General features: G+C 36.7%; 5 protein-coding genes across 7 annotated transcripts in view; 4 read left to right on the top strand and 1 right to left on the bottom strand.

The window, feature by feature from the left end:
* The first annotated feature begins 12,200 nt into the window (after positions 1-12,200).
* LOC140760569 (homeobox protein knotted-1-like 3) lies at positions 12,201-15,566 on the top strand. 2 transcript variants are annotated; one of them, XM_073097576.1, is made up of 6 exons: positions 12,201-12,698; positions 13,569-13,689; positions 14,405-14,598; positions 14,666-14,797; positions 14,924-15,060; positions 15,149-15,566. In XM_073097576.1, the coding sequence occupies exons 1-6, from the start codon at positions 12,384-12,386 to the stop codon at positions 15,150-15,152; spliced, it is 903 nt and encodes a 300-aa protein (XP_072953677.1). In that variant the 5' UTR covers positions 12,201-12,383; the 3' UTR covers positions 15,153-15,566. The 2 variants fall into 2 exon arrangements, with proteins under 2 accessions (XP_072953677.1, XP_072953676.1); XM_073097575.1 differs by having other exon boundaries at positions 15,141-15,566.
* A 3,460-nt stretch (positions 15,567-19,026) lies between these two features.
* LOC140760089 (uncharacterized) lies at positions 19,027-25,226 on the bottom strand. Of its 2 annotated transcripts, none has more exons than XM_073096896.1 (10): positions 22,466-25,226; positions 22,115-22,305; positions 21,966-22,037; positions 21,718-21,870; positions 21,477-21,640; positions 21,250-21,397; positions 20,025-20,147; positions 19,862-19,949; positions 19,551-19,771; positions 19,027-19,424 (listed from the first exon to the last, which is right to left on the bottom strand). In XM_073096896.1, exons 1-9 carry the CDS (start codon positions 25,053-25,055, stop codon positions 19,584-19,586), a joined length of 3,717 nt encoding a protein of 1,238 aa, XP_072952997.1. In that variant the 5' UTR covers positions 25,056-25,226; the 3' UTR covers positions 19,027-19,424; positions 19,551-19,583. The 2 variants fall into 2 exon arrangements, with proteins under 2 accessions (XP_072952997.1, XP_072952996.1); XM_073096895.1 differs by having other exon boundaries at positions 19,608-19,771.
* Positions 25,227-40,901: 15,675 nt separating this feature from the next.
* Positions 40,902-42,048, top strand: LOC140760246 (uncharacterized). Its single transcript, XM_073097119.1, has 3 exons — positions 40,902-41,188; positions 41,283-41,374; positions 41,484-42,048. Exons 1-3 carry the CDS (start codon positions 41,084-41,086, stop codon positions 41,809-41,811), a joined length of 525 nt encoding a protein of 174 aa, XP_072953220.1. The 5' UTR covers positions 40,902-41,083; the 3' UTR covers positions 41,812-42,048.
* A 5,721-nt stretch (positions 42,049-47,769) lies between these two features.
* On the top strand, positions 47,770-55,232 carry LOC140759931 (spliceosome-associated protein 130 A). The gene is made up of 3 exons (XM_073096642.1): positions 47,770-50,831; positions 53,809-54,300; positions 54,818-55,232. The coding sequence occupies exons 1-3, from the start codon at positions 47,802-47,804 to the stop codon at positions 54,953-54,955; spliced, it is 3,660 nt and encodes a 1,219-aa protein (XP_072952743.1). The 5' UTR covers positions 47,770-47,801; the 3' UTR covers positions 54,956-55,232.
* A 5,161-nt stretch (positions 55,233-60,393) lies between these two features.
* Positions 60,394-71,893, top strand: part of LOC140760571 (uncharacterized) — an 18,638-nt gene continuing 7,138 nt past the window's right edge. Inside the window, exons 1-11 of the mRNA XM_073097580.1 lie at positions 60,394-60,492; positions 60,572-60,749; positions 60,834-60,999; positions 61,214-61,350; positions 64,975-65,078; positions 65,188-65,283; positions 69,616-69,706; positions 70,134-70,245; positions 70,334-70,530; positions 71,308-71,399; positions 71,503-71,558. Of these exons, the coding sequence (XP_072953681.1) occupies positions 60,490-60,492; positions 60,572-60,749; positions 60,834-60,999; positions 61,214-61,350; positions 64,975-65,078; positions 65,188-65,283; positions 69,616-69,706; positions 70,134-70,245; positions 70,334-70,530; positions 71,308-71,399; positions 71,503-71,558 (1,232 nt within the window). The 5' untranslated portion in view covers positions 60,394-60,489. The remainder of the gene's footprint in view (positions 60,493-60,571; positions 60,750-60,833; positions 61,000-61,213; positions 61,351-64,974; positions 65,079-65,187; positions 65,284-69,615; positions 69,707-70,133; positions 70,246-70,333; positions 70,531-71,307; positions 71,400-71,502; positions 71,559-71,893) is intronic.

The raw sequence follows: 71,893 nt of genomic DNA, 5'->3' as shown, positions 1-71,893 counted from the left end.
ATTGCTTCGAATCAAACATTGCTGAGACATACTCCAAGCCGTTGCGTTGACAAGCTGTTCTTTCAAGCTAACCGCACTGTCGAGTCATCAACCGAATCGAGCCAAGCTACCAAACTACCAATCACCAAATAATTTCTTCACAATATTATTTGGAGTTAGAGTTGAACTCATGATCACCTTGGTCATGATGTACGTACCAATTTATTAGAGTTAGTTGGTAGTTTCGCCACTAATTTGAATCCTAGTACTTTAGACACCTAACAAAGTTCTAATTCAACTGAAATGTTATAAAGTTATTATTATTATTATTAATCTCCTCTATCTCTCTCTCTCTCTCTCTCTCTCTCTCTCTCTCTCTCTCTCTCTCTCTCTCTCTCTCTCTCTCTCTCTCTCTCTCTCTCTTTTGTACCTGCCAACTTGGAATCTGAAACATAAACGTGAAGAAATCTTTTCATTTTTCTCGTTTTTTCCATGATTAGATAAGAAGGAATAATAAATTATTAAGCTTATCCCAATAACATATTCTTTGGATTATTAATCTCACGTTCCAATTTTGACTCACTATTTGGTTTATTATGACTATGAATGTGGCAACTAAAATAAAATTACATTATTATCATCTTTAAAGAAAGCCATAAATATTAATTATTATTTAAACCATTGTTGATTATCTCGAATTAATTGCATCATTAAGATAGATTTTTTTTGTATTTTAATTATCAGAACTAAAACCAAAAGTATTAGAAATAATAGAATAAAGTTAATATAAAATTGCATCATAATAATAATAAACCAATCTTTTAATATATAATTACTTTACATAAACTTCAAATAATATTTAGTTAATTAAGATTGCTAATTTATTATTTAACAATCTTAATTACCCTAGTGATTTTAATCTATAGAGGGAAAAACTGTAATTTCTGCTATAATATTAGCTTAGGTGGTAAAAAGAAAAATGGATTTTGCCGGATTCTAGTCGGGCCGAACCAACCCGATCCGAACATGCCAATTGGATCAGGCCCAGCCCAAAGACCTTGCCGTCGAGCGTCGAAACATGGGCCGATTAAATTTGAGAGAAGTAATAGAGGTGTGACTTGGTGGTATCAATGTGGCCTCTCACTTTCCAATACTATTATAGATAATATATTCTTTTTCTTAAGTAGAGTTTTTAACCCTTGAGACAATGATACTTTTGAAAGAGTTCAATAATTCTCATCAACATGCACCCCTAATATATTCCACCCATGCTGAGAAAGACACAACAAGCACAATGAGAGAGAGAAAGAGAGATGTACATCAAGCCAAAATTATGCCCATGGCCTCTATTTCATGGGCCCTTGTCCCAGATCTGGGTCACCTTGACATAGACTTGAGAGCCTTAGCTCTTAGCTCAAGAAAGGAGAGGAGAGGGGGGGGACCCAATTGGGTCGCCCAGAGTACCAAACAGTGAACCCAGTTTCAGTATGAAACCAAGGGAACTTTGCAAAAAAGCAATATGAACAGCGAAGTATTCCCTCCTCTTTGAGACACAGTTAGGTTATGCACTATTTGTCCTTTATTGTTGAGAGTGAGTGAGAGAGTGAGAGAGAGAGAGAGAGAGAGAGAGAGCTTTTAAGGCGTGGATCCAAAGGTAAGGTACTAAGGGAGGGGATAAAAGCTTCCCATCAACTAACGAAACCATCAAATCTTTATCATTGCAAATGCTATTCCTTTTGAGAGGAGGGTATGTTAATTCACTGCAGCACCAGCTGCAGGAATTTTACTGCAGTTTGGGTACTTGCAAAGCCATGATTCACTGTCAAGCCAGTTATAGTATTCTGTTTCCTTTTTCTTTTCTCTTTCTCTCTCTCTCTCTTTTGTTTTAATTGAAGCAGGGCTTCAGAGCAATGTAGAATTGCAAACAAAAAATACTCAGACAGATAGATAGGTGAGTTGCTGAGTTTTTCTTTTATCATTTCTGATTTATCGCTGAAACTTATTATCAATGTGAGCTGAAACTGCTGAACTATTCAAATTGAAGATAAAAGTGCCAATCAAAATATTTAACTCTTAAGTAACTAAAATAGAGATGTAAGATACTTTTCGTCTATCCTTATGTTATGTGAGACAAAAAATGAACACAATTCAATAGTTTCACTATTCATAAAAATGCTAAACTGTCAGCCGGTTATTTTATCTTTTATATAAATCACTAAAATGATTAGTTTAGCTGACCTGGCCAAAACAAATCCCTTTTAATATAAAAAATTTTGGTTGGTAGACCAAATTGGTAAGGAAAGTTCTTTTTTTAAAGAAAGTCCATAGACTGATCATATTATTTATTTCAAACAACCAATCAAAATTTAATACAGAAGATGAAAGGGGAAAAGATAAGAGCCCTAAGAACAATCCCCACACATGGATGAAAGGGGAATAGGCAAGAGCCCTAAGAACAATCTTCACACATGGCTACAACACAGAATGAACAATAATTAATGCAAGTATCAAAATAAGTACTCAAGCACAATAAAAATAGATGAGATAGAGCAACACTCTAGAAGCAAGCCTCTCACTTGGCCAACTAGCAGCTTTATAGATTAGAACAACATGAGTCTTGAATAGCTAAGCACCCAACCAAGGAGCAAGCTTAGACACGATACAAGCATGTCAGGCTAGTAAATTTAACATAACACCTGAATACCCAATTTGAGTAGACTTGTCAATCCAAGAACAAAAAAAAAAAAAAAAAAAAAACTAAAGAAAGACAACCAGGGAAGGGGAGAGAGGAAAGATCTACCTATTACATCCACATAGATATATAATTCTCAAAAAAAGATAGCCCAAGATAGCCGGGGCATGGCTAATCCTAGTAACAAATGGAGTTGGAATCTAGGCGAGTCGAGATGAGGCACAACGAAGGAGGTAGCAAGGTGCAAGCCGATTGAGATTGGGATTGACGACTGGTGTGAACCGGTAGATTACGAAACTAGTGAGATCCACATCCCTTGGTTCAGACCGTAGTGACCTAGAGGCCGAGGAGGGGATTGTGTGAGTACCACGACACTCGGCCTACGTAGCAACAATGGACGATGACAACGTGGATAAGAGAAAAGATGTGAGATGGGTGGTAACATAGGAGAAAGATGGACTAAAAAGAGAAAGAAAGAGAGAGAGGGAGAGAGAAAGGGAGGAGAGAAGCATCACCCACTAGGAGGAGAAAAACCCCTCTCTCCTCCACAAGCCACTAAAGGCGGCGGGGAAAACCCTCTTGGTGAGGGGAAAAAGGCCAAAACTTAGCAGAGTGCTCTGCTAGGGTCGGCAGACACTCATTATCTCAAAGATAAGGTGGCTACTAAGAAAAGTTTATAAGGACTACTGGTTTGGTCAAAATCTCTATGAGTTGCAAACTTAGTCACTTCTGTTAAGAAAATTTATCATTTGAGTTAGCAGCTTTATTTAATATCGTTATTTCTGCAAGTTACTCATAAATAAGACAACATTACCAAGGCTAAATTGCTCAACCATTAAAATTGCATATCCAAATACACTTCATAAAGTTAGAAATATTTTATTAGACAAAATCTCTATCATGCAAAGAGATTATCTTTGGTATGTATTTGTGGCATCCATATAAACTAGAAGTTTGTAATTCATATAGTTGGATATATTATTTAGTGTACAAATGTATAACAATCAAATAGATTACCACTATCAATATCAAGATATAATATGATATATATTGTTACTTTATTATTTGACACTAAAGTTTTCTGTTTTTTGTTATTCATGACCCTAAAGACTAGATATGAGTTGGACAAAATGATAACTCTCTCTAGATACAAGTGCATTTAAGTCCCACTAAGATTTAGCTAATATAATAGGCTGCCTAGTCTAAGTTTCAAGTTATGAGCAATATCGAGCTGCTCTTCCAAGCCAACCGCACTGCTGGACTATCAACCGAGTCGAGCCGTTAAGTTAAGTCAACAAACCACTAAATAATTTCTCCACAATATTATTTGAAATTAGAGTTAAACTCATGGTCTTCTTAGTTATGAAAAAGATATCTATCAATTCTACTAGAATTGGTTGAGTTGCGTAGAGCCACTTTTGCAATGCACAGGAGCTGTGCGTCCTTATTATTATTTCTCCATAATTGCACGTGAGAGATGTGTTAAAATATAATATACATTATTAGTTTGATACCTAATCATTGTGGCATAAGAGTCGAAACACATTCATTGTCAAATTTAATTAATTAGTTATTTTTATTTTTATTTTTATTTTTTAACAAGATGCATGATTTGTAGAAGAGGACCACAGGTTGCAAGAAATTCCTGCAGCTACTGCTGCAGGATCTGCTGCCGACTCGTCTGCAGGACCACCATCATTCCTCCTCCCTGTCTCTTTCTCTCTCACATCTTGGTTACTCCACCGCCAGTAGAATATGGTAATACTCCTGGTGGACACGTGGTCCACTGACAGAGGTTGAGGAGGAATCTTGGTGCTTCTATTGTTATTTTGCATCTCATGTCAGAGAGACATGGAATTGTCCTTTTCATCTAAAGCTAAATACAGGGACTGTTCATCACACAGGTACATATTTACTGGCTACCAGTAGTTGCCACTAAAAGTACTTCAAATTAATTTCTTTTTTAAAATTTAAAAATAATTATTTAAATTCCTACTTTTAGTTGGGTCTTATTTTCATTTTGACCCCTTCATTTATTAAATTTCACCGCCCCCCCTCCCAGCATCCCAGTAGAACATGATAAGGATGATATTTAAAATATATATATATATTATATTATTTTTTTTAACATTTGATTTCTGAAATAGTACTAAATGCAGGTCATAATATTAAGGGGTTTAATATGTCATTTAAGATTGAAAAAAATATATATAAGAGATGCTAAATAAAATATATTTTATATTTGCTTGGATATCTTTCAGATTATTTTTTCTAATTAGAAATTAAAATCTCAATACTTTTTTAACTTTAAAGATATTTCATCCCTCAATTTTTTTTTAATCTTTTATATCAAATTTTAACATGTGAATAATAGATTTTAGTAGGGTATAAATGCAAAATTCCTCCGAATAATGAAGAGATGGAGAGAGGAAAAGATAAAAGGGAGAAATTCTTAGTGCCTCAAATTAAAATAAATAAATAAATAATATTATCAGATCTTCTCTCAGATTGGCAATGCTTCAAGGGGACAAGTTGCTATTAAAATAGGGAATTTATTTATTTTTTAAATCTTTTGGGCACGTTTTGAATCCCCAAAGGAGGGCTTCACATATCTAAGTATATTAATATAAGCCCAATTTAATCCAAAATAAATTTAAGCTTCTAGATTAGGAATCCATTTCACACGAATCTCTTAATCTTGGTGACTAAATAAAATTATGTATCAATTAGTGCGGCCTGTTAACTTCAAACCAATATATTTATAAATTAAAATAGCTAAAAATGAGGTCTTAGTATAATTATCTTATTTTAAAATTATTATTTTATATTTTTTGGATTGAGAAAAAGGAAATTTATATATAACACTCCGTCTTTTAATAAAATTATAGTTTACACCCTATATTTTTACTATTTATAAATCTAGCTCTATGATTAAGGGAATATATATAGAAAATAATGTGTCGTTAGATCAGTTAGTTAAACTTAATCAAATATCTGAGTTAAATAACTATACTAAAAAAATTACGAAAATACTATCAAGCAAGTCATATTAAAGGCATTTTAATTATTTTAAAAATAAAATATCTTGATTTAATAGAATATTCTTATAATATTAATTCAAATCTAACTCGAAGTATTTTCTACGTATATTCGTTAAATCACATGTCTCGATTTATAAATAATAAAAATATAAGATATAAATAATAATACATTATAAAACAGGATGTTATATACAAATTTACTACCTACCTACATAGAGAAATATTTTGTTACTTATAAAAATAAATTATAATATGGCTAAAAATATCCTTCATGTGATTTAAAAATCTAATTTTCAATTCATATTTACCTTAATATTTTTTTAAAAAAATTATTATTCAAGGGTATTATGGTCATTTTAGAGTGTAATGTTGTATTGATGTAGGGGCCCTGTACGGTAGGTGTGAAACGATAATAAAAGTAAAAGGTAGGGTGTTATTGGATAGATTTCTTTTCCAACGGTATTTTGGTAAGGCATCAGAGGTACTCTTCACAAGAATTACCTGAAGACAAGGTCACCTTTCATCGACGTGGCAGGTACGAGTTGTTTGATTAGGGTACTGTTTCGGGTACTCCCCCTCTTTGCCGGTTGCAGTGGTCGTCCTTTTGGAGTATCTTTTGATGGACCTCTTGGCAGAGGTGGAATAATTGGCGTGGGCCCCTCGCCTGCTGCGTAGTAGCCGGAGAGGGTGAGGGACCACCGCCCTACTTATTTATTTATTTTATTATTTTCTCTTTTTTATCACTGTCCCTCCGCCCTCGTCTAGTGCTCGCTCTCTGTCTGTCTGTCACTCTCTCTCTGGTCCCCCCCTCCGCCAACCCCACACAGACACCCACCCATGGCGTAACGCCACGTCACCCTATGGTGTCGTACCAGTGGTGGACCCCGCCTTGCCCTGACACCGCTCGTCCTCGTGACCCTTCCGGAATGGACCACGCTGCTCGCTTTGTATTCCTTTTCCCGTTTCTCTCTCCTTCTTTTTGTCTATCCATTGCTTTCTGGTCCCTACTTTTTTTATTATTATGCGCGGGGACATCCTTTTGAATCACTCTATTCTCTCTTATTTGTTTCAGAACATAAAAATAATTTAGTTTTTGAATATGAATACTATTTATTAAAATTATATCTTATATCATACACTAACTTAATTATTAGTTTACTCTTAATATCTGTCTCATCAATCTATTTTATATCAAATCAAAGAATATTTATAATAATTGCATAAAAAATAATATACATGTTTTATATTTTTTTACTTTATATCACATCAAAGATAATTATTATATCCTTATTTCATAATACAAGTGAACGCAGGAATAATCATTCTAGAATAAAGACCTCATTTTAGGTTTAACAGTAAACATTCGAATAGTAATTACACACTTTTTTTTGCCTTTTACTTTATATCAAATCAGAGTATTTATGGTAATTTTATAAAAATTATTATATTTTTTTTATCCTTTTCTTTTACTTTATATCACATCAAAAATAATTACTATATTCTTATTTTAAAATACAAGCAAATACACGAATAATTATTCTCAGAATAAAGATGATGAATACTTTTTGTAGATTTTTGTCAAAAAAGGAATGTTTATCGCAGAATTGACCTTATTCCTAAAATAAACGAGGTCTTAGGTTCGCCTACTTTGGCTAGGTTTCGTTCACATATTGGACAGGGTTGAAATAAGAATAAGAATTTTTATTTATACAATCAAAATAAAAAATCTATTCTGAAAATAACTATTTTTAGAATAAGAGTGTAATACTTATATTTGATGTAATATAAAGTGATGAGGAAGATGAAAAAATATTTTAATTTTTTTATAAATTATGAGAAATATATTTTTTAAATTAATAGAAAGTATATTGATGAGATATATATCAAGAGTAAATTCATAATTAGGTTAGTATGCGATATAAAATATAATTTTGATAAAAAGTATTTGTATTTCAGAATAGGGATATTACGATGTTCTGATGTTTAGCTGTTATTCTAGAATAATACGTTGCATTCTAAAATAAGAAACACGTGAATAGCGACTTACAGAATAAAAAAAATATTGGAATTAGAATTAGAAGAGTCATCCACCTAGAGTACTCTTGGATAATAGACCATCCAAGGAGTAGAGTTACTAAGACTGTTTAATAGTTTAACAAGAGTGAGTAGTTCACTTAATAACCAAGATTATGTATTAATTATTTTAACCAACCAATTGAATCACTTTACCTCTTAGAACCAATTTGGTTACAAAATTAAAAAAAAAATACAATTGGAATTGGGACAAAATGAGGACTTATTTTGAAATAAATTTTTTTTTTAAATTTCAATTCTAATTTTGTGTTGGGTTATGAAAGGGTGGATAAGTGCAGAATAAAAATATGAGGTAAGATAGTGTTTGATTCTGATAGTTGGAATAAGAGATAAATTAATTAAATTAACATTATTGCCCTTTTCCTAGATATTGTAAATGGATATTTGTTATTATTTTATAATTCTTTGCCAAGGAATAATTTGATTAATTCCTCATAATTTACACAATATAAATACCATTACAAATGGACAACCCATATTAGTCTTTTTTTTATACTATAAATATATTTTAATTATACTACCAAGTATATTATAGTCCTGTTACATTATTCAATCTGAATCTAAACTATAGATTGGAGAAATGAGTCAATTGGGTATTAGAATAAATTAATTAGTTGTTCAAAAAATTTTATTCCAACCAAAATATAAAATAGAGAGATTCCAAAACATGAGGTTTAGTTCATTATACTTATTTCAAAACTATATTCCATGTATGGTGCATACTTATTCCAGAATAAAACAAGTTTATTCTAGATAAAAGGGACTTATTCCACTCAACCAAACATGTAATTAAGAAAAAAAAGTAAGATAGATACACTCTTAAACTATTTAAATATATCACTGAGTCCCCCTTTGTCAATATGCCTTAGAGATTCCCATAGAAATGGTCTTAAAACTTTTACTAACTTAATAGATGGACATAAAATGCACTCATCTTTCTTCCATATTCTTCTATCTTTTTTTTCCTTAGTCCACTAAGTTAATAATGGATTCTATGTCAACTTTTCTAATTATTTAGCTCTACATTGTTTTTCAAAATCCAATTCTAATAGGAAGGGGGAAAAGAAAGTAAGAGTATTTCTATCCATCAAATTAGTTAGTCAATTTTTTTAAATATTTTTTGTTATACAAGAGGAGGTCAAAAATATAATTAATTATTTTTTATATGTTGCCACCTATATTTTAAGACTTTTTATAAAATACACTTTAATATTTTTTTTTGATAAGAAAAGTTACATACTCTCAGAATTACTAGCTATTTATTAATTTATATTTATCCGATCCCGATCGCAGTTCAGATCTCTCCCTCTCATTTATCCAATTGCAGCATAACTTGATTATAATAGATATATCTTTAGGTTTATTTGATTGTAATAAATTAAGTACTAATTCATTCAATACTTTTTGTTTCTTTTGATACAACGTCTAGAGAAATATATATTTATTACTGTATATATTTTTCTTCGACCCCTAAAAATATAAATAACAACTTCTCAAAAGCTAGGCATAAATAAATCTCTTAATTTTTCTAGTTTTTGCCCCCAAGCAACATCAATTTAGATCTCTTTTGAGCCACCACACAAGTTGTCATTATCCAGTATAGAAACATAGAATTAATTCAATGTATAAGCTCCTCATACTCCTCCTTTGATTTGTAGAATTAAAAATTCTAATGTTTCTGTCATGCAAGATAGATACATTAGGTATAGGGAGCCCTCCACATCTTCCACCCTTGTTTTTTTCTTCATAGCCATTCTTCTATATTAATCAATAGCTTAAATGTCACTAAAAGCCTTTGGGATAGCAAAATTTCCCCAAATAACTTTTAGCCTCCTTGATATCCTTTTAACATTAGCATATCTCAAGAACATATGAGACATATTTTCATTATTCACACAGTAGCAGCACTTCAGATTGCCACCCCAGTTTCTCTTCACAAGATTGTCTTTTATCAAAAATCTTATTATTACAAACAAGGCTTTCACTTTCAAAGGGCCGGATTGACAACTTCAATAAATTATGATTTCTCCATTGCTTAGACAACTTTACAGGGATTTAACAATCTTGGGCTTCTATGATAATCTTGGGCATTTTTTTGACGAAAGTTTGTAAATAGATGTTTTATTAAGCTCAAAGAAGCAGTTGCAGTTTGATACACAAATGAAAAGGGGTGGTATGATAAAATCCTAAAACAAGGCTCACTCTTAGCTGAAAGACAGATTGATCAACATAAAGACTCAAAGTAATAGCTTGTAACAATTTTAGTACTTATGCAAATAAAGTTTTCGGAGGGGACATCGACTCTAAAACAAGCCTCTTTCTTGGTTTTGAGATGCCGCCTTGCAAATAAGAACAATTGGAAAAGACTTGCATAGAAAACGCTTCTCATCAAAGGGTCGGCATCCTATGGCTCATCTCGTCCAAAATAGACCCAACATGCATAGAAATAGACAACTCGACAACACCGGCCAAACAACTCACCAAATCATGCTCGAACAATTAGCTGAGAAACCCAAGTCAGCATCTATACAACAACTAGCTATGTGACTGGTGGACCACTACCAGGCGGAAGGGCAACCAACCTTTGATAGCCATGGTAGCTTCCTTACCAGGTATTAGCCGCAACATTGGAGACCTGGCAAAAGGGTGGGCGGTTAAGGAAGATAGCAATGGCAGAAGGAGGCAAACAATGGTTGCTGCAAGGATTTCTAAGGTACCGGAGAGGCCAACGGTCACCACGGCACAGGGGGTCGGAGGCAGTAGTGGAGAGTGAGGTTAAAGGAAGTAGAACTGGAATGAGTGAACATAGGCTCAACCATTGCTAGAGATGATGAATAGAGAGGGGTGGTCGAGTTATAGGCTATGCCACTGAGAGGAAGGAGAAGGATTCCGAGGGAGAAGAAGGCAAAGAAGAGGCGGAGGAAGGTGCCATTGAAGACTAAGGCGATGGAGGGACCAAATGACGTTCTGATAGAGTTGGAGGCAAAAAAGGGCTGGAGTCATAGGAGAAAGCGATGATAAGGCTTGGCCTAAGCAGCTTGTCTCCACTACTCATGCACTGGCTGCACAAGGGCTGGCAAACCTCGAGATCGGTGAGGTAAGGAAGAAGAGAAGGAAAAAAAAACTCTATGGGGAGAAGAAGAAGAAGAAGAAGCCCCTCCCCTCCCCTAGCATCCAGCTAGAGAGAGGTGAAGGCTGATCGAAAAACCCCTCCGTCGAGGGTAAGAAGGCGGCGACCGAACCCTAGCAGAGAGCCAAGGCTGGCGTCGACACCTATCTGAACTTGATAATTAGATAATCATAAAAATAAAAATTGCTCCAATTAAGGTTCTACGATAGGAAAGATGTCAAGTTGCTCCCAATACATGCATCATCAATTCGAATATCATCATCTCATACCACATCAAATAAATTACGAAATCTAGTTGCCAAAGAACAATCCCCGCTCAGATGTCAGTCCAAAACTTGAATTTTCTACCATCGATAAAACTCTCCTCTAAGAAAAGCGAGACTCTATTTTAAGACTTGAGCCAAAAATATTTCTTCTTAATCCTCTTATAATATCTGCTGTAAATAATCTATTTTAAAAACAATGCCGGTATGAAAACCTGAAGACTTGGTGTATTAGTTTTAAATGAGAATAAAATATTTATGCAAATTTTAGTATATCACACCCTCTTCACCTGAGATAAATATAACTTAAAATTATACTTATTGATCATACTTATGCAAATTGTGTTTACAAATATACCCTCTTAAATTCTTTTTTTTTTTATTATGGATACCCTACTGATAAAATTTGAACTATTTAGGTGAACATATCCTTATTCTAATTTTTATAATTTTTCTTAGTTAAGGGTATATTTTTGTTATTAAATTATTGTGACTTAATTTGAAAATTAACTTTAGAAGGACATATAAATAAATACGAAAACTTTTAAGAATATATGTGCAAAAAAAAAATATTATATTTATCGACAAAATTTAATTATTATTTTATTATTAAAAAAATATAACTTCAATCAAATATCATTCCAAACTCCAACTAACCACCTAAGTTATTTCTTAGATAAATTATAAATAATAAGGTTTTCTATTTTGGGGTAGGAGATCATAAATAGAATTATTTATTACTGTAATTTTCGTCACGTCTTGTAGAAACTTGGAGTTGTTTGTAATATCTTCAAAATAGAGGGAGTTAGATATAACTTTCGATTTAGAGCGTATTTTATATTTATAGCTTATTAAAAATATAATAGCTGTAATATCCTAAAGAAGAGGGTGTAAACTGTAAACAATAAATATTTTTAAGAATAATTAGATAGATATTTAGAAGGCTATACATAAAAAAGAAAGAAGAAGATTTTATATATATAGAGACTCCTCTCCTCTCTTTCGACTTTGTGACTTCTATTCTTATACTATTACGACGCTGTTCGTGCTATCGAACTTTTAAAGCTCTCTCTCTCTCTCTCTTCTTCTTCTTCTTCTTCTTCTTCTTCTACTTCTTCTTCTTCCCTCACAACACCCAATCCGACCTCGGAGTCGGGAAAACCGGTGGCGGTAAACTGACCGCGATGTCCTTCCACAACCACCCTCACCACTACGCGGACCAGCAACAAGTGTCGGACGATGACCCGGCGGTGCTCGGAACAGGCTCCGCCGGTGCAGCGTGGCGCCCCGGGGAGGCTGCGCGGGAGAAGGCGGCGGTGCTGCGTCACCCGCTGTACGAGCAGCTGCTGTCGGCGCACGTGGCGTGCCTCCGCATCGCCACGCCGGTGGACCAGCTCCCGAGGATCGACGCGCAGCTGGCGCAGTCGCACCACGTCGTCGCTAAGTACGCGGCCCTCGCGGCGGGGGCTGCCGGCGACGAGGAGCTCGACCAATTCATGGTTAGATCCCAACCTCGCTGTCTCTATGCTCGTAATTAAACACGATTTAGTTAGAGATTGAGGTCGATTCGTTGTCATTTTGCCAAGCAAAAGGGTTAATTTGGGAATTGGGTGAGGGTTTTGGTTCTAGATCTGCTAAATAACGGTAATGTGAAGAAACTATACAAAGTAGAGCAAGAAATGAGCTACTCTTGAGGAGATCGTCAAATTCTTTTCCTAATTATGTAATTATTGAAGGGCTAAGCTGCTATTTATCATGCACATAGTTTGAGATTTTGCCTTATTTTATTGTATACAAGTAAACAGATCTATTTGAGGTCTGGAGAAGAATGTTGAATTGATAACGAAGACTAGTGTGTAAGATCTCATGGCATGGTAGGAATTTGTTAATTATAAGAAACAGCCAAGTTGCTTACACTAAAACCTACTCTGTTTACAACTGGTAAACTATAAGAACCTGATTTAAATGAATAACTAGCGACAAGTCAAATTTTTTTTTTTTTTTTTGGTGCTCCACTTTATGCAACATGGTGATTGACTACATTTCTTATGGAATGGGTCGCATTTAGTCTTGTTATAGCTCTTGCCATCTTATATAGCTGAATGGAAGATATTTTGTAGGAACTTTACTATGATTGAGCATATACTCAAGTTATATGCGACAACTCTAAGTGACTTCCAAGTATAATAAAGTTGCTTGGCTTTCTTGTATTTCATACCATATAGGTTATTCCTTTCTCTTCCCGTTGCGTCATAGATAATGTTGTTGTTATTTCATTTATGCTGTCATTATAGAAAGTAGAGACTCTTGATATTTGCTGCAGTCCATTTGGATAATGTAGTCACTGAAGTCTGTTTCCTTGTTTATAGACACATTATGTCTTGCTCCTTTGTTCCTTTAAAGAGCAATTACAGCAGCATGTTCGTATTCATGCAATGGAAGCTGTGATGGCTTGTTGGGAAATTGAGCAATCCCTGCAGAGCCTGACAGGTGAGTTTTGTCTCTCTATTATTGGGACTTCGATTTTGACTGTTCACATATTGGTCTATATTTCTAACAAATTTTCTATTGGTTTATGGCTTTATGCATTTTAATGCCACTCTAATATCTATTTACTGTCAATAGTCAATACTACCAGTGCTTTTCTGGTTGTACTAATATGCTGGTAGCGTCCTACCGAGGAAATGGAATCCGATCTCAGTAAAAGAAGTCTTGATTCATTTATTAACTTAAAAGCTTAAGCAATTAGTTGCGATGATCTTCTGTTTCTCCATGTAGCAATTTTGGTTTAGTTATTACATCATTGCAATGATTTCTTTTTTTTTTTTCTGGAATCATCTATCCTTTTCTTACCTAGACAACTCAGGATTGTACTTTGTGAACCCTGTACAGACTTAGTTTTGGCATCAAAACACTACATAATTTACATGGCTTATAGTGCTCCTGGCTCTTGATATATGACTTACAGACATAAGTACTTCAGAATTTTCTGCCTTCAAATCTTAAGCCTTCTCTATTTTATGGTATTTTGAGTAGCTTAATAAGGATTTAGTTTATGCTCTAGGCAGACTAATGAGGAGTAACTGCTTCATTGACAGATTTGAACTGTTAACAACTTAACATACAATTGTGCACTCTTCATAGTCAGATATTGTGATTCGAATGGGGGATTAATAAGTCGTCATTCTTGAACATGAATGCTTAGGTGTCTCTCCTGGTGAAGGCACAGGTGCTACAATGTCTGATGATGAGGATGAACAGGCAGATAGTGATACCAACTTTTCTGATCAAGGTTTTGATGGATCTGACAGCATGGGATATGGTCCTCTTATTCCCACTGAAACTGAGCGTTCCTTGATAGAGCGCGTCAGACAAGAGCTGAAGCATGAGCTGAAGCAGGTTTGGAAGAAATATGTTATAGCTCTTTATCCATGTAGAATTTACCAATTATGTTTTCAATATGTAGGGTTACAAAGAAAAGATTGTGGACATTAGAGAAGAGATCTTACGGAAAAGAAGGGCAGGAAAACTCCCTGGTGACACAGCATCTCTACTGAAAGCTTGGTGGCAATCTCACTCTAAATGGCCTTATCCAACAGTAAGCATTTGCCTTCTAATAGTCAATTTGTCTTTATATTTTCTTTCCTGGATTTTAGGGCTGATGTCTTTTTCCCTTTTATTTATTATCATTCTTGTGTTGTGCCATTCTTTTTGGTTTAATCAGGAAGATGACAAAGCGAGATTAGTGCAAGAAACCGGATTGCAGCTGAAGCAGATAAACAATTGGTTCATTAATCAAAGGAAGAGGAACTGGAACAGCAACCCATCATCCTCCGTTGCATTAAAAAGTAAAAGAAAAGGGTAAACCAAAACACATATGTGTTTCCAGAAAAATTTGCATAGTAAAAGAGCTTCATTCATATATAAATCTGAACGAGAAGTAATGCAGGTGATATCAACAGTGAATGCGCTATGTAGATGATGACTTGTGGTTTAAAGCACTCAACATTGAAAGCTTTATTGCTGTGCACTTGATAGTTCAGTAAAGATTGCCGCAGATCTGGAGAAACTATAATGTATAAGTTTCTGATCCATATAAGTTTGCAGCATAGCTGTAGAGTTGTTTCTAGTCTTGTAGCAGTCTTACAGGTATGTAAGCATCCAATTGTAAGAAGCCTCAGTGTTAAAGTGAAAGTGAAAACATCAAAGTTGTATGACTACAGTAACATATTATTGCATAGAAAAGGTGGATGCGTATGTTGCAACATAGCTATTTACTACTTGCTGCTTACTATGTAATTGCTGTAATATGACTTTATATTCTTCTATGTTGGTGAAATTGGTTCATACACACTGTTTAGAGCTTACTTTTGTTTGCTTTTCTTCTATGACATATGTTGTTAATTTCAGACTTAAAATCAATTTGAAATTAGTAATGAAAAGAATTTCAAACTCAAACTTTACAAGAATTTTAATAGATTTGTAACGGTTAATTTATAATGGTTAATGAGCTGAATAAATTTTAAGAGTTACAAGTGTTTGAGACTGAAAAGTTAACAACAACAATATCAAAGAGTTATTTAGCTCTCTTCCTTAGTTTTTATTTTATATTTTTCTCTATATATTATTTTGATCGGAGGAAGTGCGGTTCTTATAGAGAAGTATCACTACTAATCGACATAGATAAGTAATCCTACATAGAAGGCATCATTTTCTTTTATAGCAATTGCGTTTTTATATGCCTCACAAGCTAGAATTTCTAAGTTTTTATTATTATTTATATTAAATAATACTTATTTTTTATTTTTCTAAACACAAAATTAGACTTACTCAGTTGCATAAATATTATGCGTTAAATTTTAGAAATAAAAACCAACAAAATATTTTGTAATAAACTTTTAATAAAATTTATGGCAACTAAAGAATAAGAGTTTGGAATAAGAAAATAGCATAAAATCCCTTATTCGGATATCTTTATTTAGCTTTTGGTTGGGATAAAATTTATAGAATCCACTTATTTCAAGACAGCAACTTTTCTATATGATGGATATTTTGATATGAAATGTCAATTTGTGAAGCTATTTGGGATGATATTTATATTGTGTAAATTATAATGAATTAAGTTAAGTTAATTTTTGGCCAAGAATTGTAAAAATAATCATGATAAAATTATAAGATAGTTGTAAAATAAAATGATAATTTAATATTTAATTTTAAACATATTTCCTATCTTTCTAAAAAATAGACGAAATAATAAATATCTATTTATATTAAACTAAGAAAAAATAATATAAGATCAATTTAATCATTTTTGTTCCTCATTCCAACTATTACAGCTAAACACTATCTTATCTCATTTTTTTATTCGAGGACTTATCATTGTATTCGCAACTAAACACCAAATTAGAATTAGAATAAAGAATAAATAGTAATTTACTAATCATAAAACATATGAACACTAAACTTAATTACCATATTTGTTAAGATATCAAGTATATATGTACTTATATCCATATTCATATAGACTATTGAGATACATACATAAATTCAAATATTAAGATGCAAAAGAAAATCTTAACCTATATCTTACAAAACATGAATATATAATAGGTACGTCGAATTTAATTTAACCCGTTTTCATAAATTCAATTCATGGCCGAAGGAAGTGTGGTTTTGGCTAATTTGAATGGAACGGTGAGTTTAAATCGATTTATTTGTATCATAGTAAAAAAAATGCAAATATTTGACCAAACTAGCCATCCCAAACTATTTATTTTTTATCGGTGAGTTAAAATATTACTAATTAGAACTATGATTTTTAAATATAAGTCACTGATTAAAAACTTACATGGATATTTAAAAACTACTCAGAAGATTACTATGAGAGAAAATATTTTATATAAGTAGTTCTCAATTTTAGCAACATTCAAGGCAACAATTTATTAGTAATTATTTTAACTCGCCTAGTTTTGTATTGAAATTCTGCACTAATTTAGGCTATTTTAATTATAAAATAAATTGGCAGACTTAAAATAGTCAAAAAAAAAACTCTATAAAAGCAAATGATCTAGAAGATTCATATCAAGTCAAAGGTCATCATCAATGTTATTATCTATTCATCAATATCAATAAAATACCCATTACGCTTTCCTAGGTAGCTGCCGATGTTGTTTGAACTCAAATGCTGACTCATGATCGACTCGCTTATTATTGTTCAAACTAGGTTATATCCCAGATTATTCTTTATCGAAATAGACTATTCTCTAAATTTAATACTAAAACCAGTTTATTCTATTATAGCTATCATTAGATAGAAAATATCCATAAATTCAGTGTTTTTATTTACAAGTTAACGGAATAAAATACTAATCATATCAGCGTTTTATATAATTTATTAATTTTATTTTAGTTGTCCGATGAAATCACCGTTGAGCATTCTCTTTTCTTAGATAAAATATTAATAAAATATAGCAATTTAGTAGGATAAAATGAAGTATTTTTGGTATTAAATTTAGGGGTTATCTATTTGGACGAAGATAAAGTTTGGAAGATTGGGGAGTTGGGTCAAGAACTCCAAAATTTGATGCCAAACGTAATCTATTTGCCAACGAGTCAACAACTTGGTGGGTTGATTGACTGCCTTATCTTAACTAAAATTGGCAAATAGCTTGCTTGACTAATTCCTCCTCCGGAGAAACAACGAATGAGACTGCCTTTTCTTGACCAAGGAAATCAGTTCAAACTAGGCTAGTTCTTTTAACAAAATTATAATTTACACCTTATATTTTTACTATTTATAGATTGAGTCATATAATTTAGTGAGTATGTGTAGAAATTACTTTGCTGTTAGATTTGTTAAGTTAAACTTAACTAAATATCTGTGTTAAATTAAACTATACTATAAAAATTATGAATATATTCTCATATTAAAAGTATTTAAGTAGTTTAGAAATAAGATATTTTAGTCATTTTAGAAGTAAAGTATTTCTGCTGTATTAGTTTAAATCTAACTCAGAGTGTTTTTTTGCACGTATTCGCTAAATTATAGGGTTCGATTTATAAATAGTAAAGATGTAGAATATAAATTATAATTTTATGGAAATGCAAGGTGATATATACAAAATTTTCTTTTTGTTTTAATGTCTACGAAAATTCTTCGAAGTAGGCCGGCAAATGGGCGTTAGATTTGTCTACGCGGTTAGTTGAATCTCTCATCATCTCCCTCGTTCTCCTCTCTCTCTCTCTCTCTATAAAACCCACTACTCTCCATAAGCATTCTTCATCAAGCGATCGATATCTCTCTCTTTCCAATGACTAATCTTCATGAAACAACACTAGAAGCAGCGTTCCGCGACGACGAGCTCGAAGAAACTTTTGCATCGAAACCTCGCTGCATTACTTTCTTGTGCTTCGGATGCCGACTTGAAAACCCGAGGCGTTCGGGTTATCGGTCTTTAGTGCATGAAGATACCCACGACGAGAAATGGTGGAAGCAAAGAAGCCAGAGAGCAAAAGAGCAGCTCTCGGAGTCGGTAGCGCGGCTGAGATGGCGGAAGGCGGCGGCGGTGGACGGAGAACATTTGAAGAGGAGGAAAGTGGTCTTCAGTTATAGCTTCAGGAGCTATGCATTGAATTTTGATGAGGGGAAGGATTTGGCAGCCGAGAGAGATGAAATTAGCATTCAAGTCTTGGGAGTGAATTAATTATGTATTTGATTCATTCTTTTATTTGGTATAAAATATTCTTTTGTATATTTTTCTTTGTAAATAAAAAAAAATTCAGATTGAGACTTTGCATCACTTACAATTTGGGTAGCAAAAGAAAGCATCATCTAGAGAGAGAGAGAGAGGGAGAGAGATGGTTTTTATAGCTTAGCAAAGATTAGAAGCTTTACAATAGGGAAAATAGGAAGATAATTCCACCTGATTGACTTACAAAGCCCAGTTGGGAGAATAGGAAAATAGTGCTCAAATGGGTAAAGAAACTCATACTGTATAAGAGATGCTTAAGTGGATTTTCTCCAAGAACACTAGTAGAATTTTCAGTCATATTCTATCATAAAGACTTGAGAATATTATTGCTCAAGTAATGGGAGGTATTAAGATTTACAATGTAGTTCCAGGTATGAGCTTCCAAGCTAGTGCTATCAGATTACCAAGATGCCCCATGTACATATTAAGCTTTCCAGACGCTTCACATATAGAGCAGGCTTTTCTAAATTTCCCCTAGCAAAGCAAAAAACAACATACCGTGTTAGACACTATAGCCAGATAGGAATTATTTTGTATCCAATTTCTGACTGGACCTGTGATTCATCTTAAAAATTTAAGAGGAAACAGGTCATAGAACACCTTTGGCAAGACAGAGTGAGTGACTCCTATATATCATTTCTGTGATTGAGTTTGTACTTTTTGGGAAACAGAAGCTGCCATGGACCGCAACCTGTTAGCGATTTCTGTGAAGCTTGGCCTCTCTGACGGTTCGGATGACCAACAGTGCTCCATCAATGATCTCCATTCAGGATCACATGACTCGGGCACCGGAGGTCGCAATGTATTGCTCACGATTCCACCTGTTTGAGAATCAATCAGATCCAGCACAGACGGATATGGAGAAGAAGGCATTAAAAATAAATAAAAAAATCATCACAAACAAGTAAGACCTATGATGGCTCCATAATGCAAATCAGCATATGGTTCTTCTCTGGTAAGAAGTTCCCACATCACAATTCCGAAGGAGAAAACGTCAACCTACAAATACATGGAGTAGACTAAGAAAACAAAATAGAAGAAAAAGGAACATTCATGTAAGTTAGCTAAGCCAACCTTTTCAGATACAAGACTACTGCTGCCATTGAGAAGCTCTGGGGCCATCCAAGGGAGAGTTCCTCGCACTCCACCAGAGATAAGGGTCTGACACTTGACCTTTGATAGGCCCAAATCACCAACCTACAGAAGTGAAATGAGATGGTTACATCAGAAGCCATGCAACTTTGCTCATTCCATCACATGTTGTAATAGCATATAACCATGGTATATCCCTCACCAACTGCTAAATATGCAAAAGATACATGTAAAGAGTAAATGTAAAACACATTTCCTATAAACTTTGATGGATTCTCAAGAAAGGAAAATCTCTAATTCTTCTACTACATTTTCTGTAGAAGTAGGTGCAAATAGTGTGGTCCATCAATAATGTTGGCATCGTTTGAGCTGGACATTCATCCTAGGAGTAAAACCTAAAGACAGATTTTTGAGAAGTCTAGAAGAACATAACATCAACCCCATCCGTTCAACACTTTTGATAAATGATACTGCAAGGGAAAGCACAATGTGCAGAATTGTGCTTAAGCATGTCGTATTTCCTTATTCAGAATATATACCCCTATCAGGCAGGCAAAAAGGAAAAGGACACAAGTAGTCAGCATAAGACCAAAAGGATAAGACAGAATCTCGAAAAAAAGGAAGGTTAGTCACTTCAACTAATAATTATCTCATCCGAACATAAAGCAACTGATCACATTTGTGATTTTCTTTTACATCTTATGAGAACATATGGGATAAAAAAGGAGAGACACATGATAGACATCCTAACTGACTCCCACTTTTTAATGAGTAGCAAACCTCTTGGTGTTAACCAAACGTGTTCAATAACGAAAAATTGAATAAGAACAACTTTACCTTGTCAAAAGTCAAAACTAGTGGATCATTATAGTTTAGAAGGACTGCTACTATTCATACTGAACTGATAAAACTTCTGATTCTAACTTATCCAAGTATGCAGCAATTAATCAGATTCAGAAAGGTTAAATCTTGTCAATATAATGTAAGATTGCGTATCAAAGAAGACTGCTTAATAGTTTTGACTCCATTTTAGATGACTTGAAAGCTCCATGACATTCATCATAGCATTTTTGACAATTACCAAAATGCTACCTCTGCTAAAGCCAGAACTAATAGTTTCACGATGGCAGACAAAATATCCAGAATATTAGCCCCTCAATGGCAAAAAGAGATATTTCATAGCTAACATTTTCCAAGAATAAAGTACCTTGCAAATAGGGCGTTGAGGATCCCGTAAATTGACAAGTAAATTGTCACTTTTCAGGTCAAAGTGTACGATATTCTTCCCATGCAAGTATTCCATTCCGAAAGCCACATCCATTGCAATAATGAGTTGCTTACGACAATCAAGTACCCTGCTGACAGAAGAAATCAGCATCTAATAGTTGCCCAAAATGGTTACAGGTCTAAGGGCCATGAGAATAAAATATTTACTTGTCATTTCTTTGCAAGGCCTGTCGAAGAGAACCATTAACCATGTATTCTGTTACTGTTGCAACAGATCCACCAGGGCCATCAAGAACAACACCATAAAATGCTACAACATTTGGATGGTGCAAAACAGCGAGCTTGCAGGCCTCATTCCAAAAGTCGGTCCTCTAAAATGTTTATTGGCACAATTATAAAAATTAAGAACATAAGAATTCAGGAAAAGAAGTTAATGGCAGAGGCAGACCATGCGTTCTTGCTCTGATGGCTTCCCAGCAAAGCATCGATCATTTATTCTTTTAATTGCAACCTCTGAACCCCTCCATTTCCCATGATAAACTGTGCCAAAAGTTCCAGAACCCAGTTCTCGCAACTCTTCAAGATCACTGTTCTTTATAATCTACAAAATTAGCCATAACAAGTGAAGAAGATAAGTCCGTATAGATTACCCACAAGGAGTAGGGCCAGCAATCCTCAAATAAGCTAGCTAACAACCTGGAGGTGCCCAATGTCATCCACCATCTGAATGCCAAGGCCTGTCTTGTCTGATGGATTGCTCTTTATGTCCTAAATTAAAACAAATGTCACTACCTATCAGAACTAATGAATGTGATAATAGAAGAAGAAAGAACAATTTGATTCACCTCAACTTTAGGATCAACAAAAGCCATTCTTGAAGATACGTTATCTTCAAGAAGACCTGCTTCTTTATCAAATGGAGAATTATCTTGACTAGCTTCATGAGAAAAGAAACTAGAATCAGGTGACACAGATGGCTGAAGAACTGAAGCTGCTACACCCTCAGCAACAGCTTGCAACTTAACACTGTCCTCTCCTGAGTCATTCAGCAAAGAATTTAGAAAAGATACAGCTTGCAATATTTAATTGAAGAGTTCATTTTATTTACAATTGCATGAATGCATTGAATTGTAATTCACATTACCATGTCGTAAATAAATAAAGACATAAATAAATAAATAAGAAAGTCAACCAACCTTCTGCGACTTGAACTGGATCTGAAATAGTCTCCTTGCTAGGAAAGTCTGGCATGCAGGGAAGATTACCTTCCTCTAGCAGTGCAACAATAGTTGATCTATTGGTAGCTCCCGAATGATCTATAATTGAGTCCACTGTGACAGCTGACTCCTTATTCACCAATCTGCCGGGCGTTGCAGGCAGTAAGTGTTTATTCTCTAGAACTTTCCATGGATCATGGTTGGAGAAAAGAGAGTCTGATGAAACCGGTTCCTGAAAATTCTCGATAGGCTGAGTTGGACCAGTAATAGTTGTCAATAGAAATTGAGCATTGGCACTAGGTGGGGCACATAAGTTGTCAAGCATCTCCCCTGGACGTAACTGGGAAGCTTCATCCTTTTTACCCACATTAGGGGCTGTAGAGCCACCACTGTAGACAGGAATTGCACCACCAGAATAAACAGGCCTTGCAGGAAAACTCTCGTTAAGATCAGATGATTCATATTCAAAGTCAAAACTGTGCGGAAATGGGTTATGGTTCCTTATCGTGATTGCTTCCTGGGTTCTGTCAGGATGATCTTTGTGCACCACAGCAACACTAGGACAAGCAGATGGCACTTGTTCAATAGGTTTAGCACGATTTTCTTCAGGGATGAACACTGAACTTGCGACCGTGTTACCATGTAAATGCCCTCCAACTTGAGGTAATACTTTATGGCCACTCTGTACAAGCAGAGAAGGGCTATCAACATTCACTTGACTAACAGCACCAATGTGAGAACCAATGGGTTTCTGCTTCCCATTTAATTCAGGATTGCCAGAAGGATGCACATGAAGCGCCTGCATTCTTGCATCAACAGCTCTTGCATAGTCATGTGTAAATCCAGAAACATAATCTTGTATAGGATCCACTGTCTGCGAATTAAAATTTTTTACTGGACTAGCATCAATACCAATCGTTTTGCAAACTACTACCTGCTTTACCGGATATTGTGACGGTTGCAAGTTCTGCCAACCCTGTTGTTGTTGTTGTTGAAAAGGGTCCTCAACATGAGGCCCTGGAAGATTCCCCAGAACCACTCCATTTGATAGTGGTGCATCACCTGATAGGCCCATAACATCTTTGTGAAGCAAAACTCTTGGGGGATCAATGGTAACCTGTCTTCTGCTGGCCTGCCGTGCCTCTGGAATATGAGATAATCCGTACCCCCCTGACTGAGCGGTGGTTATGGGGCTCTCAACCTTCTCTTCTGCCACACTGTCACCTAAAGCTCTGCTGTGTGAAGTAGGACTCGGTTGCTCGATCAGACACTCTGAATGTTGACTGCAAAACACTGGGACTACAGAATTGCCTGGAGATGCATTGGCATTTCCCGGCATTAATGTATCCGAGTGAACATGAGGCAGAGCTTTCTGACACATTATGCAATCGTCATATCTGAACCCTGGGGCATTTGCTGGAGGAGGCAACATTGAGCCCATTCCATATCTTTCACCATTCTGTTCTTGAATGTTCGAAGGACCCAAATGTGGGAGCTGTGACAGAGGCTGCAAAACCTTTTGGTTCTGATCACCTGGAAGCTGCGATGGCCTCCCAAAATATGCTTTGTCTAAATTAGGATCCATATGTAAACTAACTTGAGATGCCGGCATAGCGGCTGTGGTCAAGATAGGAACGCCAGGCACATATGAATTCACTGATAAAGGAACTACATTTACAAATTGGTTGCCACCGGCCAACCCCATTTGTGGAGAATTAATATACTGAACTCTGTAAGGATCTATATAAGCCTGCGGCATACATGGAACCACCGGAGTCTGCTCCGGCCTAACCAAGTTTGGATTTTGAAGACCATAATTCAACCCCAATTCCGAAAAATTACCACCCACAGGATAACATACACCCATGTAACCAGCATCACTAGAAATAATTTGAGGTGACATACCTTCATTTATGCAATCTACGGCTTCTCCTCCAACTGTACTCTCCGAATTCTGAGTCGAAGACGCCACACTCTCCACGCTTTCCTTTCTCCGGATGATTCCTCCAATCCCATCACCTTCCACCCCATTCACCGCCTCGATATACCTCTGCCCGGCGTCCTCGGCGCCGAGATCGAGGCTCTGGTCGGCGAGATCGGATTGCGTGAAGAGGAAGACGCGAAGCTTGGCAGAGCCACCGGGGGACGCCGCAGCCAGCTTATCGTACTCCTCCATCATGTTATCGAAGTCCTCGGGGCATGATACGGAAACGAGCGCGTCCAAATCCTCGCCGGGGAGCTGGTACTTGAAGACGACGGCGTCGCCATTGACGACGTCGGCCATCTTCTTCATCAGGCCGGCGAAGGAGATGTCTCGGGGCACGGAGACGAGGCGGGTGTGGCCGCACACGTAGCGTAGGGCGCCATCCTTTGGCCGCGGAAGGATCCGGCCGCCGAAGCTACAGAGGAGCTTCACCTTCTCCGTCAACTCGCCGCCTCCGCATGGAAATGGGGCCCACGGAGGCGGAGCAAGAGAGGGGCTCAGCGTCTCCGGCATGAGCGGGTGAGACGTCCGATTTAGGGTTAGCGGCCGGAGATCTTTGGGAACGGAGCCGGGATCGACCGCCATTGGAGGAGGAGGCTAGGGTTTTGACCCTGGGGAAATCCTCGAAGGAGAGACCTTTTTTGCCAATAAACCCAGAATTCCACAACTACAGCAAAGTAGGAGAAGGTGGTGCTTTTCGTTCTCTAATTCCTCTCCTCCTCTCTCTGACTCATGAAGAGTCCAAAAGGAAGTACGAAAATGGCGTAACAGAACTTTCCACCACGGTCCTACCCCCACAGTTATAGAAATTGTTTCAGTTGAAATGGGATCATACACATTCTGTAATGCAGGAAATTTCTCCATCCCTATTGTCACCAGTTTCTATTTACCGGATATCGAATAAAATCCCGGCACGTATGAATGGTAAGGAGTTCCAGTATCCACTGGCCCCGAAGGTTTGGAGAAATTACTGCCAAATTTGCTGAGATGGCGTTTTGGAATTTAGCAGGTAGGACCCCCGTAAACACAAAATAAAAATAAAAAAGAATACTTGGGCTTTAAGGAAAGATAGAGGAGGACGAGGATAAGGGGGGGAGGACACGTGGACGATGGCATGCAGAGTGTTATCGGTGAGTTGCTTTAGAAGGGTCGGCTTTGCTTATCCATGGGAAAAGATCGTCTGCAACGAGGTTGTAGAACATTTCTACAGCCCAGTAGTTGGCAGCAATTGGTTGCTGCCAAATTTTTTTATTTAGAAACTTCCTATATTTTAGGCATGCAAACAATCGGCGATTTTCTTATTTTAGGCATTGAAATAATTCTGGCCGTAAAAGTCCTCGATGTTCGGCCCTTCCGGTATGAGCTCTACTGGCTTGATTACGAAGCCAGTGTGACCATCGCCGAGGAGGTCTGGAGGAACCGGAGGAGAGGTGACCCCATGCAGCTCTTCTCCCATAATATGGATTTGCTGCCAAAAGCCATGAGGAGGTGGAACAAGGAAAAAGTGGGAGATATCGAAGCCAACCTAAAGGAAGCCAAACAAGAGCTGGAGGATCTTGAGAAGATTGATGCGGAGGCGGGACTAGACGAGCCCGGGCTGTGCCGCCTGCGAGGCCTCTATAACCTCAAGTCAGCTCTTAGCAGGCAAATAAACATCAAATGGCTGCAAAGAGCACGACTTAAGTGGGTGCAAAACGGCGACAGGAACACTAAATTCTTCCACCTCACAGCAACCATCCGCCAGCATCGCAACCGTATCACCGGCATTTTCAGTGAGGACGGGAGGTGGGTCAGTAGCTAGGAAGAGGTGGCAGAAGCCTTCAGAACCACATACAACCAGTTATGGGGGGGGGGGGGGGAACACCGAGCAGACAGACACTTGCCGGTCTTGGCCACAGGTCGAGAGGATCTCGAAAGAGGAGGCAGAACAACTAGTCAGGCCCATCTCTAGGGAGGAAATCAAAGGTGCGCTTTGGAGTCTGCCTAGGGGGAAGGCACCGGGACCTGATGACATTCCAGCTGAAATGTATGTCAAGCTGTGGGAGGAGATTGGGGAAGGCCTTTGCGACGCCATTAATCATTTCTTCTCCCAATCCAGCATGCCGCCGCAATGGGGCAGAACCTACATCACGCTCGTTCCGAAGACTGCAAACCCTACCAGAGTGAAGGACTTTTGGCCAATATCGTTGTGTAACGTCAGCTACAAGATCATCGCGAAGCTACTAGTTGACCGGATGAAGAGCCTCCTCCCCAAGCTGGTGGGGCCGGAGCAGGCGGCTTTCGTGGCGGGAAGGAATATAGCCGACAACACCCTGGTAGCGCAAGAAGTGGTGCATTCGATGACCACCAACAGGACCTCGATGCCGATCATGATGCTCAAGCTAGATATGGAGAAGGCGTATGACAGGGTTAACTAGGAGGCGGGAATGGAGACGCTCCAGAGAATGGGTTTTCCGACTCGGTGGTGCGCGTGGATAGAGGCCTGTATCTCCTCCCCGGCCTTTGCCTTCCTCATCAACGGAACCCCGACACAGTGGCTACAACCGTTTAACGGGCTCCGACAAGGAGACCCTCTTTCCCCGTACCTGTTCATCTTGGTATCTCAAAACCTATCCAGCCTGATTAACGAGAGAGTGGATCGCGGTCAGCTAACAGGCTACCGGGAAGGAGAGGCCCAACTCACTCACCTGCTGTATGCCGACGACCTCCTCATCACGGTACAAGCTACTAAGTCGAATGCGGCTAAGTATCCAAGAGTGCCTTGCAGACTACACCAAGCTAACCAACCAAAAGGTTAACCTTGAGAAGTCTGAGCTTCTCCTTCCCCGGTGGATAGATAAGGAGAGGGAGACGATGCTCTGCAACTGCCTGGGAATCCAACCGGCGACCATGCCGTTTACCTACCTGGGTGTGCTCATCTCGGACCGCCGGGTAAGAGTCCGGGAACATCAGGCGCTGGTGGACCGCGTGGGTAGGAAACTTGCCGGGTGGAAACGTGGGGTTCTCTCCACCGCAAGAAAACTCACCCTGATAAACGCCACGATCATGGCTATCCCGGCGTACTGGTTGGGATGCACGTGGCTGCCAGATACTATCCTACAGGCAATAGAAAAGAAAGCCCGGTCCTTCATATGGGAGAGCGGGGCAGGCCGAGGTCTCCACCTCCAGAACTGGAACACGGTGACGAGCTCGAAGGCCGAAGGGGGCTTGGCGATAAGAAAGTTGAAGGAGGCAAGGGCGGCGCTCCTCGGGAAACTAGTATTCAAAGTTCTGAATCGGCAGGAAAGCCCGTGGGTGAAGCTACTGAGAGCCAAGTACGGCGAACTTAACCCCTGGATCCCTAGCGTTCCAACTAGGGCTTCATGGGTGTGGCGAGCATTGGTTAACACGACGGTCACAATTCGAGGCGGGTGTCGCAAGCAGATAAGCAACGGAAGAATGACAAAAGCGGCTAGTGAACCTTGGCTATCTACGGTACCATGGAACCAGCAGCCACGGCAAATGCACCCGAGGTTGATGAACGAAGAAATGCTTGTCAACGATCTAATCGCTAAGTCCAGGGGACAGGCGGACCGACTGGTGGTGGAAGCCGGACTTGACCTGGCTTTCCAGACTGGCACCACGGAGCTGACGGAGGAGGCCGAGTCAGATAGGTGGATCTGGTGGCCGGAGCGAGCGGGAGAACCCAAGGCCAAATCCATCTACGCCTTCATCAACCCGAGGGGTCAAGACAGTTGGGCAGGATGGACTGATCTTTGGCGACTGCGGGTGGCCCCGAGAGTTTGCCTGTTTGCACGGAAGCTGCTATGGGGGAGGCTGACAACGTGGGCGCCCCTCTACGCGATGTGAGTCGGTACGGACGAGAATTGCGCCATGTGTGGGATACATCGAGAAAGTATAGCACACCTTTTCTTCACGTGCAGGGTTGCGAAAGAGATCTGGCGAGCGCCGGCAACAAGCCAATGATGGGGTGACGAGTGGCCATCCATGATGACAGAAGACTGGATCACCACGTCCTGGAATGCTGACCCGGAGGAGACCCTGGACTGCAAGGCAATAATAGCATCCACGTTGTGGATGCTTTGGAAGTTGCGTAACGCTAGGGTTTTTGGCTGCGCTAAGATGCATGTTGACATGCTAGTCCGGCGAGCTGTCCAACTTGCTAAGGACTATGCAAAGCAAGGTCGGCCAAGGTCCACTCTGGAGAGGCCGCAGGTGGCAAGGTGGAGCCCAGCGGAGGGGTGGATCAAGGTCAATGTGGACGGTGCGTTCTCCGGGGTGGATCATCTCGGAGGGGCAGGAGCTGTAATAAGGGCTACAGACGGTACCCTGGTAGCGGCAGCGTGGGAACCGTCCGCGGGTGAGTCGTCGCTACGAACCGAGGGGCACGCCCTCCGGTTGGGACTGCGACTTGCGGTAGGCTACGCCAAGGTGGAAGTTGAATCCGACTCATTGGAGTTAGTTCGGATCATGCAGAAAAGAGTCAGCTGCCCGTGGGAAATTAGGGGTTTAGTTGCTGAGTGTATTGCATTACTCAGCTCTTTTGTAAATTGTCGCCTGAGTCATGTAAGGCGAGAGCGGAATAAAGTGGCCGATTGGGCGGCCAAAAGTGGTAAGCGGGGTCTGGGGGCCGACAGACCCTCTCCCCATGGAATTATGTAACCTCGTTTTGGAGGAGGTCGTTATCCCGGCAGGCGGATAGGTCAGCCTAATATAGCTAGCTATTAAAAAAAAAAGTCCTCGATGTTCAAATTAAAAAAAAAAACTCCTCCATGATCAAGACAAGAGCTTTTCTCTCTAGGATAATGTCAACAGGCCTGACATGCACCGACTAATTGGGATACCATCACTAATGCAAAAGAGGATAGGGGCTTGGGCATCCATAGGGTTAGGATGGCCGGATCAACGGTGATGGGAATGCTCGTCTTCAAAGTATTAAACCAGACCAAAGTCTTGTGGGTGCAACTTTTGTTGGGTAAGTATGGCCTTTGGACCCCAGGGAGCTGAGGGCACCGAGGGCCACCTCTTGGGTGTGGAAAACCCTAGTCAGGACTACAGTAACCCTGAAACTAGGATGTCGCATGCTCATCGGCAATAGCTGGACAACAGAAGCAGCTACTACCCCTTAGCTATCTACGGTTCCGTGGTGCAAACAACCCCAGGCCATGCATCCGGCGCTTTTGGAGGAAGAACTAGTCGTGGCTGACCTCCTCGATGGTTGCAGCTAGTCACTAGATCGACTACTCTAGGCAGGGGGGCCGACCTAGCTTTTAATATCCTCTCGCTCCCTACGGGTGCTGCCACCACTCCTGACACTTGGATCTAGTGGTCGCATCCAAAAGGGGAACCCATTGCTAGGTCAATCTACGCGTCTCTTGCACCATCGTAATGGAGTAGATGGGAGGGGTGGCGGCTTCCGACGACTCCAACAATGAGAACCTTATGCTGGAAACTTGCTTGGAACTGGCTACCGAGGAGAAGCTACCTCCAAGCGAAGTGCACAAGGCTGGAGGAGAGCTACGCATTGTGTGGGCTCTTCCGTGAGACCTACAGCCATTTATCTTTTTGGTGCAAGTTCAGAAAATAAGTCTAGCAATGCCTACGTTTTTGCACATGTTCGAGCTAGTAGTAGAACAGGAATGTATACCTTTGCTTGGCCTAGGGAAGCGGGCCATGCAAGGTGGCTAAGGGGTGTCGTTGTAGCAACTCTTTGGAAAGTGCGGAAGCAATGTAATGCAATGATTTTTGGCGAGACTCCAACGACCTTGAGGACAATTGTGATGTAGGTGCAACAGCTAGCCAAAGAATATGTCGGTGAAGAAAGGAGAAAACTAGCTGGAGGCAATGCTAGGAGGCTAGCCAAGTGGGTGGCACCGGGTTCAGGTTAGACCAAAATCAATACGGATAGGGCATTCTCGGTTGAAGTATACCAATGTGGTTTAGGCGTGGTCGCCAGAATGACAAGGGGGGCCTAATGTGGGTAGCTTGGGAACCATGCCTAAAGGAGTCTGTCATCTTTTCAAAAATTTGGGCTATCAGAATGGTTCTTCACACGACAGAGCCAAATATGGACGTCATCCTAGATTTGGACTCCGTTGGGCTGGCAAGAATACTTCGGGAGAAAGAAACTTGTCCTTGGAAAATTAAGAATTTAGTGGAGGCCTCCTGAGAAGATTCAGAAAGGTTCGTATTGTGCATGTTCTGAGAGGCAAATCGAGTGGTTGACGGGGCAGTTAGCCAGGGACTCTTGAATCAAATTTTACTTTCATTGGGCTGGATGAACCAATCAACCCTGATCTATGTAAAATTCTTCTTTTGGACTCCCCCTTAATGTAGCTGGGTGAGGAGTTAGGCTAAATATAGCACTCTATTTCAAAAAAGACGAAGAAGTAAAAGCGAGTTTTGACCTATCTATAGAATAAAAATGGGCTCTCTACATCAAACTTTTTTATTTAGATCTAGTACTATGTCTTCTCTATTCCTTTCCGAAGAGAGAGAATTTATGCATCCCAAATCTTCACAAGAAATAGTGAAACTCTATCTTATAAAAAGAATAGCAAAATTCTAGATTTCTTTTGTAAGGGAAAAGCCTATACACAGAGATTTTCTCTTTTAAGACAACTTGATATATAAAGTAAGAGGGGGAAATAGAGCACCGACCTTTTAACACAAGGTCTATACTAAGGGATAGTAAGAATTGACGTGATCCGATGACTCGACGTGATCCGATGACTCGACATGATCCGATGACTCGACACGTTAACTCAATATTTAAATGAGTTTGGATTTAGTTTGATCGGGTTCGAGTCATAAATTAGTTAATCTATCTAACTCGATTATTAAATGAGTCGGATTTGTGTTTATAACTCGACTAACCCATTTATAACTTGAAAAAAAAATGTTTATAACTCGAAAAACCCTGTTTTATAACTTAAAAACTGTTTATAACCCAAATAATTTGTATGAAATTATATAATTTGTGCCACCTAATAATCCGTTTATGACCTATGTAACCTATTTTAACACAGATCATGTTTATATTTAGAAATTTTAACTTGTTTAATAAATAGTCATATTCGTGTTTGTATTATTATCACCCGACTCGATTCGAACTCGACTATCCCGACTCAATTGCCACTCCCACCCACACTTGTTATATAAGTAAAGTATCTCAACAAAAAAAAGTCAAGGTATCAAGCCCTATGCCCTATATATATATATATATATATATATATATATATAACAAGAAGAACAGCCTTAGAAGTTCATAAGCACAAAAGAACTAAAATCAGCTTGCGACTCCATCACAATCTAATAGTTATAAGTGCATAGTGTTGCAAATGCCCAAAAGCCAGAGGAGAATCTCCAACCAACAATATAGGCCACTACACAAAAATATAAAATAAAAAAGAGAAAAATAATGGCCAAAGGACCAAATGAGCATAACTTCGTCACCCACATTAAGTCCAACAAAGGCACACACTGATTACCATACCCTCTCGGCTAGACCTAGCCAAGAATTACTCAGTTGAGATAGGGTGGAGGAAGCAAACGATGTGGGTGATGAGGAAGAGAAAGATGTCCAACTGTGGCTAATGAAAACGAAAACCAGTGGAGCGAGTTGGCAATTGGAGCAGCTACAAGACAATCTGAGTGGGCAACAAGGAAGAGTACATTGAAGGACGATTGGGAAGAGAAAATTTTACCTCGCAAAAAAAAAGTACAACATAAGAAAAAGAAAAAGATGGGCCTAATGCCCTAATGGATAAAGCTGCTACCAAGTTTCTGTCATGATGGCAATTAATTTGCACCACATATCAACTATAAATGAGCATAATGCTTAGCAAAGAGCACTATCATTAGTAGAATAACATGAATATGATGTAAACCGAGTCAGGTCAAATCATATCTGGGGGCATTGAACTCTTCTGATCAAATTAATTATCTTAGCTTAGTTTTAGTTAATTTCAATTTCAGTTTGTTATGACTTAAGTTGTTTAATTAATTAGTTGGGTCTTATTTAATTAGCTAGTTGGGTTAAGTTGGTTACCTCCCTTAAATATTGTGGAGTGTAACCAAGTTAGGCATGAATGGAATGAATTGATCTCCTTTTGTTACTCTCTTCCTTTCCTTATCCCCTCTCATTCTCTTGACCTACGATAGTAGCCAACTTCACCGCCTCTAACTCTATCGACCGACCAACCACCCTAATCTCTTAGGGGCAGCCCACTTCTTTCCCTCTTCTCTTCACTCAATTGACATCCTATCCATTTATACTTTCCCAAACATTCCACCATGCCACCCCATCACCGTCAGCCTATCACTCCATCAAAACTTGGGAATCCATACCTCCACCATAGAATCTACAAATATAGAGATCTCCAAATCATAGGCCTACTCTATCCGACCTTCAGTCACTTTTCAAACAATATCTCCAAATCTAGCCAACAAACCTCGACATTAAAGATTTGTTGAAAAGCCCTCTTCCAGAACGACAACATATCTAAATTTTAAGAGATTCCAAAAAATTTTGATCTAAATTTTTTACAAAATTTTTGCGGATAAGATCAAGTTGCTTCGAAGGAAGTTCGTATCAGAGTATAAGCACACTATCATAGAAATTGTATGAACATATAAATAGATAAATATTATAAGTAATGCACACACACATGTGGTTAGTGTGGTTCGACCTAACACATGCTAATTCTATCCACCCTCCTTATGACTACTTAATACACCTGCCACTAGGCTCGCTAGCCATCACTAATACACACACAATGCAAAAGCCCCAAGAGAGGGAAGACCCTAGCAGTAAAATCGCTCATGCCTCACTTCTTAAGCAATATCATTGCATATAACAGAATCATTCAAGTAATATCATTGCATACAGCAGAATCATTGCTTATAGCAGAATCATCGCACGTAACAACATTATTAGACATATCGGGATCATGAGTTCACAGCTCTGAATGGACACCCTAACCCCGCACCATTGGGTACCGCTGGATCTATCGATTCTTGTCAATCGAGATAGTATATCGCTCATTGTCCCATGAATGACATGCTAAGATCCACAGACTAAGACATAAAGCATGAGCCCTTTATATAATAATAATATAATTTTCTTGATCCTTATCCTAGCTAGAGAATTGTCGTGTACTATTAAGACGTAGAAGTCACCCTTTCATGATAGTGCATGTGTACTAGTGGTTTGATATTATAGATCACAAATAAGCAAAATGAACTATCACCATTATCATGAAATAGTGCGTGCGCTATCATACCTAAGCATGCTGGATATGCACAGTAATTATATTAAGAACAGTTATACTAGATAGCAAGTTAAGTAAATTCGTACTACTATACACCAAGCAATAAAAGCAAGAGTTGATGGTCCACTTGCCTAACCAGTGTCAAGTGCGCTACAACTTTTCCCGGTCTACTTTAGGCGAGCACTAGTTGTATGGAGCTCTAAGGAAAAAGGCTAAGTCAAAACCTACATTTTCATATATATATGAAAATAGAAAAAGGCTCACAAGAGGCTTAAGCTTGGACCCTGGGTTGGCCCACCCCGGCCTGAAAAACTCACCACCTAGCTTGATCGAGTTGGGTTGGGTCAACTCGATCTAATTGAATCCCAACTAGCTCGATCGAACTCGACTCAAACCAAAGAAAGGGGTTTTCATCCCCTTCCTTCCCTCGCGAGCACCTCGTGATGGGGACATCTAACTAGCGGCCAGCCAACACCGGACCACCGCAGATGAGAGGCAAAATAGTTGAGGGGGTCGCCACAAAGGGTCCCTCGACCTCAATTCTCACCCACAAGCACCAAATAAGGAACTACGATCCAAAGAAGATGAGCATTGCCGAGTTTGCTTTGGCATTGAAGAAAGGCCATTCGCCACAACGAGGTGCCGGTCGACTGTGGTGGAGGTCAAGGAAGATGTACTATGGATTATTACAGCTCACTAAGGCCCACGTCAAGATCTCGAGCAATCCAATGAGTGCCGAGCAGACCTCTAGGCCTCATCAAAGTGAGTAAAGGCTCAAACCAAGGTCCACATCCTTGTTCAGCTCATCGACCAGGAAGGTTGGCAGACCGATTGATACCGGCTATCCAAGCAACCCATACATCCTCCAATGGTGGCCATTGCCCAAAACTAGAAAAAGACCCAAGTATAAACGAGAGAGGGGAGAAGAGAACTCCAGTGAAGGGGGGATGTCACTTGCTCTGGCCATAGCAGCGATGACTCCAACCGGTGAGACGAGCCCTCGAGCAGAGATTGCCGAAAAAGGGATAGAAGGAGTGAGGATAAGCGAGAGGGGGAAAGAAAGGAAAGTGGGGGTCTCCTACCTTTTGCTCGAGGCTGGCCTCTAGACACACGACGCTGCGTGTGCAGGGCGACCTGCCAGCCTGATCCTCTATTAAGCAAGTGGGAGGGGGCAAAGGGAAGATATAGCATATGCGCTACACGTGCCAACCCTTTTCTTTGACGGGGGTTATAGTTATTATATTATTATTCACGAAAAGTAAAACCCAAGATGGAATCTAATTAGTTTTTATTATAAAATTAATATTATACATATATATAAATATGTCTCTTTCTTCCTCAAAAAATCTCTCTCTGATCCCCATGATTTTGTGTTTTTTCCTTTCTTTCTGCTTTGCCGACCAAGCACCGACTTCACTTGTTAGTCAATTAGGCTTTTTATTTCCCTTTCCTCCTCAGGATAAAGATAAAGGAAATCTAGGCTTTGCCAAAAAATGACTCTTGGCACATTCTATCATCCTTGGACTACCACCAGTATTCTTGCTTCCAAGGATAAAGATAGAAGTTGGAATTCCTTCAAGAAGGGATAAAGACTACTCTATCTTGACCGAGCTTGTGGTTATTATTTCATGTCGGCAAGTCTTAGGTCACCATTACTAACTCCATCTTTTATTTAAAATAAGAGAAATTTATTACAAACACCCTAACTTTTTCCTTTTATTATCATTCTGGGTTGGGGATTATAGATGGTCATCTATTTGTGTTGATTTCTATCTTGACTCCTTCAAACACTTACTTTGCTTGAAGGACAAAATGTTAGCCAGCATTGCTGGATAGGTGCAATCTTGGCTCTTTTTCCACTCTCTCATTTTAGTCAAATTAGTAAATGGCTTTGGCAACTCCTCTATCTGGGTCATTGGGTCATCTCCTATATAGTCTAGGAATGTAATAGGATGATGTCTCTTTATCCTATTATTCGAGTCTATTTCACGGGTAAGCAAAACAATCTAGCAGTCGATTGCTATGCTTAGCAGCCTTCTAAGTCTTATTTAGTTTAAGGCTAAGTCTTGAACTTAATTAGTTTATCTTATTTTTTAGTTTTAATTTTTTTAAAAGTAAACTTAGTTAGCTATAAAAATGTATATATATATATATATATATATATATGATTAAAAGTCCCTGAATCTAGTTGTTTTAGCATTGTCAATATGATGCGCTCAAAGTGATCAAAGCAGTTTACTGGTGGGAGGATCAGTTTACCCTAACAATGAGTTGTTAGGATTTGTTTCGCGAGCCGAACTAACAATGAGTTGGCTCATAGGTTAGCCAGTCTAGCTACCTAAGATTGATCCACCGACATGTGTCGATGTAACAAGTTTTTGGAATGCAAATTAAAAGTCTACGGACATTCCTCAAAAAAAAAAAAAAAAAATGAAGTTGGGCCAATTCTATGAGGCCTAGTTATACTCTCCAACTTCATTGCTCGGCCCAAAAGTACAACTAGAATAACCTGATTACAATCCAATTGTGATTAAACCCTTATAATATTTTTTTCAATAAAAGTCTGTGGATGGATCGAATTCATTCATGATCATGATCAGAGTTACAAAAGGATTTGACCTGAGAACCCAACCAAGCTTTTGTACAGCGAAGACTAGAGGTATAAACTTTCCAATGTATTTAAAATAGTATTAATCGAATTTATGATACAAAGAACCGATAAATATTTAATAGATGTATATTTTTTATAGTATATTTGTCATCTGAAATTCGATCGATATTATTTTAAATATATTGTTAAACTTATTCAATTATCTATGGCTATCTCTAATAAATATTTTCAAATTTATCCTATAGTTATCAAGTATGACAAAAGAGTAACGGTTTTAATTCCGATATAATCACAAGAAGCACTAGACCAATACCTTACAATTGTATTATTACTTAATGCTTGTAAGAAAACAATAGACATAGTTTGCAACTATGACCTTATTTATAGTATGGTTGCAAGTTTATAAAACAGTAATGAATTTATAAGTCCTCAAACTTAGTAGGAGAAAAGAAAAAAAAATATATGAACAGTATTGTGGAGAAATTGGTAGGTACCTTGCATGACCAACTTTAGTAGAGTTGGTAGGTACCTTGCTCATGACCAAGGAGGTCACAAGTTCAACTCCAACCCCAAATAATATTGTGGAGAAATTGTTCGGTGGTTGGTGATTTGGTGGTTTGACTCAATTCGGTTGATGGCTCGGCAATGCAGTTAGCTTGGAAGAATAGCTTGGCAATACAACAGCTTGGAGCAGGTCTCGGCGGCGTTTGATTCGAAGCAATTGTTCGGCGATGAATATGGCTTAAAGCCTAGACTAGACAGCTAAAAGCTTGGTGGGGCCTAAAATGTCTCTGTATCTAGGGAGGGTTGGCCCTTTGTCCAGCCCATATCTAGCCTTTGAGCTTATGAATGATCAAAAAAAAAAAAAATTACAACTGCGTAAGCCCACGATAAAAGACTTTTTATTGTAAAAATATAAATTTTTTGATATATTTTTTAAAACTTTAACTAATTTATTTTATTTAATAATAATATTTTTATCTAATATCATCAAAGTCAAATAATATTTTGATCCATTAATTTTATATATCATTTATTTACTTAAAACTTATTTTCAATATTTTATATGACATCAAAGGTAATAATTATATTGCTAGCCTAATTCATAGCTAAACAACGTATTATTTTAGCACTCCTAAAGCTAAAAAACAAGAGAACTATCGAAAAGCATTAAGTGAGTTAGCTTTACTACCAAAGTCCCACTGGTTCAATGGTATTCATTTTACTTTCTATAGCTATCCTGCCCCTTTAAATTTTTTGTCGTTGGCATGTCTTATAACTTCTTTTCCAATCAGTAGAGAATCGTAATCTTTTTACCAAACTATGTATTTTGCTTATCTTTACTTTGTCACAATCTAAAATAGGTGGTCGCTTGTGAAGTGAACGACTGACTTGACTTTGCTACTTGAAAGTTGAGTGCCGCACGATTTTTATCTATCTCAAAGACTTAGTCCGTAATAAGTGGTATCTAAAGTACTTACGTCCGGGATTTAGACTCAAACCAAGCATGGTTTGATTTATTAAACTAATGTTTACATCTAATATGACATAGAGAAAAATATAAAAAATATATTTTATTAACCTTAAATTCTTATGTATTCTACAATATTACCCCTAGCACATTAATATTACCTACATCTATAATTGCAACTATTAAAGATAAACTTGAATGAAAAGTTTTGGTGCTCTAATAGTAGGTTTGGCTTGATTGACGACTCAATCAAGCATTTGCTTTAATCTCCTGATATACATAATTAATGGTATAGAAACAATTAAGTCCTTTATTAGTACTTTAATGAAAATGAATCTAATACCGATCGGATATTAGTTAATCCACGTTCGAATCCATATTTTTACTCTAGATATAAATTTAGACACCAATATTAAATGAATAATAATATGTAAAATTATATCCAAATAAAATAGATAAGGATAATAATCAGGTGTATATCGGATTTTAAACGGATACGAGTATGAGCTGGATTCTTAAAAGAAGCTAGGTTTCAAGTGGATTTCGATACAAATTAAAATCCAATTGGCTTCTTACACAAATAAAAATAAAAATAAGATAGAGATTTAGATATATTTGAAAAATAAATGATTTTAATTATTTCTTAATTTTAAGGATTGAGCTAGATGATTTAAAGATATGTAGTATACTAATTTATTTATTTAATAATAAACAAATATTTGAATAATCCATATTTAATAGTTGAATTTAGATTATAAAAAATGGAAGCGCAAAATATAATTATAACTAAATCCCATTATAAGAGTTAGAAAATATCAATATTTATTGAATCTAGCGAATTCAAGTTATATGTTTGTCCAAATCTTAATCCATATCCGAATGAGATTCATATATCCATATTTGTAATCCCTTGTTTTTTTAGAATTTCTATCCGTATAGAAGTTAAGCAACCCACATCCTACATTTTCGAGTACCAAATCGGATCAAATCAAATTGGATATTAGAGCGGTCTCCAAAACTTTAAATTTGGAGTCCGGTGGAACTCCAACGGACTTCAAATAAGGCTCCAAATTTGGAGCCAGCTGCAGTAGAGCTCCAAATTTGGAGCCCCATATAAAAATTTGGAGCCTAGCTCGAATCCTATTTAACTTTTGAAAATACCAATTTTGCCCAACAAAAGTTTAATTCGAAAATTTAAATTCTATGTATCATTTATTAAATAATTAAATTAATTAAACTGAATATATAATTAGTTTTGCTAATTAATTTTTAACAAAATTAGTACCCTTGAAAAAGATCTCATCGAGATCTTTAAAATGAGTCTAATATTAAATTATTTAAGTTATTTTAAATTTTCTATTTTTATTTCGTGTAATATAATTTTGATGTGTTTAATTAAAAAAATAGTAATTTAAAATTATTTCTGAAACTATTGAATATGAATATGAATATAAAGATATCAAATATTTTTTATTAAAAATAATAACATTAAGAAGACTTATTAAATAATTTAAAATATAAGATATAAATATATATTCTATTAATTAAATAATAAATATAGAGCCTTGGCTCCCTTGGAGCTGCTCTTAGTAGACTAATTTTCATCCCTAAACACCAAACCACCACTCTATCTTGAAAGTAAAAACATAAACTAAAAAATTAAAAGCATATCTAGATATCTTGGAGGTTGGGGAAGTTAAACTCTAGAACGAGAGGGAGTGCGAAACAGTCAAAAGATTTTAATCGTAACCTATAGTGGCAATTATGATATTTTAAAATATTTCAATGCATCTATATCCTATCCTTTAGCAATAATGGAGCATTGTACTAAGTCATTTATATTTATTTTAGAAATATTATGCTTAATTTTAACCATAACTGTGTTAGTAATTTCATGTTTTTGACATAAATTTTTATTAACTTTGAGCTAAGTTTTAAGTGGGGCCCACATATTATTAATGATGGTTTAATGGTGGAATTAATTTAGCTCAAAGTGTACTTTATTGTCAAATATTCACTTAGTCAAATCCATGAAGAGAAGTGAATGAAAATTGGCTCTAAAGTGGGTATCATGGCAATGGAAAATAAAGAAAATGAAGTTTAATACCATATTGGATATTTGAGAAATGTTAGTATGGTATATAAGTAACGGGGTACCTATTTTGTGGGTAAATGTTACTATGCAACTTAACTCACACACACGCGCGCCGCCCGGCTTGGCTCGGACGCACGGGTCAAGTCCAATTTTAATTTTTTGCTTGATATGTGTTCAAATCTGGTTTGGTTCGGGGTCGAAGTGGTGTGTCCCTTCGATAAACAGTTAATCAATTCAGTTAGTTGGTTGAACTCGACCCAAATGGTGCATCCCTTTATAGTGTAACTATCTATAAATTAGTTTTTGACCCGAATTGGTGCATCCATTCGGTGACATTTTGCATCTTTTCGTCAAGCCTGTTTACCTCTATAAATAGGCTGTCAGTCTGCATAATTTAATACAACATCAGAGAAGAAAACTTAGTTCATTTCTTCTAGAGTCGAGTCTGCATCCGAAAGAGAGTACAGCACAGTTCTGGTTCAATCAAGGCATTAGAAAGCTGCTTCCTTTCCAGTGCAAGGCAGTCGTTGTATCCTGGGAGACCGACGTCCACTGTTTCAGAAGCTATCGGTGGAGGGCGAATTGGTCTTAAGGAGATAGTGTCCAACACTAGACTCGACTATTCAGAAATCTATATTCTGTAATCTCTAAGTTATTTATATTATTTTAATCGAATTTATTGTGACTCTTTAGAATCAGATTGTTACCGTCAACAAACTGTATTTATGAAAGGTTGTTTAAGTTACAATTATATAAAAATCATTTATATATAACAAGATATCAACTTATCGCTTCTAACACTTCACGCCAGATCTAATCTTACGACTAATTATGATTAATTAAAGAATATTGTTGTGGAAATTAAGTTTTAAGGCTTAAGAGTAGTTAATTTTCAGGTCAGGGTCTCAGGGTCCTGCATAGAAAAGGACCGGGTATTGTCGGCCATGAATTAGCCACAAGAAACCATCCACCTATCTGCTCCCTTGAATGGATCAGATAAATTCCAATTCCAATACCCAGGAAAAGAAAAACCCACCATTTGGGTAGTTGATCAAGCACTCACGCATCTCTTCCTCTTCCTCATGTTGTTCACTGTCTCGTAATTTTAAGATGCAAGACTTGAATCCTATCTTCTATTCTTAGTGACAAAGAAGATCGCTGCTCATGGCTATCCTGGCGGGGATGCTCGCCGGCGTCAAAGGCAAACGGCGCCGCCGCCGCCTGTGTCAGGACGGCTCGACGGAGGCAATGGCTAGCTCGAGGACAATGGTAAGGAGAATCCAGTTATTCGACCACTTTCAAAAGAAGAAGAAAAGAAATTCTATATAGCTTAGCTCTAACTCTGGTTAATTTCTCTTATTAGCAAAGGAGCAACTTGTACAACGAACTCCGTGATTGGGATCTGGGAAGCATTGCTCGCGAGGCGAAGGAGAGGTTGGATGAGAAGTTCAAGAGGTAGCAATAAATTCAGATGCATGCTGTATATAATATACCTTTCTCTGATCAAATCTTTTGCACTACTGCTTGTTTGAGTTTCTTAATCTCTTTGGTGGTAATTAAAAAGGCATCACAGCACCTGCGGGAGCTCAGGAGGGAGCAAAAGTGGACGTGAAAGTGGAAGTGGAAGTGAGGGAGGAGATCACTGCAACAATTTAAGGAGAGAGGTGTTCTCCTCCAAGAAGAGTATGAGGAAGTTCAGCTGGAGTAAATTGGGATGGGGATGGGGATGGAAGGAAGTGGAGCAAGCGGAGTGCGCGGTGTGCTTGGAGGAGTTCAAGCTGGGCGACGTCCTCGTCCACCTGCCGTGCGACCACCGGTTCCATTGGAGCTGCGCCGCTCCTTGGCTCCAGAATAGCTCCTACTGCCCGTTTTGCCGGATGACAGTCAAGTAGTAATTAATGATCATCAAATGACCGAGTTGGGAAGTAGAAGAAAATACTACGAGATTAATATTTCGTTGTGCATATATTTGATCCAGTATTCAGCGTTTAAATCGTTCTGTGTTCTTCGATCGATAGAGATGATAGAGAGAGTACTGGATAAAGACTTTGATAGCTTTAAGACTTTCTTTGAATCTTTTTCTGGGTACAAGTAAATACTAGACGACATGGATCACATAGTTTTGGATAGAGTATAGTTGTTATTTCTTTTTCCAGTATATTTAGCCAAATTATCAGTAATATATGAAAGACAAAGTGTAAATAATTAAATAAGTTTTCTAAAGAATTTTAAAATGCTTATTAGGTTTCATATAATAAAAGTATAATAAGCAGAATCAAATATGATAAGTGTAATCATAAGAACGTAAAAGTGACAAATAAAAGTACATTATAAGTAAGTAGATTTCAGATAGTAAAAATATAATAGATATTTTCAAATTTAACCAATGGTAAGATCAAATATGATAAATATAACTATTTTAATTTAAATATAACCATAAGAACGTAAAAGTGATGGATAAAATTTCGAAACATTAAGAAACAAACTTGTGGGACAAATCAATGAAACAATTAGTACAGTGTAAGTAAGTAGATTTTAGATAGTAAAAATATAATAAATATTTTTAAATTTAAATATTTTAATTTGGATACAAACATAAGAACATAAAAATGACAAATAAAATTTCAAAAGGGTAAGAAACAAATCTGTGAGGCAAATCAATGAAACAATTAGTACAGTGTAAGTAAGTCGATCAGAAATAATAGAGGTTGGTGGGTCACCTCAATAGAGAAACCCTCACCGCCGTGTATTATGTACACAAGGAGATTTCCTGCAACACCGATCCATTAATTTGCTGCATCTAATTTCTGTCAGTCTTTCATTGGTTATAAGTTCACAATCTCGGACGACTGCTCGCTGCAAGGCATTCCTGCAATCAGGACTGGAGAGGATCCTTTCGTGATGCGGTCCCAATATGAACCCATAAATTAAAGAAGAGAATTATTGAGAGTTTGAAGCAGATTGATGTGGATTTGAAATTAGTAGACAACGCCAGCAGACAAGTACGTCTTTAGCTGGGAAATTTTGTAGGGAGGGGGAGGGGATTTTACTTACCTTTATACCCTTAAAAAAAAAGGGGTTATTTGCATAAAAAGACCGGCAAAAATAAGTCTATATGTGCCAATCTCTTGTGTAAATTATGTAGAGATTTAATTATAAAAGAGGTGTACATTTAGTATACAAAATTGGTAAATATTTTAATGCACCTTTAAAAATTATAATCGTAATCCAACGGCTATAATACCCAGTTTTTATACCCGATACTGATTTTTCAGTACCGGTTTCAAAACCACATTAGGTAAAGAAAAAAAAATATTAGTTAAGAATATTTAATTACATGTGCCTAACTTCTTAATTTTTTTATTATACATCAAACTGATTGATAAATAATTAACTTTACGGGTACGAAAGAAGCACTCTACACGTTTTTTTTCTTCCGTTAAGATTTCTCTCTTAAATATAATTATGCCTTAATTCTAAGAGATATTATTTAATATTAAATAATTTAAATTTGATTATTTGGAGATAAACTTTAATTTAAATATAATTCTCTATCTCTATCTATTAAAATTTAATTTAAATCAATCTTAAACTAATGGGAGATATATATAAATAATAATAAATAATCAAAAAGATAAAGTGTAAATTTATTTTCATCAAGTTAATTGTAAAAGACATAAATACCCTTATTTTGATATATATGCATTACTCTCGGTTAATGATATATATGTCTTTTACTTGATAAAATATTAAGATAATATAATTGTCAAAAAATAAGGTGCAAAATTATATATCAAAAAAAAATTACCTACTGAACCGGTAATATCTTTCATTCGTATTATACCCTTAAAGATCTTAACCGTTAGATCTTCATCAAACTGATTGATAAAGAATTAACTCCATGGCACGGAAGAAAAGCTCTACAAAATAAACACCTTCAATTTTAAAAACCCAATCTTGCAATTAGTAAAACCACGTTTTTTATGCAAATAACCCCTTGCTTGGATACATATTCAATTAATTTTCAAGTTAAATCTTGATAATTTAATAGAAAAATAAGAAAATTACACTTAACTAAGAGAAATTTATGAAAACTAGAATAAAGATTTTTTTTTACGTTAAATTTTAATTGTTAGTTAACTCCAGAAATATCTATATAAGAAAAAATAATAGCTTTAAAGAATATGGATGCAAAAACTGTATTGTTTGAGGAGTATATATGTGAATATTAAATTTACAAAAAAAAACCTTTTTTCGCACAATTGATGGAAAATTTAGATTATGCTTTGGAAATATTAAACATGAAGGGTTTGATCTTTCTCTTTCTTTTGTTGAAATTTATCAAAAATATTCTACCTTTTGCTTTTGTTATTATTCACACCTATCATATGATATTTATTGTTTGAACTTTGTATTTTGCTTTAAATGCCTTAAGAACACTACTTAGTAATTACTATCAATAGAGAGGATATTAAATTACCTTTTTTTAAAAAAACATAAAATACCACACATTTGATTTTGAAATCTAGTTCTCCCTTTATTTTTTATCTTAATCTAAAAACTTATTTAAGGTATTAAGATTATTTTGCATCTACCGATACTATAACTCATCTATATGGTAACATAATAAGAGAAGTATATATATATATATATATATATATATATAAAAGGTCTATAGACATTCAATATTCATTGATACAGTTATCATCTGTTGGTGGATCAGTCCAAACTCTAGTTATACAAGCTTGAGAAGCTAGACTGGTTAGCCTATGAGCCACCCCATTATCCGCACTACTAGTAAAACATATCCTAATTCTAGGGTAATTAGAAACACAATGTTTGCATTCAAGTATCGGGTAGATAGACCAATCAACACTATCTATCCACCTGTTAACAACCTTCGCCACACTAAGAGAATCGCTGAAAATTCAGCAGTCCTCTTGATTTAAAAAACCTTCCATCATCTTCAGTCCTTCGAAAAGAGCTAACATTTCCCCAACTAAGGTGCTAGGTAGTGATCAAGGTGGAAGCATTTAGCCGTGCAAAACAAATTTGGATGCTCGAGGAGTATAATGCCTAGTCATCCTTTGTTGTTTCCCCTCCATGAGGCGTCAACCTAGCAGACCAAGTCATTTGTTTGAGGAATGTCCTTGGGTTGAGCACATGGCGCAATGGGAGTGTCTTCTTCATGTTGAACATTTACATTAGGGTTACTTTTTTAGCAACCCCTAACACCGAGGTGGGAGTGAAGTTCGCGCCCCCTCTATAGACTTTGTCATTTCTTGCTTTTCAAATCTCCCACATCAAGGTGAACATATATGCAATATCATTCACATTCACTTGCTCTATCATAAGCATGATCCATCTATCTAGGCGATCCGAAACCTGATCGATTCTTAGCCCAAGATCGCTTGCAAACCAGGTAGTTCGAGCGAAGTTGCAACCCAGAAGAAGATGTTTGATGCTCTCCAGAATAGATTTGCACACTTGGTAGGTGGCATCCATGTGAGGTAAGCGTTCTGCTATCACCTCTCCAACTACAACAGCACCGTTCAGGCAATGCTAAAGAAAGATTTTCACTCTTGGCATAACCTTCTTGCACCCCCATATGATATTCCATAACTTTCATTTTTTTTTTCACGAGAGGAAGAGTTGCACCAATCTCTATTCGAGAGCAAGTTGAAGGCAGTTTTGACCGAGAATTATTCGGATGCGGAGTGCATCCAAACCAATCTATCTAATTTAGTTGTGGTTGTCAGGCTAATGAAAATCTTCCTAATCACCATCGCTACCTCGCTTGCAAGAAGTGCATGAATTTTGCCTGCGTCCCATGCGTCTCTTTCCATCAAGTCTGCCACCTTTACCGTGTCAATTGAGAGTTGCACCTTTGTTAGGTCATGAGGGATCCAAGGGTTTGTAGCAATTGTGATTGATCAGCCATTTACCAGGGTGCCTATCCTCTCAGCTAGCTTTCTAGCTGTAGTTTTAGAGAGGTACTCCATGGGTAGTTTGTGGAACTAGACCCAAAACTTACTAGAAGAGAAACTCCAGCTCTCTACCGAAGTGTTGGGCTTGAGGTGATCAAGAGCAAACATGTCACGGTTGAATGACCATGGTGAGCCAAGCTAGACCCTCAATTTATTGCTGTCATTCTCGAAAAAAGGAAGGAATACATTCTTGCATACTTCCATGAACTCTAGGGACCCCTTTGGATCAAAGCCTTTGAAAGAGAACTCTTGAGCCTAACTAAACCGAAAGATCTTTCCATAACGAGCTTGCCAGTAAGGCAAAAGATTTGGGTTACAAGAAGGAAACCATGTTATCCTCCGGCAATGAGATAACCTCTTTCATACTACCACCAAGAAGGAGCTCTGAGAATCGTTTCAGAAGATACTACAATGAAACAATCGCTATACACCCAACAATTAGACGTGAGTCATTTTACCTACAACTCTTTAACAACATGGTCCACCCTAATTCCCAAAGATCGACCTTTTGACAATAAGAGCATTGTTAGGATCTCAGAAAAAAACTTGCACTCAGCGATTGAATACTGAGTCATTTTTGTCCTTTTCAAATAACTCTCATAGTGTAAAACCACAAGTCTTTACTAGTATCGCTCCAACTAGACATGCATCTCCGGATAAAGATCCAAACCCAAGATATGGCAGCTTTGCAACTCCATGTTTTGTCGACGAGAGAGGCATAGGATGTCTCGGTAGAGATGTCTGATAATGAGAGAGTCCAAATTAAACTGGAGCTTGCTACCTGAGTTGGAAAGATAAGTATGATTGGTCGATCAAGTATGCCACCACCTTGGCCTCTAGTTGAAGAGAGATGTCTGAGAGGTCAAAGGTCGTCAACCCATGATCGAACTTTCCAAGGTATTTTGCCATCACCCACTTCCCCACCTGACATCCTTGCACAACTTTTGTCACCCAGATGGAGAAGAGGGAACCAAAGCTAGGAGTCATGGCTCTTCTTCTTGGCCTGCCCAAATGAGGTGTTAGATAAATATTTGGTTTCCATTGCATTCATCTAGGGGCTATCAATTGAAATGATTAGATGCCCAAGCTAGATTCATTACAAGTGATTTGTTAGTCAAGGACAAACTTCTAAACCAAACCCCTATTCTCCATCAATCAGCATAAAGAATTCCAATTTCTATGGTAAAATGCTATACATCAATGTTAGCTACAATAGATTTTGGAAATCATATCATATTCATAAGATAATAGATTTCCTTTTTTTTAATCTAAAGTCAAATTAGGGGTATTTTAGGTATTTTAATTTTTTTAGTTTCAAAATTAAGGGAATATTTTTTATTTGTTATTAGGTAAAATGAACTCATAATGTTTTTGAGTCATTAAAAGCGAAATTAATACATAGATCAAATTATAAATATCCACGTAATACTTACACTTTCTAAACTTTTTTGTTACCCATATACACTCTTTAAACTAAAAAAAATATCTATATATACATTCTTGAACTAAGAAAAAAAGTAACTATGCGGACCTCTAATTCAAAAAAAAAAAAAAATTGAATCAGGGGATATATGTGGTAAAATAATATTCGAGGAGTGTACACAGAAAGTGGTGATAGTTTAGAATGTCTAAGTGAAATTATTCTTAAAAATAAAATATATAGTGTTTTTATGAGTGCCCAAAGTCGGGTCGGGCCTGGCTTAGCTTAGCCCAGCCCGGTTTAATTGGGCAGGTCGGTCGGGCCATTTGGTCACCTCAAATCGGAGGATGTTACGCAGACAACGGAGCGGGTTGTAGGATCCGCAATCCGGCCCGATAACCTCTCCCTATGCGCACGGCCTTTTATCTCCTGCGGGGCTAGGGTTTGGGTTAGGGTTTACTCTGCTCCTGCTCCGATGTACCTGTACAGCCTGACGCTCCAGAAGGCGACGGGTGTGGTATGCGCTACAATCGGGAGCTTCGTCGGCGGCAAGTCGCAGGAGATCGTGGTTGCTCGTGGCAAGACCCTTGACCTCCTCCGACCGGATGAAGCTGGCAAGATCCAGACCCTCCACTCCGTCGAGGTCTTTGGGGCTGTCCGATCCCTTGTCCAGTTTCGCCTCACTGGCTCCCAGAAAGACTATGTCGTCGTCGGCTCCGACTCCGGCCGAATCGTCATCCTTGAGTACAGCAAGGAGCGCAACTGTTTCGACAAAGTTCACCAGGAGACCTTCGGCAAGTCCGGCTGCCGACGCATTGTCCCAGGTCAGTACCTCGCTGTGGATCCCAAGGGTCGAGCAGTTATGATTGCCGCTGGCGAGAAGCAGAAGCTTGTCTACGTACTCAATCGTGACACCGCTGCCCGACTCACCATCTCTTCCCCCCTCGAGGCCCACAAGTCCCATACCATCACCTACTCCATCACTGGTGTCGACTGCGGCTTCGACAATCCCGTATTCGCTGCCATTGAGCTTGATTACTCTGAGGCCGACCAGGACTCCACAGGCCAGGCTGCTGCGGAGGCACAGAAGCACCTTACCTTCTACGAGCTTGACCTTGGTCTCAACCACGTTTCCCGAAAGTGGTCTGAGCCTGTTGACAATGGCGCCAACCTCCTCGTCACTGTCCCCGGTGGTGGCGATGGCCCCAGCGGTGTCCTTGTTTGTGCTGAGAACTTTATCATCTATCGGAACCAGGGCCACCCTGAAGTCCGTGCTGTCATTCCCCGCCGTGCTGACCTCCCAGCAGAGCGTGGCGTCCTCATCGTCTCTGCTGCCACCCACCGCCAGAAGTCCATGTTCTTCTTCCTCCTTCAGACAGAGTATGGGGACATCTTCAAAGTCACCCTTGATCATGAGGGTGATCGTGTCTCCGAGCTAAAGATCAAGTACTTTGACACCATGCCGGTCACCTCTGCCATGTGCGTCCTCAAGGCTGGCTACCTTTTTGCCGCATCTGAGTTTGGAAATCATGCGCTTTACCAGTTCCAGGCCATCGGGGATGGTGACGACGTTGAATCTTCATCGGCCACGCTGATGGAGACTGAAGAGGGCTTCCAGCCAGTGTTTTTCCAACCCCGTGGCCTGAGAAACCTCATCAGGATCGACCAGATCGAGAGCCTCATGCCCATCATGGACATGAGGGTCATGAACCTCTTTGAGGAGGAGACCCCCCAGATATTCACTCTATGCGGCAGGGGTCCTCGCTCATCCCTGCGGATCCTTAGGCCTGGGCTAGCTATCAGTGAGATGGCCGTCTCACAGCTCCCTGGTGTCCCAAATGCAGTGTGGACTGTCAAGAAGAATGTGAATGATGAGTTTGATGCCTACATTGTCGTGTCTTTTGCTAATGCGACGCTCGTGCTCTCCATTGGTGAGACAGTAGAGGAGGTCAGCGACAGCAAATTCCTTGACACCACTCCTTCCCTCGCAGTCTCTTTGCTGGGTGACGACTCCCTAATGCAGGTCCATCCTAATGGCATTAGGCACATCAGGGAGGATGGTCGTGTCAATGAGTGGAAGACGCCAGGGAAGAAGACCATTGTTAAGGTTGGCTCGAACAGGCTCCAGGTTGTGATCGCCCTGAGTGGAGGGGAGCTTATATATTTTGAAATGGATATGACAGGCCAGTTGATGGAGGTGGAGAAGCATGAGATGCCTGGCGATGTTGCATGTTTGGATATTGCTCCAGTTCCTGAAGGGAGGCAGAGATCACGGTTCCTTGCTGTTGGTTCGTATGATAATACCATTAGAATACTCTCATTGGACCCTGATGATTGCATGCAGATATTGAGCGTTCAAAGTGTTTCCTCACCTCCTGAGTCACTCCTGTTACTCGAAGTGCAGGCATCTACTGGAGGAGAGGATGGTGCAGATCATCCGGCTAGTGTGTTTCTCAATGCTGGCCTACAGAATGGTGTTCTTTTTCGAACAGTAGTTGATATGATCACTGGTCAGCTCTCAGATACTAGATCACGATTCCTGGGTCTAAGAGCCCCTAAGCTGTTCTCCACACTAGTGAGGGGCAGGCAGGCAATGCTTTGTCTGTCCAGTCGGCCCTGGCTTGGCTATATACATCAAGGCCATTTCTTGCTAACCCCCTTGTCTTATGAAACACTTGAATATGCTGCGTCATTTTCTTCTGATCAGTGTGCCGAAGGTGTGGTTGCTGTCGCTGGAGATGCTTTAAGGGTGTTTACCATTGAGCGTTTGGGAGAGACATTTAATGAGACAGTCATCCCTCTCAGATACACTCCACGGAAATTCGTGTTGCTGCCCAAACGCAAATATTTAGCTATTATTGAGAGCGATCAAGGAGCATTCACTGCAGAAGAGCGAGAAGCTACCAGGAAGGAATTCTTGGAAGCAGGAATGGGTGAAAATGGAAATGCAAATAACAGGGAAAAAATGGAGAATGGTGATGGTGGTGGTGGAGATGACGAAGAAGAGAAGGATGATCCTCTTTCTGATGAACAATATGGTTATCCAAAGGCAGAGTCAGATAAGTGGGTGTCTTGCATCAGAATTCTTGATCCAAGGACGGGGAGTCCTACTTGTCTCCTGGAGCTGCAGGAGAATGAGGCTGCCTTCAGTATTTGTACTGTGAACTTTCATGATAAGGAGTATGGGACTCTCCTAGCTGTTGGTACTGCAAAGGGGTTGCAGTTCTGGCCAAGGAGGAGCCTCACTGCTGGTTTTATTCATATATATAAGTTTGTGGATGAAGGAAAATCTCTTGAGCTTGTGCATAAGACACAAGTAGAAGAAGTTCCTCTTGCATTATGCCAGTTTCAAGGAAGGCTACTTGCAGGTATTGGGCCAGTGCTCAGGTTATATGATTTAGGGAAGAGGAAATTGCTTAGGAAATGCGAAAACAAGCTCTTCCCAAGGACAATAGTCTCTATTCATACATACCGTGATAGGATATATGTCGGCGACATCCAAGAGGTACATTTTCCTTCTCTGAATGAAGAATTTCTTGACTTCTTGGTAGTTCAGAAGATTTTCCTTGGTGAATATGAATGCATAGTTTTGAATTGAGGACACAAGTAACCTAGTAATTTGCATTGTTACACTGATGCTGTATCATTTGTTTGATGTCCCGCTACACTATTATTTTATTAGTTACTTTTTGTGAAGCTAGAGGAAGCAATCAATTAGACATATCTGAATTCCTATCCTATTCCTATTTAAGCTGACATTGAGATTTGATTTACTAAACTAGCACTTAGAATTTCAGATGCAGCGAACAATTCTACAAATTTATCTTATGAGTTCTCATATGTTGATTTGTAGAAAGTTGTAGCATACAGATTCCATATATTCCTATATTGGTTTTTCATCCAGTAAATACTTGTACTATTGATAGCATTTTGTAGCATGTCAGGATCTTATAATCCTTTCGTCTTACAATAAGTTCATCCTTTCATAATAAATATGTAGAATGAAATCCTCAAGGAAAAACCTTAACTCACCTACAGTTGTCACTTAACCTTCACTGATTAATGGCGTAGCACTTGAAACTTGATTTCTGTTTATTTGATGGAACTTTGAATTTGAGTTCTTTTTTCAGATCATGAAAATATTTTTCTCTACATAATATGCTTGAACACATAAACAATTTGCAAGCTTATTGATTGGCCTCTTTATATATAATGCAGACCGGATATTCTCGCATACACCTACTCTAAATTATAACTGCTTGCGTTAGCATTCATGTGAATATGTTCAATTCTATCTGACATATTGCAATCCAAATATAAAACATTAAAGTAGCTGACTGTTGCGATTTGAAGAGGAGGAAAACTGAATTACAAAAGGGGAAATTAGTATTCCTGAAGGGAAAGAAAAGAATTTAAGAGAGATTGATGAACTGTTGTAAACTTTCTAAGTTTCTGAAAATTGGTTAAACAAGGTCTGTGTATGTGTGATAGAGCGACATAAAGGAGGAGAATGATAGCCAAGGGATAGGTTTCTTTCTTCTTCTTTTTTCTTTTTTTTCGATGAAAACTGTAAGGCTCAGCTTCATTGCAAATGACAGCCACTATAAGTAAAACAAAAGGAAACCTATTAAAATCATGAACTGTTGTAAACTTTCTAAGTTTCTGAAAATTGGTTAAACTAGTTCTGTGTATGTGTGATAGAGGGACATAAAGGAGGAGAATGATAGCCAAGGGATAGGTTTCTTTCTTCTTCTTTTTTTCTTTTTTTTATAAAAACTGTAAGGCTCATTGCAAATGACAGCCACCATAAGTAAAACAAAAGGAAACCTATTACAATCCCCTGCACACAGCCAAAATTATAACCTAGTGAGGAACAATATCATCACTTTCTTAATATTTTCAGTTTTTCATTTTTTCACCACCGAACAAAAACATCTACTTGGGCCAAAAAAAAGTAAAGAAAAAAAAACTGCAGCAAGTATGAAAGTTTAAGATGTACAATCATCAGAGACAAAACGTCAGGACCCAAAACAGTAATTCATAACAGGATCATTAGCAGCCCCATAAAAACACCATTAATATGCTGGCAGAGCTCAACCAGATTTCTATGTCTAGACTCATGAAAGGTTCTATTGTTCCTTTCAAGCCAAATCTTCTACAAACAAGCTGCCACACAGTCTCCACATCATTTTATAAGATGTAGGAACCCCTCTACACTTCCCCATAGTCCAGATGTCCACCACTTGCTTAGGCTTTTTGAACTGGCCCCAGATATTTCTTGCCTGTATTATTAGCTCTTTAGTGTATATACAATTAAGAAAAAGATAGCAAAGGGATTGGTAGTCCAAACGTTGGAGATGGTAGTTTCCAAGTGATAACTTTCTATAAGGAGTGAGACACTACTGGTTTACCACGTACCACTCCATTTGCTAGGTTGGCTGGATTTAAAGGATTGGATTAGTCTGATTGGAAAGTGATTCTTACCCACTTAAGTCAGTTCAAAATATTCTTTCTCAATACACATGGAAGGCGGTGTCGCCAGTCACAATTAAGTGACATGCACATGTTCTTATGTAGTGTCGAGATGAAGTATTACACCAAAGAAATAAATATTACAATCTAAGTGACTTGCATATGCTGCAAATGAAACATTCTCTTCGAGCTATACTAGTAGCGATTATATTGCATGATACCTCATTTGGCTATCAGATTTGCAGCATATGACTAGCCTAAAAGGTAAAAAGAAGGTTAGATCACTTTTGGTGATGCTTTACATTATTGGTATTACTCCTGTTAAAGGGCTTAACATTAAAACATGTTGAAACATCACAGGGTTGATTTTTGATAAACTTCTTATGGAAGCTGAATTTTTTTGTTTTTCCAGCTTCTCTTGAAACAACCACTGCATTTACTTTTGATTTAATGCTTGTTTTGAGGACCTGAGCTAGACAGTCATTTCCAGGAATTATTCCTTTATCAGTAAATTAGTTGAACCTGTCACTTGATTTATTTCAAGATTGTAATTGCTTGTCTTGTGGATTTCACATATATATTTCACACTTAGAGTTACCTAAATGTTTTTGTTTTGCTTGGCAACTAAACCATGTAGTTCTCCTCATTATATGTACTTATATGAGCAGTATCTCAATGATGGTTTTAACTTTAACCCAGTTCTTTGTGTTGCTTTTACTTGATATTTTTCATTCAGCTTCAAATAGAAAGCAGGCTGTAATACATAGAGCTACTAAAAAGTAAATAAAGTGAGGTGCTTGTTCTTAGTATTCTGAAAATGTTACATAATTGGTGAATTAGTCTGGGGGCCTGCTTGTCTCTCAGTTTTTATCTGCTATTAGGAGTCCAGTGACGTGTTAGTATGTGGATGGACTACTTTAAACATTTGTGCTTGTCTTATTTGAATAATTCATCCTCCAACCTTCTTGTAATGTTGCTAATTACTTCATTTTGCTGGTGTTCCTCTGCAGTCTTTTCATTATTGCAAGTATAGGCGGGATGAAAATCAACTGTACATATTTGCAGATGATTCCGTTCCCAGATGGCTCACGGCATCACATCACATAGATTTTGACACCATGGCAGGAGCAGATAAGTTTGGGAATGTGTATTTTGTCCGTCTGGCACAGGATGTGTCAGATGAGATTGAAGAAGATCCAACAGGAGGCAAAATTAAGTGGGAGCAAGGAAAGTTAAATGGTGCTCCCAACAAAGTGGAGGAGATTGTGCAGTTTCATGTGGGTGACGTAGTCACATGCTTGCAGAAGGCCTCCTTAATACCTGGAGGGGGTGAATGCCTAATTTTTGGGACTGTGATGGGTAGTCTGGGGGCATTACTTGCATTTACCTCTAGAGAAGATGTAGATTTCTTCTCACACTTGGAGATGCACATGAGGCAGGAACATCCACCATTGTGTGGAAGAGATCATATGGCCTATAGATCTGCTTATTTCCCAGTCAAGGTAAGTGTTTCCAGACTAATACATACTAATGCATCATATATTTGTTATCCAGGTCATATTAATTCCTTGCAATAGCTAGAAGGATTATATAGAAACTCTATTTTTAACTAGATCGAGTTTCGGACTGCCAATAATCATGATTCTAATTTTAAAACTACAAGAGATCGACAGTATGTCAATGTCTACTATATTGCTTAGAAACAGTTACAACTACCTTGTTCAGCGCAGATCCATTGAACTTCAGTACTGGCCATATTCTAAAACATTGTTGGCTTATTTGCCAATTCTATCTATAACTAGCATCTGGCATTTTAGCCTGTCATAGTAATATCTTTTAAAAGTGAGGTATCAGTGAAATTTTGCTGCTATAATTTTTCTTTTTCTTTTTTTAACTTGAAAGACTCACTGCAAGCTGTTTCTTTTGAAATTTTTGGCAATTGTATGAATCCAGATATGTGAGTACAATGAGAAAACTATTATAGTCCTGGACTGATACTAAGTAATATTGATTCTGCAGGATGTTATTGATGGCGATCTATGTGAGCAGTTTCCTACCCTTCTGCCTGATTTGCAGAGGAAGATTGCTGATGAACTGGACAGGACCCCTGGTGAAATTTTGAAGAAACTAGAAGACATCAGAAATAAGATTATCTGAGGCTGTTGCGAGAACGAAGATAACAACAATCACATGCTAATGTGTTAGCTCGAGATTGTACTGTGTAAAATGGCATTGTTTTGCATCTATTACAAGTCATTGCAAGTTCCTTTCATTGTTGATGCCAACTGCAATCGGCATCAATCTGCTAAAATTGTTAGGCATCAATCTGCTAAAATTGTTAGGCTTTTTGAGGAGTTGTCGTCGATGTGTTGTAACCGTCATTGCATATTTATTAACTAGCTACTAGGATTAGGTGTTGCTGATTCTGCTTTAATTTTCAGCCTGTTGAATCTCCTGGAAGGTTGCAAGATTATCCTTGCTTTCCTATGTATATGTAATATGTTGCACCACTTACTTTTGGCATCTTTTTTTTCTGGGCCTATGACTGGTCGTAGCTTGCAGCTCCAAAAGATGATCTAGCGGTATCCAGTCCAGGAAATCCTGCACATATTTTGGAAGATATCTCGTTCAAACAAGTTGCCAGGATGTGCCTCTTTGCGGAGTATTGAAAGTTCAAACACTTCCATCCAGTTTAAGCTGAGCATATCTCTCACTCTAATCAACTGAAATATTAAGTAAACCATAAGTTTCAAGTTCTTGTTCGGATGCTTATTAGTAAATCATCCTTAATTATAACCTTTCCATTTGTTGAGGCTTATATTATCTTGTTTGAAAGAGAATTGGAGGAAAAGAAATGGTGGAAAAAGTCAGCAGAATATCTTTATGAGTTCTAGTTAGTGATTTTCAAATTAATTTTTTATGCAATCATTTTGTTATAAAATGTTCTCGACGGAATTAATTGGCCATCCTGGTATATAGAGATAATCATACTTTTCTATCAATCTAGAAGATCTATTAAATGTTGCTTCCCTGTAACGTTTTATGTCGATCATCTACAAAATATCTACGAAATAGTATTAGTTTTTCACAATAATATTATTGAATAACTTACAAAATTTATTATGAAATAGGAAAAAAAAAATCAAAACTAAAGTTGTCGAGAACTTCACTATCCCGTCCACTTCTCGAGAACTTTGTTTCTTTCTCGTCTCGTCTCCTCTCTATTTCTTTGCACAACATGTAGCACTTTCTAGAGAAGGATTAAATTTTAAGATTGGCTTTGCACCCTTGGACGAAACCCAGTCCTATCTTTTATTAAGAAAAAATGCAATAAAAATTTCATGAACCGACATTTTTATAACACCTAGTTTAATTATGTCCACTCCACGAGCCCACACGGAACATGCTGCATGTGTGATAACTTAGTTAGTTGTCGACAATTAACTAAATTACATATCAACACCATAATTTATCTACTAATATCTCAACCATAAATAACTTATGTCAAGGTATTAACAAAGTACGAATAATTCTAATAGAGTCTTCTGTAAGTCATAACATATCATTAAGAGCATCTCACTATTATATATACATAACGGTTGTATATACATAATATCAAGTATAAACTCACATATTATAGAAATAACAAGGATAAAACCATCACTCTGAAAAGTCTATATAATATAAACTCATCTAACATATAATACTAAATATATTCTACTCTTCAATCATTAGCAGTGTCTCTAATAAAGTATCCCACTCAATCTGTTCACTTGGGTTTTTGAAAATGAAAAACAAAGATATCATAAGGCTCAATGAATAGATTTTATCCTAAATCAATGTTGTCAAATAGAGAATAAATTATGTATTTGATAATATAAATTTGAAAAGAGCATGATGTTATGTATGAGCATGCATATATGTATTCTTAATAATAAATATATAAATGCAATCAACATTATTTCATGAATTACATAATATATCCTCAAAATATATCTTATAATAAAATTATACATATTACCCAGTATAACAACATATGATGTATAACAATCATAATTAAGTAATAACAGTCTCATCAGTAATGATGTATAATGCATGCTAACTACTCGATAATCATATATGTCAAGGTCAAATATAATCCACACATCTTTCACTATCACAGTCACCAGTCTCAATTCTGAATATCATCCACCATACTAGACTATGGTACCTAGTTCTAACCTCGATACATATTCTGTCATCATGTCACAAGCTTAAAGTATATCCTGTTATACGCTAAGGGTATCTATGAAGATAATCATATTTTACCATATACTAACGGTATCTCTGAAAATAATCATATTCTTACATACACTAAGAGTATATGTAATAATCATATCCTGCCATATGCTAAAAATATATCAATAATAGTTGTACTATGTCATAAGCTAAGAGTACAACCACTATTAGTCATTACTATACTTTGTCATATGCTAAGAGTATATCTAGTACCGGTTTAGAACAGGTACCATTCCAACCATCACATCACATATATATATATATATATATATTCGTAATTTTCTTATATAATGAATCATATGCATATATCTAATACTATAACAAGTTATGCATATTTTTATGTAGTAAAAAAGCTAAAAGAAAAATAATGCAATACAGTCTATTACTATATATCTAACACATACATACTTATGCTAGAGACCAACTCGACGTAAAATATATATAATTTGTTCATCTTCGATCATCGCTATATATCATCAGCTTATTCATATTCAAGACCAATCTAATCAACTGAATGATAAAATATGCTTAACTGTAATCATCTTTATATAGAATCATATAATCATGCTGGAGAGCAAAATAGAATGCATACATATAAATATATAATATATCTTAATTTAGGAAAGATGTCTAGAGTGTAAGACTACTCACAGTAACTGTAAAATACTAAACAACCATCTTTCACGTTTGCTACACCTACTATCAGTCCTCATTAGCAAGGTCCATGAGTCTTAAACAGTAGGAATCCGGATTTGAAAACATTTAGATAATATGAAGTTAGCTATTTATCAAATTAGAATTTATTTGTGTAATGTATGATGGTTTATTAGATTTAAAATTACTCCTTTTATATTTAATAATAATTAAATCTATATTATAGATGTAAATGTGATACTATACATATACTTTTATTATTAAAATGCTAGTTAAGAGATAGGATTAAAAAGAGCTACTCTTTTTATATAAAATGGTATAAATATGTAATTATAAAATAAAAGATTAAATTTGTATAATTATAAGTAAAAAATATAAGTAGACAAAAATCTAATTATAGCTAATTGTGTGGTTCTCACTTATAGTTAACTAAATAGAAACTACATACAAATTATTTTTGACTTAAATACATATATAAGAAATAAATAAATGAGCCTACTATGTCATTTTATACACAAATGTATTTAATAAATTGTTAGAAATATATATATATATGTATATATTATGAATATTAATTTATGTACATACACACATAATCTAATTATAATTTATAAAGCTATACATGTATCCCTCTAAAAAAATTATACGAGTTATTAAACATTACTATTATACTAAGTACACTTAGCTAGTCATCATATTAGTGAGTATATTATTAAATTAATTAATTGTCCAAATATACTTATTTGCTTTAACTAGAGAAAATAAAATAAATACTAAAAGGAAATGAAAAAGAGGGAAAATCCCTCTCTGCTAGAGTGTTAGGCTCGGTTCAGCGCTGTCCACTACAATGCTCGGCCAAGCCCAACACTGTTGCACCGAGAGCAAAAGGATGAGGAGAAGAAAAGGAGAAGAAGAAGAAGAGAGAGAGAGAGAAAAAGAAGAAGAGAAAAGAGGGGGTGATCGGGCCGACGAGGAGGGGACTGATTGCTAGTGGCTAGCCAACGGCTTGGTTTCGATGAACCCAAGCAAGTGAGAGTGAAAGTGAGGGAGAGAGAAAAGAGAGAGAAAAAGAAAGGGAGGCTCACCAGTGAGGAAGAGGATCAATGACTGCTCCTCTCGACGGTCTAAGGTGGGCAGCGGAACTAGAGGGAGAAGGAAGGAGAACTAGAGAGAGGACCGAGAGAAAGAGAGAAAAATGAGAGAGAGAGAGAGAGAGAGAGAGAGAGAGAGAGAGAGAGAGAGAGGAAGGGAGAGCAGGGTGGTGGCATGGCAGTGGCGGAGTGGTTGGTGGCCTCGGTCCCACCTCTATGCGACGCCGATATGGTGGGGGTGCATGACACCTCCATGACAATCCCTCCACTGTATGTTGGGCATGGGTCGGCAACAGCATGGCTGGTTGTGTCGTCCCCAACCTAACTACAATCTTTTTTTTAGCTTGGGTTATTACAGTTTTCATCAAGAGTTTTTCCTTTTTCTTCTAATGTGGTATCGAGAAGTATTAAGTTGCTTCACAACTAAAGTTTTGGTGGTTTAATATCGTTCATTTTGTTCTCAATAGCTATCTTGCCCTTTAATTTTTTTTGTCATTGACATATTTTGTAACTTCTATTCTAATTAATAAAACTTACAACCGTTTTTGTTAAACTATGCATTTTGCTTGTCTTTTACTTTATCACTATTAAAAAATGTGCTATATTTGTATAGTGAACGGCTGACTTAATTAGCAAATCAAATGTTAGACTGTATAATTGCAAAAAATGATATAATACGTGAGAAATGATATAATGATAATATGTGATCAGAGAAATCCTTTTCTTACTAGTTGGTGCAGAAACTAAACTTTCATTTATACTCCAAGCATGATTGCTCAATAGCGATAACTGCCATTTGAGTTTTTGATTAAACTAGATTCTTTTAAAACTTATTTGCCTGAATAAATTATACTCAAATTTAATACCAAACCGTGTCTATCACTGTAGCCCTAGATAGATGCTGAAAAGTTCAGCATATTACTTAACTACAAGTAAAACTTTGAATAATTGAATGTTCTATTAAAAAAAAATTGAAAAGTAAATTCTAGAGGAGTTATATATATATTGCAATTCTAAGCATAGTTGGTTGCGAGGAAGGACACAAGATTCCAACTTAAGATTTTTTCATATCTTCAATATAATTACGACTAAAATAGTAAACTGAGCACAAAGTTAGTTATGATACTACAAATTTTTTCTATATTTTGTATATATCTTTCTTATTCGAGGTTCAATTAAGCTTTCTTTAAAATATTTACATTTATTTTCTTTTATTTTCATAATAATATATTATATTTCTAAAATAGATTATCGATTAGAAAGTTATAAGAAAGCAAAAGTGTGCACTTCTGCTTCTTAATAAGACGTTAAATAGTTTAATATTTTTAATCATAACATACTTAATTGCGCATCATTTTTCTTTTTCTTTTTTCTAGTAAAACTCTGAATTTTGTAATATTTTTTATTTTAATTAAAATTGCTGATGTGATGAACGATTTACTCTCGGCCGGGTAAAACCTTTAATAATTTAGTGGTTTACTATAGGCTACAGTAAAATAGATCTATTTCCGTAAATATAGTTTAAAAGAGGTCTAATTATAAACTCCCCTTCTTTCGCCATAGAAACTTCCAGGCTCACAAGTTCTTTTAAAATCCCGTCTGCTCGGCTTCTCTTCTTCTTCTTCTTCTTCTTCTTCTCTGGCAGCCGGAAGCCCTCTCATCGACTCCATGGTGAATGCTCCTCTCGTTCCTTCTTCCATCTCCTTCTCATATGTTGTCTAATCTCTCTTTCTTCCACTCTTCTTCTCAGGAATCCAACTCTCCATCCCTCGACGACTGCTTGAGACTTCTCCGCGGGGACACTGACGAGAAAAAGCTTGCTGGACTCCTCCTCGCCACCAAATTCTGCAAAGGCGATGACAGCGCATCAGTGTTCGACGTTTACCGCGCCGTTGGCTCTCGATTCCTTGGCCGCCTCCTGATGACTGGTAGAGTTTTCGTTTCTCTTCCTTGTTTTAGTCTTATTCAAATTGATTTAGAGTAGTTGATTGATTCGTGAATTTACTTGAAAGGGATGGGGAAGGGAGCAGCGAGTGATGCGAAGGGTGGGGAGGATCGCGAGGCGTATTTGAGGCTTGCAGTCACGGTTCTCGCGGCGTTCTCTCGGGTGCCGGAGATTGCGGCTTCAGAGGGAATGATTTCGAAGGTCCCTCTTGTGGTACAAGTAGTATCAATATCGTAAGAGTCTCATTTTGGAAGAAAAATGTTCTGATTTTGAACTAGAAGAGCTTTCCTATTTTTTGGATGCAAGTCAATCTTTTATGATATATTACAAATTTTAAGTCCGTATGTTGCATTATGCCATTCGAGTGTGGAATAAATTTTATTGCTATACGGTCTGAGTGAATTCTCAGTAGAATTTTGGTTAATTTTATTTGGCTATTTTTTGCAGACTGGACCAATCCATCATTGAGGAATGCTATGAATTCTTGTTGATGGTTGCAGTAGCTTCTGAAGATGGGGCAACTAAATTTTATGAGTCTGGAGTAATGGATGTGCTAGCTCCTCATATCTCAAGTCTTCCAGACGGTAATTGCTTAATATTTTTTTTTTATTAATTCTGTTTACTGATAGTGTATTTGTGAAAAAAATGAGTGAGTTATGGTTTGATAAGTGGGAGAAGAATATTTTTCTATAGGATAGGCTTATGAGATGATGGACGTCATGGCTGAGACCTCACGGCTGAGGTTATCTGTGTTAAGAAAACACTGCTTTTGTTGTGAAAATTCGGGGATATAAAGAAGATAGGTTTTTATTTTTTTAAGGACGATGTAAGGTGAATTGATCTTCTTCTGAGGTTTTATAGTGAGCAATATTATAGGAAGCAGCGATTTACTGCCTAGGGTAAAATATTTTAAAGATCAATTCATGCATATTTAAGAGAGTAGAGATAGAAGAAGTGGATAGATGAAGAGAGAAGTGCATGATATAGGGGGACATATGATGAGCCAAGCCTGACTTGCGGAGAAGCTTCATTCACTCAATATATATTTTTACATCACTGATTTTCTTGCTGTCAGTTTTTGTGATGCTAAGGATTGCCCTTGCATCCAAGAGGTCATGCGTTCATGTCATTGAAAAATGGTCTATTTAGATATGAGGATAAGACTGCACTAAATCTCACCTCCTGAGACCCCAGATGGATTGGAGCCTCGTGCATTGCAACACCCTTTGGTCACTCATTTTCTTAGATTGTCTAACATATAGTTGGATACAATGATGAAGAAAATCTAAGTACTTAACTTTTCTCTATAAGATATTTAATTTGCTAGTTGATTGTAGCGTAACTCAAGTCTGATTAAGACTCAGTGGATTATTGATCTCAACCCCTAGAAAAGTAGCATCAGGAGGAACTCTTACTTTCTTTATCTGAAATAGTTACATCATATCGTCAAGTGAAACATATGGGCACATCATGCATTTCTATATGTATAGTTCAAGGCGCTTTTAATATATTCAATTATTCACCAATTAAGCCTCTTTGCAGGAAGATGAGGTTGGGTAGAGCACAAATTTTTGTTGATAAGGCTCCAAGATAGAATTGATACTTCACTATACGTTATTAGTTTACTAGCTTTTATTCTTGTTTTGGGTTCTATAAATTGGGTAAGAGAATTTGTCTCAGAAGATCAAGTTTCAAGATAGTTTGCTTGGTAAAGTGTGTTTATCTTTCTTTGATATTCAAATAAATAAATAACGAAATAAATATATTGACTGATAAAAGGTGAATGATATAGGTAAAGTATCTATTGATTTTTATGTGTGAGTTTGTAACTTTTAGGTTTGTAAGGGAGATCTAAGCCCCCGTTCACTTTAGGAATAATAAATTTTTTATTTCAGAATAAGAGCTAAATATCATAATAGCTTTATTTCATAATAAAAACACTATTTTATCCTTGATTTGACTATAACCTCTTTCAAGTATCTTATTTTAATTTATTTCTCATCTCTTATCTTTTTTAAATATCTCATCATAATTCATTACCTATCTCTCCTTTCTCTCAAACATCTTATTAACATCTTATCATAATTCATTATTCATCTCTCCTTTCTCTTAAACATCTTATCAATATCTTATCATAATTCATTACTCATCTCTCCTTTCTCTTAAATATCTTATCTTAATTAGTCACTCATACGCTACTCTCTCTCATCTCTTATCATATTTTTTTATTTTACACTAAATAAATAAAATTCAATAAAAATATCAATAATTTAATTTTCTTAAAACTAAGCACATTTTGAGAAGTATTATTATTAAATATTATAAAATTATTAATAATATAGTATTTAATTGATATAATGTATTTTTTAAAATTGTCTTAATATGAAATATGTGCTAATAACATCAAAAATATAATTTGAATAAACTATATTTATCGAATAAAATATTTACTCACAGATAAAATAATATATTTACTATTTAAACTATGTATTAACCTAATTAAATCTTTCTTTCTTTAAATAATAAAATAAGAATTTGGGAAAACAATTAATATAATATTATTAATAATCTTATTTTTTTAACTTTTAAGCTAAAATAAAACAAATGAAAGTGTAAATATTCATTTACCGACCATTGCATACATATAGTCTTACATAAATTTTGCCCAACATTGCATGCATAGTGCCCTATATGTGCAATGCAAGCATCCGAGCATTGCATTCATACAGTGTTATATAGTTTTGTTGAACATTGCATACATAGCGCCCTATATGCAACGCAAGCGCTCGAGCTTTGCGTTCATACAGTTTTACATAGTTTTGGGCAGCTTTGCATACATAACGCCCTATATATGTAACACAAGCGTTCGAGCATTATTGATATAATGTTACATAGCTTTGTTGAGCATTGCATACATAACGCTCTATATATGCAACACAAGTGTAGTGTTACATTGCTTTGCCGAGCATTGCATACATAACGCCCTATATATGTAACGCAAGCGCTTGAGCATTGCGTTCATACAGTGTTATGCAAATGTAGTGCTACATAGTTTCTCAAGCATTTCACGCATAATTCCTTACGTATGCAACGCAAGCATCCGAACATTGCATACATAGAACCCTGTATAGACAATGCATGATGATGCAATGTTTCATGCATACATTGGATACCTATAATATATTATCTTTTCTCTATCTATCTCTTCAATCTACTTTAAATCAAGTCGAATGGTATTGCAATAATTTTTTCTATCTTTTTATTCACTTTATATCATATAAAAAATAATTATTACATTCTTATTCCAGAATACAAGTAAATATATGAATAGTTATTCGTAGAATAAAACTCTCATTTTAGTAATAACAAATTAGGTTTTGCTATTCCTATTCTTCCCTATTCTAGATGTGAACAAGGTTTAAGGGTATGCTTGTCATATGAGATTTTATTTTGATCTCTATACATACTATGGATGATAAAGTATGTCACATTAAGAAAATATTTGGTTATTGCATGGTATATTTGCACGGAAGGTTAGATTCTGTACAACATATTTTGTGCTTATTAGTTTTTACACCCTGCATATTTAAGTCTATCTATGAAGAGCCTCTATGGTCTTTTCCGCACTATGTTTCAAAGGGTTGATCTCAGGCTGACACCTGATTCTATAAGTTTGTCAACTCTTTCAAAGCCTTCTTATTTGTGAGATGTGCTCTAGCCAGCCCCATTTTGTCGGGAAAAGGCTTGGATTATAATGAGCAACCTACATTTTGAACCTGCCATTTTTGAGGTCTATATTTTCATTGATTGATGAGAAAACATTTTCTTGTCAAACATGTACCAAGTTCTGAGCTTCTTTAACCATGAAATGGAAAATTATGTTCATGCCCTTACCTTAGAGCTATTTTGTTTAGCATCCAGGTCCAATTCTGAATGGAAAAGTAGTGACAGGTATTTAACAGATTTCTCTGCCAACTCTGACCAAAATAGGATTGTTCTTTTGTTGATAACACTCTGTAAGTTCTTGTTAGTTTTTAAATTTGAGTGGTTTTTGGTAAATAAAATGAAAAGTTAGCCTCAAATTAGACATGTGTCATTTCCTTTGTTGTTTGTCTAGATAGTGTGTGTTTGCTTTATCCTTACTTTCCTTTTGATTTTTCAAACCTAGTGAGTTTGCTTATGAGTATCATTTAGGCTTTCATTTGTAGGTTCTCGACCTTTGGAGCTTGCCGTCCGACTTCTTCAGCGGTTAGTTAACAGCCTCACTGTGGATGTGATGAGTATAAATAATCTGCAAGGAATCTCATGCATGGTATAGATAAGCATACTAAGCCATTTTACTTCTGTTCTAGGTGCACAGATGTACCTTGCTTTGTCAGTTGTTGCTTACTGATGAATGGACAATGTTTGTTGTGGTTCAGGTTGCTTCCCTTGCCCGACTTTTTTGTAAGCTGCACAATACCATGAAATTTGATGCATTACACATGCTCGCCACCCTTTTATCCTCAAAAGATTATGTAAGCATGATTTCCTATCATTCTTAAATAATACTTGAGATATGTAAACATTTTGAAGGGTAACATTTCACCTTCTTGTGGTTTAACTCAATTTTATAAAATTTTCATATACTTTTAACGTAAGCATTAAACCTCATTTGGTCTTCATTAAAGTGCAACCTTTATATTTTTCATCATATTTGATCAAACAAAGTCACATTTATAGATCTTCATTAGAAACAAAATCATAGAGGATTGTATAGATTTTCTAATGTTTCTAAAATAATTCTGATAGGATATTAGATGATAAAGATATCATAAAAACATACATTTGTTCAATATATTTGTTATATTTTTATCATTTAAAGTTTAAATAATATTATTTTAGATGTATTAGAAAGTTTGTCTAATTCTCTATAATTTTGTTTCTAATAAGGATCTACAAATTTGATCTTTGATTTGGTAAAATATTATGAAAAAAAATAATGGTTGTATCTTAGTCAAGATCACATGAGAGTTAGTGCTCAAGTTGAATGTACATAGGAATTTTATAAAATTTAGCTAAACCACATGGAGGTAATGCAATTTCCCCAATTCTGAAATAGTATATTTTTCATGCTATATTTGTTGTTGAGCAAAGTGCAAGCCATATTCTGTTTTATTCTTCACTTTTATCATTTCTTGTTTCATTTGAGGAATCACATCTTCTGTCCAATATTTACAACATCGAAGTAAAACATGTTAGTGGAAGTGAATGTAACTTGACATGGATAAAAACACTTAGCATTTAGTGGACGGTATAAAATAAGAGATGTTAAAATGATGATCTCTGAGAGTTGTAAGAATCTTTATTAAATATTAGATATATTTTCTAATCATATCATAATAACTGTTGAGGAGTTTAAACTGATATTAAGTTTGTATAGCCTATTAGGTTCAGACAAAATTTGCCATTACACTTCTAGGAAAAGCAATCCACATTTAATATCGTGCTTGTGATCATATGATTGGATTTTCCTTACTGTTGTCTTCTTGCTTCATCCTATATTGTTATTTATATGGAAGCTAGATCATGGAGATAAGTTCCAACATGGAATTGTACTAAAAGGATGGAATAAAGATTGAGAAGGAAAACATGATAAGAACATCTCTACTTGATTTATTTTTTTCTATCAATGGCAACATCTTTAAAGGATTGTTGTTATTTGACTTGTTTCTTAAAGTACTATTATCTATGACAAGGAGGAACTAGGATTACCTTTGTCTACAGCAATTAGTTTCTTGGTTAAACAAAATTACATAATCTCTTTTCTTAGACTCCATAGTTCTTACTAGGGCTGTCAAAATAGATGAGCAGCTTGGTCTCAGCTCAACCCCACCGAGCCTAAATAAAAAAAAGGTTTGAAAAATTTTGAGCAAGCTTGAGCAGAAGCTGACTCACTCAAGCTCGATGCAATAAGCTCAAAAGTATTATATATAATACATACTATGTATAATTTATAAACATCATATCGAGCTAAAGCTGAAGTTAACTCGTTTAAGGCTTGAAATATAGACTCGACTCATTTACGGCTTGAAAATAGGCTCGACTCATTTACGGTTTGAAAATAGGCTCGGGTCATTTACGGCTTGAAAATAGGCTCGGCTCATTTACGGCTTGAAAATAGGCTCGGGTCATTTACGAATTGAATATAAGCTCAGCCCTATTGTTAAAGGCTTAATGAGCTTGGTTTATTTAATGCTTGAAAATAAGTTTGAATTGACTTGAGCCTAAACAAAATATAAGGTTCAAAATGAATCTTGAGCTGAGCTTGAGCCGAAGCCGGCTCATTGCTCGCTCAGGTTTGGCTCATTTACACCCTTAGTTTTTACCACATGTTACTTAACAATAGGGAGCTATTCATCCTGGATCAATATAAATAAAAGCATATCTTAAGGTCATGGAACACACGAGGCCATGATATCTCATTTGTATCAAGAACTACATTTGCCTAATGGATATGATCACAATCTATTTATACTCTAAGTTATCCTACTTAAATAAGCAGTTCTCATATTAATGAAGAATAATTTGGATAAATATGTATGTGATAATGATGCGGACATTGGTGATATATTACACAAGCGCATGTATCAATGCAGCCTCCTTCAGTAAATTAGTTTTAAGTCAATTATTTTTATTATACATTTGTTATTTATGGTGTTTAGGGTTATATTTGCTTTTTAGCAATTGCTTAGAGTGTTATTTGCGTATTGTCATTTGTAACGTCTATATATATGCCAGCTTTTTACTCACTTGGGGTTAATGAAGAAATGATTTTTTTTTTTGAGATCTCTAATGTGTGTTTTAGGTGTGAAACCCTAATTGAGAATGGAGGTGTGAAACCACATTATTTTTCTCTTTCTTTCACCAGCATCGTTTCTGGAATCCTAATGATCCATTTGTTCCACATCAGATAAATTTTTCATTGATGAGGTGCTTTTGTTATGCACTATAAGTTATCATGCCTCTCTTCACATTAATAAAAATTATACATTGCATTGTTTAGCCTTGCTTTTACTTTTATTAATTTCTGAATCTTCAAATTTCCTTCTGAATTTTAACCATTCCCTTGTTCATTTTGAATTATGAACTTTGGATCCAAAGCAAATTTACCATCATTACGTAATTTATGACTATGTTGATGGGATTGAATATCTTGCTTGTTGTTTGCAATCGTCTTGAAAAAGGCAATCAGTTTTGTTACTATTGTTTGTGACAACAAAGATGGACTATAGAGGATGAATATTTAATTATGATGTTTCCATGTTGACATTTTGCTTATGATTTTGTGTTGTTGATTGAACTAGACTATTTTTAAATTTATTTACCAAATAGATAACACTCAAACTTAAATATCAAAAGGGGTTTATTTTAATGTAGTTCTAACTATTAAGCCTTTTACATATCTAAAATTAAGACGCTGATAATATTAGCGTTTTCTAAGTAAAACGTTAATCTCATCAACATTTTTATTGAAACGCTTTAGATCATGTTTCGTATCCTTTACCGAATCCCTTATTATAGCCTAGGAAGGTCTTTACTTAAGAAAACTCTATTATTATTAGCGTTTTTATTTTTAGATAAGTAAAATGCTTAACAGTAAGTATTTTAGTTGGGGCAAGAGTAAAATAGATAATTTTTTGGTATTTACAATTAGGTGTTATCTATTTGTAAATAAATTTTAAAATAGAGCTAGTTTGGTCAAAACTCTATGGCTTTTATATACTCCTAATTAATATTCAAGTATTTTATTTGGGAAATTTGTATATAACATCTTACCTTTTAGCTAAATTTGCATTTACACCATACATTTTCACTATTTGCAAATTGAGCTCTATAATTTATAAATTGCAGAAAACATCCCGAGTAAGATTTCAACTAACACTGTGAGAATATTTCGTTAATTGAAACTATTTTATTTCTAAAATATCTTAAATACCTAAAATGCCCTTAGGTTGACTGTTGACCCCTAGGTTGACCCATGGGAGGAGAATGCAGCCATGACCCTCGCCCGCATTCTCGACCCTTGTTCCTTGTCAGCATCCTCGAGCCTTACCCATCGTCAGCGTTCTTAAGCCTCGCCGGCATCCTTGAGCCTCGCTCATATCCCTGAGGTTGACACCCGATTCTGACAGAGCTGTTGCCAAGGGACCCTTGCCCCTCGTTGGCATCCTCGACGAGGGATCTTGCTCTCAGGCAAACCCTGGTGTCCAACACCTCGCGGACGCTGAATCTTGGTAAGGGAGGTTGGGATGATGAGGGAGGAAGGAATGAGGAAGAAGGAAGGAAATTTTCGTAGTATAGTTAACTTAACTCAGAGGTTGAGTTAAATTTAATTAATAGATCTAACGATAGGTTGTTTTCTACACATATTCTCTAAATTATAGGGCTTGATCTGCAAATAGTAAAAATATAGGGTGTAAATACAAATTTAGCTAAAAGTCAGGGTGTTATATGCAAATTTCTCATTTTATTTTTATCTTTGCTCGATTTCCATTCCTTAACTCCTTACTAGTTACTACCAGTTTACAACAGTATTTGCTATTATCATCTTGCTGTAATTACTCTCTGCGAAGTATATATAGTGGTTTATGTTTGTCTGAAAGATACATTTTTACAAAGCTTTTGTTGAGTCTATGGTGCTAACTATTAGATATTTCATATGAAGAAAAGTCAGTTCGGGTACTTACACATTGTTGCTGTTTTTTTTGTGTTGTCTGTTTATCTTATCTGATAACTTGTATATAACATATTTAGAGTTGGTGAGTTAGTATCTAACTGTATGATTTCAATGTTATGCTATTTTGAAGTCACTCTGTGATGCTCTAAGGTCCATGACAAGTCGAAGTTGGGCAGCTGATATACGTGTGGGCATTACAGCCATTCTTCAAAATCGTGTTGGTATGTTTTTCTTTCGGATATGTAGCTGCCGAATCATTTTGTATTTGTCAAAGAAAACCGTAGTGAATTCATGTTGTTTGTAATTGTACCACATGCTTTTGTGAGTCATTACATTTTCTGTTTTTATGTTTTGTTTTTTCTATCCTTGGCCTTTTGTGGAAAATTTTCTCTATTGTTTGTTGTCTCAATGGTGCAAAAGTAAAACAAGATTTATCTTCCCAGAGTTAGAAGTCATTTCCTTATAATTATTGAAACATAAAAAATGATCTACCAAAAGGAAAGAAGAACTTACAAAATTAAAAAAAAAAAGAAAAAGAAGAAAAGAGAAAAAAAATAAATGAAAAGCCTTTGGCTAGTCTCTTACTAATAGTTCTTCTCTGGATAATTGTTCATAAATTATTGCTAAATATTGTTTTCAAATGTTTAGTTTCCTCTGAGAAGCTTCAGGCACTTCTTCTGGCTGAGTGCATGTTGTCTATACTTGGTGAACATTGGCTGATGGAAAAGAGTAACGAGCAGGATGGAATGCCCATTAACAAGTAAGTAATATAGCTTTTTTCCTTTGATTTCTTGGACCAGTATTACAATGTTCACTAAATCTAGTGTAATTTTCTGACCTGTTTGCAGGTTTATTTTGCTTGTGCTAGAGTCAGCAAGGATTGAAGTTGCTGTCCTTCTAAATGAACTCGCTTATTTAAAATATGAATCATCAAAAAGTTCTGATACTGAAGAAGTCATTAATCAGAAGCAGCGGAATCTAGCTATATCGTTTTCACTGATAGAGAAGATAATCAAATTGATCTCAAATGTTGGTGAAGAAGAAGGTAAATTTACATCCTTCTTGTTTTTAACTATGGTTTTATCATCCTGTTTACTTGGATTTCTTAGGTGGCTAAACCTCTTCAGCACAACATTCATCTAGCTTCCCTATGGTCTAACTTAATTTTTCTAGTGAGGGTTTTTAATTCATAGAAAGATAATGGCCAGTAGCAATTAGAGCTAATCTTTGGAAATGGTATTCCATTTTACCTATTTGTTCCAAAGATATTATGTTCTTAATTTAGACTCATTTCTAATAGTGTGTGGCTTCAGATGGAACACCTAATAGGATTTTCTCTCTTTCTCTCTCCATCTTACTCATGCCTGGCTAATTACCTTTGGTGCGCTATTTCTTGCTGACTTGATTATCGGTGATCATGGCAACTAGAGCATCTGACAGGCAATCCCACCTTTTTCTGTCTCTTCCTCTCAATTTTGTATTGCACTGGTGCAATGCCTTGCAATTTAGCTTCTTTAAATGCATGGTTTTGCCTGGTATGATAGCTGTTTTTTTCAAATGATTTGCCAAATGAAGCTGGCAGCACAGACAGGGCTAGACCATGATATTAAGGAAATGATAGGTATTGTAGTACTCTTTTCCGTCTCCATGCTTTTCTTAAATGATAGCTCCTTAAGGTTTGTAATGCCTTTTGCTGTATCCATGTGCAGATGAAGTTTGGTTTATGCCATGCCCAAATTATATACTCTTCTCTTTTTTATTTTGTTTAGCCAGTTTCTTGGTTGGGGCATTCTATTGAGCAATTCTTTCAATTTTCACATAGGCCAATTGATCCATGAAAGCACCATAACGAAGGCCATATCTGGACTGAATGAGACAATTAATATAGTTTTGGATTTCTTACAAGATTCTAAGGTAATAATGCTGACGCCATTCTTAGTTATTGAAAATGCTATTTAGTGTAAACTTAGAATACTATCTTGACTTGAAAGTTAAATCTTAAAGTGGTAATGTGTAGGATCATGGGCAAAGGAAAGGTGATGATTTATTAGCTGCTGTACGAATAATTGGAAGGTGTGTAAACTGCAAACTTCCTTTTGTAACTTTAAATTTAGATTGTTTCAATTATTCTTGATGCTGCAATTATTTTAAAACATACTCTTACAAAGATCAGATTTATAATAGACGTTACTGGTCAATGCCTAGTATTATGAGATAAACACATTAGATGAAGTATATCATTTTGTAGACTTTCCAGCGTTGGTTCATTGTATCGGACTATCGGTTTTGTTTAATGTTTATGGTTTACCATTAGGTGAACTTCATCACTAAGGTGCCCAGCAACTGATTATCTCAAAACTGTCGGCCTACTTATATTTAGCTGGTTATGTCACTGATTTTCATGATTG

Source organism: Typha angustifolia, chromosome 5 (genome assembly GCF_048772165.1).
Source record: "Typha angustifolia cultivar Huaian chromosome 5, ASM4877216v1, whole genome shotgun sequence".
NCBI classification, from domain to species: Eukaryota; Viridiplantae; Streptophyta; class Magnoliopsida; order Poales; family Typhaceae; genus Typha; species Typha angustifolia.
This window is presented reverse-complemented; position numbering and strand designations above follow the sequence as displayed.

Bases quoted from the DNA above. Each gene is read 5' to 3' on its own strand.
- LOC140760569 (XM_073097575.1), top strand. From the start codon at position 12,384: ATGTCCTTCCACAACCACCCTCACCACTACGCGGACCAGCAACAAGTG. The intron at 12,699-13,568 runs GTTAGATCCCAA...CCTTGTTTATAG, and splicing joins AGGAGCTCGACCAATTCATG to ACACATTATGTCTTGCTCCT. The intron at 14,798-14,923 runs GTAAGCATTTGC...TGGTTTAATCAG, and splicing joins CTAAATGGCCTTATCCAACA to GAAGATGACAAAGCGAGATT.
- LOC140759931 (XM_073096642.1), top strand. From the start codon at position 47,802: ATGTACCTGTACAGCCTGACGCTCCAGAAGGCGACGGGTGTGGTATGC. The intron at 50,832-53,808 runs GTACATTTTCCT...GTTCCTCTGCAG, and splicing joins ATGTCGGCGACATCCAAGAG to TCTTTTCATTATTGCAAGTA. The intron at 54,301-54,817 runs GTAAGTGTTTCC...TTGATTCTGCAG, and splicing joins CTGCTTATTTCCCAGTCAAG to GATGTTATTGATGGCGATCT.
- LOC140760089 (XM_073096895.1), bottom strand. From the start codon at position 25,055: ATGGCGGTCGATCCCGGCTCCGTTCCCAAAGATCTCCGGCCGCTAACC. The intron at 22,306-22,465 runs GTTGGTTGACTT...TGAATGACTCAG, and splicing joins TCCAGTTCAAGTCGCAGAAG to GAGAGGACAGTGTTAAGTTG. The intron at 20,148-21,249 runs GTACTTTATTCT...TCACTTCTGTAG, and splicing joins CTCAACGCCCTATTTGCAAG to GTTGGTGATTTGGGCCTATC.
- LOC140760246 (XM_073097119.1), top strand. From the start codon at position 41,084: ATGGCTATCCTGGCGGGGATGCTCGCCGGCGTCAAAGGCAAACGGCGC. The intron at 41,189-41,282 runs GTAAGGAGAATC...TTCTCTTATTAG, and splicing joins TGGCTAGCTCGAGGACAATG to CAAAGGAGCAACTTGTACAA. The intron at 41,375-41,483 runs GTAGCAATAAAT...GTAATTAAAAAG, and splicing joins TTGGATGAGAAGTTCAAGAG to GCATCACAGCACCTGCGGGA.